The 72,089-nt window shown below is 36.8% G+C and overlaps 1 protein-coding gene across 4 annotated transcripts; it reads left to right on the top strand.

Annotated features, from left to right (window-relative positions):
• The first annotated feature begins 28,492 nt into the window (after positions 1 to 28,492).
• LOC129052397 (protein FRG1-like) lies at positions 28,493 to 47,086 on the top strand. Of its 4 annotated transcripts, none has more exons than XM_063715349.1 (7): positions 28,493 to 28,623; positions 29,475 to 29,574; positions 30,773 to 30,843; positions 40,355 to 40,459; positions 43,749 to 43,840; positions 44,826 to 44,936; positions 46,109 to 47,086. In XM_063715349.1, exons 3-7 carry the CDS (start codon positions 30,817 to 30,819, stop codon positions 46,248 to 46,250), a joined length of 477 nt encoding a protein of 158 aa, XP_063571419.1. In that variant the 5' UTR covers positions 28,493 to 28,623; positions 29,475 to 29,574; positions 30,773 to 30,816; the 3' UTR covers positions 46,251 to 47,086. The 4 variants fall into 4 exon arrangements, with proteins under 4 accessions (XP_063571419.1, XP_063571418.1, XP_063571420.1 ...); XM_063715348.1 differs by having other exon boundaries at positions 28,501 to 28,623; positions 29,392 to 29,574; XM_063715350.1 differs by lacking the exon at positions 29,475 to 29,574 and having other exon boundaries at positions 28,536 to 28,623.
• The last annotated feature ends 25,003 nt before the right edge of the window (positions 47,087 to 72,089 follow it).

The raw sequence follows: 72,089 nt of genomic DNA, 5'->3' as shown, positions 1-72,089 counted from the left end.
ATTTCTAATTTATGATACGATCATCTAAAGAGGAAATCCCAGCAACAAGAGGCCAAAGGAAAGGGAAAAGAAATGAAAACAACGACCATACTTTCTACACTTCCAACCTCTTCTCTACCACCTCTCAGCAAGTCCTCCCACAGCCAATCACTGCTTTCTCTCGCGGACTTACCTTCTAATCTGCGAACACATGAGCCAGAGAATGCTGAGAAGGCTCTGAGTCCCTTCCAGGGTCTCTGCAAGGTCAAAAGTCTTTTCATAAAAATACACAGGTTTTATTTACCTTTTCCACTTTCATTCTCTCACAAGTATAATTGGAGTCCCCAGAGGCTACCTGACATGGGATGTCACAAGAAATTAAACATAGAAGCAGAAAGGAGAACTAGGTTTTCTTCTATTAAACCAGACATTAAAGACATAACTAAAAATATAAAACAATGTCACTGTTCTCACCAACTTTACTGCTTAAAAATGATAATTTTAAATAAAAATGTGATTTATGTAAACATATAAGTATATTGTTTTATTTTTTGTAATTTCTCAGTTTTAATGTTTACTATGATAAATATAGATAGATATAATCCAAATAAATGAAAGCTCTTTGGGTCCTCGATAACTTTTAAAAATGTAAAGTGTTCCTGAAACCAAAACGTTTGCTTCCACCCAGGTCATTTCTGAAATACTTGATCAATCATTTCTCATGTCCCTCACCCTATCCTTGTTGCAAAATTCCATTTTCCTACTCCAGCCTTCCCTCTCATGAGAAAGTTCCCAGGTTGTAGACATGATTTACTAAATCTTTCTTAACAGCTTTATGATGATAATATCACATATACAAATTGTATAAATTTAAGGTAACTTAATGTTTTGATATTTCTATACTTTTTGAAATGATCACCACAATCAAGCAATTAGCATATTATCTCTACATATTTACCATTGTGTGTGTGTTGACAGTAATTAATTTATGATCTAGTCCTTTAGCAGAACACAAGAATATGATACAGTGTTGTTCCATGTTGTACATTATATCTCCAAAAATTATTATAACTTGAACATTGCACAATTTAATTAACATCACCCCATATCCCCTCCCTGAGCCCCTGCAACCACTGTCCTATTCTCTGTTTTTATGAATTTGACTGTTGTAGATTCCACATGTAAGAGACATCATGAAGTATTTGTCTCTGTGTCTTGCATTTTTGCTTGGCGCAATATCTTCCAGCTCCATCCATGTTTTCACAATTAGAAGGATTTCCTTCTTTTTTAAGGTTGTATAATATTTCATTTTATGTATACACACCACATTTTCTTTACCCATTCATCTGTTCCTCTGCCAAAGGACATTTAGGTTATTTTCATATTTTGGTCATTGTGTGTCATGCTGCAATGAACAGGGGATGACAGACACCTCTCTAAGTCTCTTATGTCAATTTCACTGGACATATATCCAGAAGTGAAATTGTTGCTTTATGTGGTAGTCCTTTTTTTTTTATTTTTGAAACCAGTTCTCACTCTGTCGTCCAGGGTAAAGTCCAGTGGCACGATCATAGCTCACTGCAGCCTTGAACTCCTGGGCTCAAGCGATCCTCCTACCTCAGCCTCCTGAGTAGCTGGGACTACAGGTGTACAACACCATGTCTGGCTAATTTTAATTTTCTTCAGACATGAGGTCTTGTTATGTTACCCAGGCTGGTCCAGAGCTCCTGGCCTCCTGCCTTGGCTTCCCCAAATCCTAGGATTACAGGTGTGAGCCACCACACCAGACAAGTGCTATTTTAAATTTTCTTTGGAGGAACCTCAATACTGTTTTCTGTGCTTTACTAATTTGCATTCCCATCAATAGTGTATAATGGCTTCCTTTTCTCCACATTCTTACCAACACTTATCTTTTCTCTTTTTGATAATAGCTATTTTAACAGGTGTGACATGATATCTTATTGTGGTTTTGATTTGCATTACTCTGAAGTTTAGAGATGTTGAGCACATTTTCATATACCTGTTAGCCGTTTGAATTTCTTCTTTTGAGATATATTTATTTAGGTTCTTTGCCTTAAAATAAAATTAGGTTATTTATAATTTTGGAATTGCTGTGTATGTGTCCTTCTTATTTGTTGAACTCCTTATAAGAGATATGTTTTACAAACATTTTCCCCATTTCATAGGTTGTCTTATCATTTCATTAGTTGTTTTCTTTGCTGTGCAGAAGCTTTTTAGTTCGATGTAATTCATTTATCTATTTTGCCTTTGTTGCCTGTGCTTTTGTCATCATATCTAAGCAAATGATTGCCAAGACCAATGTCAAGAATGTTTTCTCCTGTCTTCTTCAAGGAGTTTTATGGTTTCAGTTATTATATTTAAATGTTTAGTCCATTTTGAGTTAATTTTTACATAAGGTGTGAGCTAAGGATCCGATTTCATTCTTTTACATGTAGACATCCAGCTTTCTTAACACCATTTGGTCAAGAGCATATCCTCTCCCTATAATGTCTCCTCGTCACCTTCCAGGGTGATCAATTGCTGCAAATGTGTGGGTTATGCCTAGGTTCTCTATTTTGTTTCAATGGTTTATGTGTCTGTTTTTATGCCAGTACCACAGTGTTTTTCTTTCTACAGCTTTGTAATTTAATTTGAATTCAGGAAGTGTGATACCTGTAGCTTTTTTCTTACTCAAAATTGCTTCAGCCCCTCAGGGATTTTTGTGATTCTATATGAATTTTAGGGTTATTTTTTTCTATTTCTGTGAGAGATACCCTTGGGGTTTTGATATGGATTACATTAAATGTGTAGATTGCTTTGAGTAATATGGACACTTTAATAATATGGTACTAACTCTTTCAATCCATGGGTTGTCTTTCAATCTACTTTGGTTTAAATTTCTGTCATCAATCTTTTGTAATTTGTAGTGTTTAAGTCTTTCACTTCTTTGGTTAGTTAGTTCCAAAGTAGTTTATTTGATACTATTTTTTAAATTTCCCTTTCAGACAATTCATTGTTAGTGTTTAGAAATAGCAATGATTTCTGTATGTCAGTTGTGTATCCTACAACTTTAGTAAATTTATTGTATAGTCAGTCCTTCCTATCCATGGGTTCTGCAACCATGAACTCAATCAACCATGAACCTAACTTGTACATATTTTCCATCTGCGGTGGTTTGAATCCACAGATGTGGACCCATGGATGCATACGGCCAACTGTACACGATTTTACATGAGGAAGTTGATCATCACAGAATTTATTATCCGAGGGGTTCCTAAAACAAATCCCCAGCAGATGTGAAAGACTGACTATATTATTTCTAACCATTTTCTGTGGAGTCTTTAGAATTTTCAATGAATAACAATCATGTCTTCTGTTAATAGAGGTAACTACATCTTTCCTTTCAATTTTGATGCCTTTTATTTCTCTTGCCTGATTGCTCTGGCTAGGACTTCCAGTATTATGTTTAATAGGAGTGATGAGAGTAGACATCCTTGTCTTGTTCCAGATATTAAAGAAAAACCTTTCGGTTTTTCCCCACTGATTATAATATTAGATATAAGTTTTCCATATACAGCCTTTATAATGTTGAGGTAAGTTTCTTACATACTTATTTGGTTGAGAGTTTTATCATGAATGCATATTGAATTTTGTCAAATGTGTTTTCTGGATCTATTGGAATGTTATTTTTGCCTTTCATTCTGTTAATGTGGTATATCACATTATTAATTTTTACACATTGAACCATCCTTGTATCCCATAGATAAATTCTAATTGGTCATGGTGTATGAACTTTTCAATGTGCTTTTGAATTCAGATTGCTAGTTAGTATTTTATTGAGAATTTTTGCATGTATATTCATTAAGGATACTGGTCTGTAATTATTTTTTCTTGTATTGTCTTCGTCTAGCTTTTAAGTCATGGTAACTTTGGCCTCACGAAATGAGTTTGGGAGTATTCTCCTTCTATTTTTTCTAAAGAGTTTAAGAAGTTTTGGTGTTAGTTCTTTGAATGCTTGGTAGAAGTTGCCAAACTTTACATATATTTAGGTGTTCTAATGTTGGGTGGATATATATTTACAATCGTCCCATTGAAGTGAACTTTTATCATTGTATAATGACCTTCTTACTCTCTAGGGACAGTTTTTGATTTCAAGTCTATTTTTTCTAATCTAAGTATAGATACCCTTGCTCTTTTTTGGTTACCATTTGCGTAGAGTATCTTTTCCCATCCTTTCACTTTGAGCCTTTATGAATCTTTATATCTAAAGTGACTCCCTTATAAATATGTACTGATGAGTATCCTTTACACATTGTGACACTCTATGTCTTTTAATTAGATAGTTTAATCCTTTCACATTTAAAGTCATTGTTGATAGGTAAGGAGTAACTTGCATTTTGTTAATTGTTTTTCATATGTTTTGCAGTTCTTTTTTTCCTCTCTTGCTGTCTTCTTAGTTTGGTTATTTCTTGCAGTGGTTTCGTTTCATTTATTTTTCTTCAAATTTTGTGTATCTCCTATAAGTTTTTAATTTGTGGTTGCAAATTTACATCTTCTATAAAAAGCTGTCTTAATGTTATCAGCTTTTTTGGAATCATTTTCTTTCTCTTCCCTCTTCAGAAATATTTGCAAATACTCTGTTTTTCAAGACACGAGTAAATAGGGCTCTGGTTAGAGATATATCAATACGAAAAAAAGATCCTCTGAGTCTTTTGATAAGTTAGAAAGTAATGATAGACTGTGGTAGAATGTCATGTATTTCAAATTCTGTCATCTATGTTACTCTGCAATATATTTTCTGTGTGTGTTAGTCAATGTTATATATTTATAAGGTAAATCCATAAAACATACATTCTAGAATGCCCCAACTTAGGTCCTTAAGAGATATGCTCCTTATAGCCTTCTTGGCACTCTTGAAGTGTTAAATATTTCCATTGAAGAAGGTTGCATATGGCTTCTGAGATGAAGTCTAGACAGGTTAGGATTCTTTTTTGCTCCTTTTGCCCACACAGCACCCACTGTCTTCTCCCTTTGTTCTTTGCCATTATTTGATACCCCAGATGAAGCCACCTTCTGTCCTTCAGTTTTGGGGTGGGGGCTGATTTCACCCCCAGCTTCAGGAATAAGCACAGGACAGCTATTAACAAGTATGTTGTTCACTCAAGGAAGAAACCCAGCTGAGGGAGAAAGGAGGGCTGAAATCCAGCCTGCATGCTCTTCTCCAAGCCTCATGCCCCGATACAGGGCTGCATCTAACTGGAGAAAGGGGAGCCATTTTCTAATACTTGCAAAGGCACTGTGTGGACAGTGGAAACCCTGTATGAGCTCGTGACACAGACCTGGCCAATGAATATACTTCTAATCCTGGCACAGATGAAACTAGAGATGGACATGAAATCCAATCCTCACACCCAAAGTCAATCTGCAGTCTCTTATTGAAAATATTAGAAGTGTTTCTCTTTTTGCTTTATTCTGGGGCTGTGGAACTAAGGAAATGTAAACTGGAGGAGTGATGATGGCCACATTGCAGCACAAAGAGAAAACTTTTCTCAGAATAAAATCGATGGGGAAGAAAAAAGCAAGGAAGCTGAGAGGAGCCAAGTCCTGAGTCCCTACATTCAGCCATTCTGAAGCTATAACCTGGATTTTTCCATTATACGAGTCCACAAATTAATATTTTTTTGGCTTAGAGCAGTTTGAGTTTGAATTCTATTATTTATAACCAAAGGAGTCCTACCATATTATCTTAGCTGGATTTTCATAAACAAGGTATATGTTGATCAACAAACTTCCTAAATGTTTCAAGTTCACTCCAAAGAGTGAGAGGAAAAAAGAAAGAGAGGAAGCAAATGGTTACTTATCATCCACAGTAGTCAAGGAAGCTGCAGAAGCATCAAGCAAAAGCAGCAGAAGTTAGCTTTGTACTCCCACAAACCCTGCTCTGAAGTACTCCGCCTAGTGGCCCACAACAGAATTTGCATTTCTAAAATCTTTAAAAAGACAGAAAAGGAGTCACCACTGACCCTGGGAACCCTAACAGGAGAGCAAGTCACATGGGAATATGTCCCATTGGTTTGAGGTCGATAAGTCCATTTTTAAAGCTTTAGTAATTCCAGAAACAAGAACATATTTATTTTACTTTCATCACACAATGCCTAGTTATATTAAAAGTAAGGAGACATTCAATAAATACCTTTTATGGAAATAAAACAGACAATTTAGGAGAAAATTAACTATCGATGCATTATTTTCAAAGGTAAAGAAAAAAGAAATTATTCTGAACACACAACATTATTTTATCAAATATCATGGTAAATTATCATTATATACTAGGTCACTTAATAAATTTCCAGAGATGACTGGAAAGAGTTTCCACAATAGATTTTGTTTCACCCCAAGAAGAGGGTTCACAAAAAGTTAGTTACTTATCTCCATTGTTACTAGTACCAAACTAATCCTATCATTCTGAGTCAAATTAAAAATAACGTCCACACTTTTCTCCAGTGAGATCACAGCAGATGCCTAAGTGGGGTGTGTTTTAATGTGAGGGGATAATTGGTTTACATTTTTCACTGAAAATAACAAATTCTAGACAACTTAAGCAAAATTGGAATTCAATCAAAAGATATTGAATAGTTCACAAAATCATTGAAGATGCTGGAGAAGCAAGGTAAGAACTGAGGGAATCTCAGCACAGCCAAGTTCATTCGACGGAAGCAGATCTTGAGATGCCACCACTAGGATGTTGCCATTTGACATTTGTCACCATGTAGCTGGGCTCTGCAGAACCTAGGCACTTGCTGCCACATTCTTGGACCTGCATCTCTGATCAATTTCTCAGAATCATCTCTGATTCTTTCAGGTCTTTTGCATCATTTCATCAGGTTCTAAGTTCTAATAAAGATACATCAGTTGGCTGGGTCTAGATATGTGCCCACATGTGAGTGGCCAAGAAACTGGAAAAAGGATCATGCACTCCCTTTCAGCTTTTGTAATGGAAGGTGGGGCCTGTCTTCATATTTCGCTTAGGGTTCAAAACCTAGGAAGGATGTTTTGTGGAAATGAAACCCAAAACTATAGCTATCCATTTATAGCACCTTATTTGTACACGAAGAAACCATGAGAAAAAATGTATAAAAATGCATGGGAGGCCTAAACATATGAGGGGGTTTCTGAGGAGAGAAAGATCATACTTGACTGGTGCTGTGGTTTCACTGTGCCTCCTCCGAGATTCAGCGTTGACAATGAGATAGTGTTGAGGTGGAGCCTACAGGAAGTGATTAGGCCATCAGGACTCCTACCTCAGGAATGGGTTTAGGAGCCCTCATGAAAGGGCTCCATGGAGGGAGTTCATCCCTCTTGCCCTCCCTCCTTCCACCATGTGAGGACACAGTGTTCCTTGTCTCTAGAAGATGCAGCATCAAGACACCATCTTAAACAGAGAGAACAGCCCTTACCAGACATCAGACCTGCCAACGCCTTGATCTTGGACTTCCTAGTCTCCAGAACTGTGACAGATAAACGTCTGGTTTTAATAAATTGCCTAGTCTGTGTTATTTTGTTGTAAGAGCATAAATTGAGTAAGACAATTGGGGATTAGAAAAAGTTTTTTGAAGTGACATTTGAGAAGGGCTTGATAGATAAGATCTCTACAAATAGAAATAGAGAGATGGTTTCAAATCACCCAGGTGAAAGGAATAGCATAGCCATGTTCAGTCTGAATGCAAAATGGAGATGGTAAAAAGTACATAGAATTCCACCACCAGTGGTAGGACAGAATTGCAATGTGGCAGCAATCTGTAAATATAATATTTATCACTCATTCACATTTATTTAGAGTCCAATGTGTTCTAGGCTCTGAAATTATGCAAAGAAAATCTAGATATGCATAAGTCCAAGACTTTACTTTTGTGACAGTCAAAATAATGACCCCATAAAGATGTTTTAGTCCCTGGAATCTGGGACCATATTACTTTACATGGGGCAAAAGGGACTTTGTGAGGTGATTAACCCTTGAGTTAGGGGGATTATCCTTGATTGTCTTGGGGGACAATCTAATTGCATGTGTCTATAAAATCAGAGAATCTTTCCTAACTACAGTCAGAAGGTGATATGACTACAGAACAATGGTCACAGACATCCCACATTACTGGCTTTGAAGTTGGACGGATGGTCCCATGATCCAAGGAATAGGGACAGCATCTAAAAGTTGGAAAAGGAAATTGATTCTCTATAGAGCCTTCAGAAAGCAATACAGCCCTGACAACACCTTGACTTAAGCCCAGTAAGACCACGGTCAGAGGTTTGCCCTACAAAACTATAGCGTCGTAAGTCTGATTTAAGCCACAAAGTTGTGGTAATTTGTTACGGCAGCAATAGAAAATTAATTTTAAGGATTTTATTATTTAGAATATAGGCAGACCAGAAAATCCCAATTATAATATAATTTGATTAAAACCTATGGAGATTTGGGCTAGGTGTTTTAGAAAAGAATTGAGTATTAACAAGACTAACAGAAGAAATGTTCTAAAATTTACACATTAACTACATCACATTTTTCTAATGATCACGTTGATAGAGCAACATAGAATCCATGGTTTTAACAAGCCAACAGGCTTATATACATATATATATATATAAATATTACTACATATATATAATATATAATATATGGAATAGCCCCATGGGCATGGGCAGCCCTGTGTCAAAGGGTGTCCCTGTACTATCAGCCCACACCCCACCTCACCAGCCTACCCTGAGCTGACTTGTCTGCTAAATGCTAAATAAACCTGTCAACCTGTCTTGTTTAACTTAGAAGGGCCTGGATGCAACAAGCCTGAGGGCTGTGACTGAGGGAAGAGAGAGCACAGACGGAGCTCCTCCTCCTTCTGCCACTGCCCACCAACTGAAAACCACCAACTGAAGCTTGCTTAGATTCTCAGCCTACACATTGTTCCCAACAAAACTCATGCAATACTTTGGTCCCCACTACAATCTCTGGAATAAAATATTCTACAGATCTGCATTTTGAGCTGCAACTTATCTTACTAAATTCCAAGAAACTTACGTGAGAGAAAACCACCAGATAATACAAGCTTTTCAATGTGATCATCATTGCTACATTTAACTAGAAATTATCCACTAAATGTATTGTGAACTGCTTTGTGACTATGGTGATTTATTTAGTCTTTCTGATCCTTGGTTTGATTATCTCAAATATATGAGTATCACCAATTTTATAAAGTTGCTCTAAAAATTAAATGAAGGGAAAATAATCCTCCTTCTCCATATGTTGAACACTTACAAAATTATAGACATTGTGTCCAGGTTTTTACGTACTTACCTGATAGAAGTCTCCTAACAACCCTCTCTTTTAAATTACAAGAACTTTGCCATGATTTTTACACATGTACGTTATGGAAGCCCCATAACAACCACATATTTTATAGATCAGCAAACTGAGGCTCAGACGAGTTAAAAACACATTCACCATCAAATCATAATGAGGGATGGAACTGGGATTCAAATCTGGTTCTCTCTGATGCCCAAAATGGTGCAATTTAAAGAGGACCAAGTTACACCCAGAACATGGAGTGATCAAAACATGTGGAATCCCTTTTCTGCCCCTCATGTGGGAAATTCAATAGCTTTCACTGCCTCAGAGCAATCCTAAACTCCCTCCCAGGTTGCCTTGCAATGGCCCCGTTATTCGTGGGGATGATTAGGAATCTGCATTTTTGGACCACAAGCATCTATAAAGAGTTGTGTTGATCAAGAAATAAAATTTTCTAGGCCATAGGTTACTGTGAATTGTCTAGCTTCTCTGCAAAAAATAAAGGGGCTCTTCCATGTAAAAAAATCACAGGATCCACTGAATCTGTGCAGAAAGACTTAGAACTGTACTGCAGAAGCATCTTACTGACAGCTGCGCCTGAAGACCAGCCGAAACACACAAAGCAAGAGCACCTCCAATGACAAGATGTGGTGGCTCTTGCCTGTCATCCCAGCAGTGTGGGAGGCCAAGGTAGGTGAATCACTTAAGGGCAGGGGTTTGAGACCAGCTTGGGCAGCACAGTGAGACGTTGTCCCTACAAAGAAATCATTTTTTATTATTAGAATCAAGAAAAGTACCTCTAACCCCTTGTCGTTGCTTTAGGGTAGAGAGCTCTGGTCTAGAACTCAAGATATGAAATTGTGAGTCCCAGTGTAGCTACTTAAGTTTAAATACAAGAACTGTCAGACATTTCCTCTACAGCAACGAAATCTGTAGCATCCATTTTGTACTTTGAAAACTTAGTTTTTGGCCAGCCTCTAGGAGGAAGAAGAGGGTCCAGAACTGGGCATATAGGTAGGGAGGGGAAAAGAAACCAGCTGGATGCAACAGGGAAAGACGAAGGGATGGAGAAGCCAGGCAGAGCCAGTCCTCATGACTGGGGCCTGGGCCTAGGAAAGGAACAAGGCGAAGAAGGGAGGAGCCCCAGGCTGTGGATGTCTCTGGGGGAATCTTGGTTCAGCAACGGTCAGAGGAGCTCCTGAGGCCAAGCGGTATCTCTCGCCTCCCTACCTTTGGGCGTCTTCAGGTTGCCAATGTGCTGCAGGTCTTGGCTTCAGAATCAAATGGGGCTCAAATTGTGCGAGTTCCAACGCAGTGGAGCCTGGCGCTACTCCCACTTCCACCTCGTGGATCCCAGACCTGCAGGATGGCTCTGCCCACCGCACCCTAAGCTGGCCCCGCTTGGGGCTGGCATTGGAGGACAGCATGTTCTGGTCGTCTCTGCTCCTCTCTGCTGGTGCCTGTGCCTTTGCTGGCCACCCACTCATAGATGTCAGAGCCACAGGACGGCCCCGCAGAACCCCTGCACTGGCCCTGCCGGGGGCTGGCTTTGGTGCACATGCGACTGATCATCGTGGTCCCCATTGGGCACTTCTCCTCTTCTCGAGGCAGCCTGGGCCTTCGCTTGTCCCCACGTCTGCAGAGCTGAGCGCCTGCCTCCTCTTCCCAGGAAAGGCAACCAAATGCCACCAACTTAAGGCACCCACTGAAGGCTACCAACAGAAGGCCGGTTGCTCTGCCAACCAGATCGTGTCCTGCTTAGAAAGGACCAATCAGGCCTTGAGTTCTCTCCACGCGCTGGCCTTCCATTTGTGATGTGGGAATCCAGGCACTGGCTCACAAAGCCGTGCCACCCAGCGACCCCGCCCCACCTTTCATTTATTGGTAGCTAGTAGCAACTTTCAGGCTTCCTCACTCTGAATTATGAATATGAATTGTGATGAAATTGCTGTATCCTAATGTACCTCATACACTATCTGACAGCCAAAGTCCCCTCTTCCCCCCTGGCCTCTGAGTTTTCTGGAAACTAGAAAGAAGATACATTTCTGCAGGTGCTTTCAGAAGAAAACATTGCCACGACGTAAGGTTACTCTGTGATGTCAAGTCATATATCATATGTCATACATATTCATATTTATATTCATAATTCAAAATGCACATATTCCATCAAATTAACAGGACTAAAAAGGAAATTTTCTAAAATTTATACACTAAGTACATTATATTTTTCTAATGATCACTTTGATAGAGCAAACTTAGAATTTATGGTTTCAACAAATGAAGAGGCTTATGCAAGAGAAAACCACCACCTAACACAAGATTTTCAATGTGATCATCATTGCTACTTTTCACTAGCAATTATCCAGTCAATAGATTGTGAACTGCTTTGTGACTATAGTGATTTATTTAAACTTACTGATCTTTTGATTATCTCAAAAATATGAATAATACCAATTTTATAAACTTGTTCTAAAAATTAAATGAGAGAAAAATAATCCTCCTTTTCTATATATTGAAAACCTACAAAATTAGTAACATTGTGTCCAGATTTTTACACACTTACCTTATTGAAGCCTTATCACAACCCCGTCTTTTAAATTACAGGGATTATTCCCAGATTTTTACACACTTACCTTATGCAAGTCTCTTAAAAATTCCACCTTTTATAGATGAGCAAACTGAGGCTCAGACGAATTAAAAACACATTCACCATCAAATCATAATGATTGATGGAAATGGGATTCAAATCCAGTTCTCTCTGACACCAAAGGTGGTGCAACGTAATGAAGACCAAGTTATATCCAGCACATGGAGGGATCAAAACATGTGGATTCCCTTTCTCTACCCTCTTACATGTGAATCTCAATGGCTCTCACTGCCTCAGAACAATCCTAAACTCCCTCTCAGGTTGCCTTGCAGAGGTTCCCTTCTTTTTGTGGATGATTAGGAATATGCAGTTTTGGACCACAGGCATCTATAAAGAGTTGTGTTGATCAAGAAATAAAATTGTCTAGGCCATAAGTTACTGCGAATTGTCTAGCTTCTCTGCAAAAAATAAATGGGCTATTCTCTTTATTTTTTATTATTCCACTATTCACAAAAGCCTAGAATCAACCTATGTGTCCAAGAAGACTTAGTTTAACCCTGAGGATTACTAACATTTTCACTGTGGTCATTGTGGTAGATTATATTACCATTCTCCCATTATCTGGTCTTCCTACTGCAGTGGCCCTATCTCCTAGAAGATTATACACTTCTGTTCTATTGAAGGAAGGGTAAGATTTAGACATGTGACCTGTTTGGCCAGTGAAATGCAGGTAGAAGTGGCATGTGTAACTTGTAAGCAGAAAATTTCCTTTTTCAAGGATCTGGGAGCCATCCCTTTCAAATGTAATCCTCCAGAAAGATAATACCTTATTTCCCAGTCTCCATGAGAGAGTAAGAGCCTAATCTTGCTCCAAGTTGTAAAAAATACCTTATATCATAAAGATAAAAAGAAGTTTATTTTTCCTTTGAGAAAAGACAGTTATCCTCACTTTCAAAAACTCCACTGCCCTTTGTATCAGGGGAGCTGAGTTCAGACTAGGTTGGACCTCTCTCCCGTATTGCAATAGCTTGAATGATATCTTCCTTACTTATTTAACTTTTTCCAGTGCAATTTTTTCTTTGACTTTTTCCTCCCTCTCTAAACCTTACACTGAAATTTTAGTAGGATTCAAGGCAGCCAATCTCGACCCTTGAATATATAAAAGAACCCTTTAGGATTAAAAAACCCATGTTCTCTTCCATAAGTTATTCCTTTGGACTATTGCCTTATTAAAAGTTTCTAGTTCTTATTTTTGCATTGAAAAGGAGAATGATGATTTTTAAAAAAGTTCCTACTCACTTTTAATTTCTACTACCACAGTTTTATTGCTTGTCATGGCAATAGATTCCTCTCGTTCAACAAAAAGGCTAGAACAAGGAAGTACAGAAACATCTCAATATATCTCAAAAAGTTATTTAACATGGACAGTGTCATTTAATATCTTTAACATCCCTATCAAATGGATGCTATTATTATCCCCCTTTTAAAGGATATTAAAACTTCCATACTGTAAATAACCAGCTGAAAGTCATATAGCATGGAAAATCCGATAAGCATACAAAGAAGCAATGGCATTAGAAGTGGAGGAGGGCGAAGGATTAAAAGGCTAAACTTAGTTTGGTTAAGAAAAAAGAAAACTAGGAGGTGGTAAACTCTTGTTGGAAAGGGGAAGGATTTGGGCAGAGCAAGATAGTGGAGTAGATCTCTCCAGTAATCATACCCCTATGGACACATCTATATGAACAACTATCCACATATGAAATTAACTTTACAAGAGCTAATGAACTCTGAATACGTGAGTGAGTCTATGAAGCCCCTTTGGACTGCAAAGAGGAGTAAAACCATGCTTGGACAGTATGGGAACCGGTACTCTGTGACTGTGATACTCCTTCCCCAGGCCATTATGGTATCATATGCAGAAAGTCCTCCTGAACTCACAGTTCTTACACTGAATAAAGTGAGCAGAAGTTGAATATTTTTTTCCTCCATACTGAGTACCTTCACAGTAGACTTACTCCTGCATCAGCTCACAAGCAGCACCATGAGTGTCAACAGAGCCGAACCACCAGAGGCATGCTAGGGACATAGAGAAGGGATTGGGTTAGCAATACTTACTATATGAAACTTAACAGTGGCTAGCCATTCCTACCAGAGGAAACATTATACCAGACAGGTTGTTTATGTGCACCACGCTGTGGGAAACATGATACACAGACTGTCCATATTTGATGGCCTGATTTGTTCTCCCCCCACAGTCAGCAGCCTTTCTGTGGATCACCTATGGGCCCATCCATTTACATTGCATCAGTGGTGAAGCCCCATTGCAAGACTTATGTCTAACCTTTGCTTTTGGAACCTCCTAATGCTAAAATGGAATATAATGGAAATCCACACAGAATTTCTAAACAAGCCCACTGAGAAATAGTCAAAAACAAACCCAGACTGAGAAGATTGAAATATTTAATTCATCAATGTGTAGACAGAGATGTACATCTACAAAAAATAAGAATAGCCTAGGAAAAACTGTCTCCCCAAATGGAGAAAACAAGGTGTCAGCAACTGAACCTAAAGACATGCAAATGAATGATGTGGCAGACAAAATAAATCAAATAGCTGCCTTTTTAAAAAAAAATTTGTGAACTTCAACAAAGTACAGAGAAACAATATGCAAATTTATGAGAAATTCAACAAAGAATTTAAAATAATGGTAAAAAATCAAATGGAAATCCTGGAGGTGGAAAGTTCAGTAAACACACGGAGAAATGCACTAGAGGGCATCAAGAGCATAACTGATCAAGTAGAAGAAAAAAAAACAGTGAGCTCAAAGACAGGCTCTTTGAAAATACACTGTCAGAGTAGAAAAGAGAAACAAATTAGAAGAAACAAAGAAAATTTATGAGATCCTTGGGACACCATCAAAAAAAAAAAAAACAAATCTACAGTGTTAAAGTGGAACTAAGAATGAAAAAGAGTTAGAAGCTTATTCAGAGAAATAACAGACAACCTTTTAAACTTGGAGAAGGATTAATATGTTTAGGATGGCCAAAGCTCACTAATCTGATTTAATGTGAATAAGACAACCACAAGACATATTATAATTAAACTTTCAAACGTCAAAAACAAAGAGTACGTCCTGAAAGCACTAAGAAAAGGGAAGCATATAACACGTAAGAGAATTCCAATGTGCCTGGCAGCAGACTTCTCAGCAGAAACAATATGGGCCAGGAGAGAGTAGGATAATAGAATCAAGTGCTGAAGAACAAAACTGTCAACCATGAATACAGTATCCTGCACAGATTTCATTTAGAAATGAAGGAGAGGTTAAAACATTCTAAGACAAACAAAAGATGAAGGAATTCATTGTAACCATACCTGCCTTAAAAGAAATGTTAAAGAACAGTCTTCAAACTGAAAGAAAAGGGCACTAATATGTAATACCAAAAATTGGAAGGTATAAATCTGCAGGTAAAAATGAATATTCAGACAAATTCAGGATGCTCTAATATAGTAATAATTGAATGTAAACCACTTACATGTTTTTAGTAAGAAGGTTAAAATACAAAACAAAAATAATAACAACTACAATAATTTGTTAAGGGATAAGTGATATAAAATATGTAAATTAAGACATCAGAAATGCAAAATGTGGGGGAGTGATTGAGTTAAAGAGCAGAGCGATTGCTTTTCCCCATTTCTTATTATCAAAATTAAGTTGTTATCCATTCAAAATTACCTATTGAAACTATACAACATTCTTTGCATGCCTCATAGTAACAAAAAGGCAAACATTTTTAATAGATACACTAAAAATAAAAGAACAAGAAACAAAAACGCACAGAGAAAATCACTTAACTACAAAGGAAGACAATAAAAGGACAAAAAGGTACAAAAATTATAAAAGACAACAAGAAAACAGTATATGGCAGTACAAGTCCTTATCTATCAATAATTACCTTGAATGTAAATAGATTAAATTATCCAGTAAGAAGACAGAAAATGGGTAAATGGATTATGGATTAAAAACAAGGCCTAACTATATTCTTTCTATAAGAGACTCCCATCACCTGTAAATACACACATAAATTGAAAGTGATCCGATGGAAAAATATATTTTATGACAATGGAAATGAAAAGAATGCAGAAGTAGGTATATTTATGTCAAATAAAATAGACTTGAAGTAAAAAATCTGTAAACACAGACAAACAAGACCATTATGTAATAATAAAGGTTTCAGTACAACAAGAGAATACAATAATTGTAAATATATAATGCATTCAACATTGAAAAACTTAAATATATAAAGCAAACATTAATAAATCTAAAAGGAGAGACAAAAAACTGTACAATAATAGTAAGAAACCTCGACATCCCATTTTCAGCAATGAACAGATCATTGAGAGAGAATATCAACAAAGAAACATTTAAACTGCACTCTAGATCAAAAGAATTTAACAATTATTTACATAACATTTCATCCAACAATTGCATAATTCACTGTGTTTTCACCTGCATATGGAATACTGTCCATGATAGATACGTTAGACCACAAAACAAGTCTTAGCTAATCAAAAAATCAAATCATATCAAGTGTTTTTTTGACCATATGGAATAAAGCTAGAAATAAACAACAGGAGGAACTTCAGAAATTGTGCAAATACATACAAATTAAACAACATATCCATAAACAACCAATGGGTCAATGAAAAAAATTGATTTAAAAAATGTCTTAAGACAAATAAAAATGAAATCAGAACATATGAAAACTTATGAAATACAGCAAAACCGTTCTTAGAGGGAAGCTTATAGCAATACATTTCTACATCAATAAAGAAGAAAGATAATGAATAAACCATCTAACAATGTATTTCAAGGAACTATAAAATCAAGAACAAATTAAGACCCAAATTAGCAAAAGAATATAAAGATCAGAGCGCAAATATACAAAATGAAGACAAAAAATACAAACGACTAATTAAATGAAGGAATCTTTTTTGAAAAGGTAAAATTGACAAATGTTTTGTCAGACTAAGGAAAAAAGAGAAAATTCACATAAAATCAGAGATGAAAAAGGATATACTATGATAGACTCTAGAGAAATATAAGGAATCATGAGTAAATACTACAATTATATGCCAATAAATTGAAAAACTTAGAACAAACACGTATGCTCTGGACACATATAACCCATCAAAATTGAAGAAAGGAGAAATAGAAAATGTGAACACACCAATGACATATAATGAGATTGAAGGAATGATTTAGGCTCTCAGTCAAGGAAAATCCAAAGGACTTCACACAGTAGCTCACACCTGTAATCTCACAGTTTAGGAGCCCAAGGCAGGAGAATCACTAGAGGCCAGGAGTTCAAGATTAGCCTGGGCAACACAACGAGACTCCATCTCTAAAAATAAAAATAAAAATTCCCCAGGTATAGTGGTGTGTATTGTACTCAGGAGGCTGAGGCAGGAGGATCACTTAAGACCAGGAGCTTGAGGCTGCTGTCAGCTAAGACTGCATCACTGTATGCCAGCCTCAGTGATAGAGTGAGACCCTGTCTCTAAAATAATAGAGGAAGAAAGAAAAGTTCACGACTTGGTGGTTTTCACTGAAAAATTCTACAAAACATTTAAAAAACTTATACAAATTATTTACAAACTATTTCAAAAAAATTAAAAGGATTGAACACTTCCAAACTCATTCTATGAAGACAGCATTTCCTGATTCCAAAATGAGACAAGAACAGCAAATAAAAGGAAACTCCAGGCCAATATCATTGATAAGAATAGATGCAAACATTCAAAACCAGCAGTTCTAGCAATGATAATTCAAAAGCACATTAAAAAGGTTATTCACCATAATCAAGTGGTATTTACCCAGGGAGGTAAAGATAGTCTAATACATGTAAACCAATAAGATGTGATATATCACATTAAACAATGAAGGATAAAAAACATATACTCATTTCAATAGATGTAGAAAAAGCATTAGACAAAATTAGACATCCTTTTATGATCAAATCTTTTAACAAATTAGTTATAAAAGAACCTAATAAAATAAAGAACGTATGTGATAACCCACAGGCAACATTATACTGAATGGTGAAAACTTGAAAACTTTGCCTCTAGGATCTGGAAAAAGACAAGGATGTTCACTTTAATCACTTTTTCAACATAGTACTGGAAGTCCTAGTCAGAAAAATTAGGTAAGATAAAGAAATAAAAGGCATACAAATTGCAAAAAAAAAGTCAAATTATCCCTCTTTGCCAATGACATGATCATATATGTAAAAAACCCTAAATACTCCACTGAGAATCAGAAATGGTCAATGAATACAATAAGGTTTCAGGATACAAAAGCAACATAAAAATCAGTAACATCTCTATACACCAATAGCAGACTATCTGAAAAAGGAATCAAGAAAGTAATCCCATTTAAAATAGCTATTAAAAAAACAAAATACCTACAAGTAAATTAAGCCATGGAAAGATGAAAATTATTAAACATCGATAAAAGCAATTAAAAATTAAAATAAATAGAAAGATATCCCTTGTTCATGGACTAGAAGAATTAATATTGTTGAAATGACCATACTACCCAAATCAATGTAATAAAATCTCTATCAAAATTCCAGTTTCATTCTTCACAGATATTAAAAAAGATCTTAAAATCCATGTGAAACTACAAAACACCCCAAATAGCCAAATAAGTCTTAAGCAAAAAGAGCAATGCTAGAGGTATTACACTATCTAATTTCAAAATATATTACAAAGCTATCCTAACTAAAACAGCATGATATTGGCATAAAAACAGGCATGTAGACCAGTGGAACAAAAATAGAGAACCCAGGCATAAATCCACACATTTACATGTAACTTATTTTTGACAAAGTTGCAAACATTCAATGGGGAAAAGACAATCTTTTCAACAACTGGTGCTGGGAAAAGTGCATATCCACATACAAAAGAATAAAAGTAGACCCCTATCTCTCATCATATACAAAAGTCAACTCAAAATAAATTAAATATTTAAATGTAAGATCCCAGACTATGAAACTAGTAGAAGAAAACATAGGTCAAATGTTATATGTCATTGGTCTGGGCAAGGACTTTTTAGAAAAGACATCAAAAGACATGCACAACAAAAGCAAAAATAAACAAATGGAATTACACCAAATAAAAGCTTCTGCACTGCATAAGAAACAATCACAAGAGTGAAGAGACAACCTACAAAATGGAGGAAAATATCTGAAAACAATTCACTTGATAAGGGCTAAATATCCCAAATTTATAGAAAACTCAAACAACTCAATTGCAAAAATATAAATAATTGGATTAGAAAATACTCAAGAGAGCTGAATAGACATTTCTTCAAATAAGACAAAAAAATCACCAACAGTTATATGAAAAAATGTTCACCATCACTAATAATGAGAGAAATGCAAGTCAAACCCACAGTGAGATACCATCTCACCCTGTTTAGAATACTTTTTATGAAAAAGTCAAAAAATAACAAATGCTGGCAAGGATGTGAAGAAAGGGGAATGTTCAAACACTGTTGGTGTAAATGTAAATTGGAGCAATTGTTATGGAAAACAATATAACTTCCAAAAACATTAAAAATAGACTTACCACATAATCCAGCAATCCCACCACTGGGTATATATTCAAAGAATATTAAATCAGTATGTCAAAGACATTTCTGGACTCTCATGTTTATTACAGCACTATTAGCAATAGCCTAGAATCAACCTAAGTGTCCATCAATGAATGAATGAAGAAAATGTGGCATATATGCTGTATTTGGCCATTCTTTCATTGCTATAAAGAAATACCTGAGATTGGATAAATTATAAGAAAAGATACTTAATTGGTTCCATGGGCTGTACAGGGAGCATAGTGCCAACATCTGCTTGACTAGTCAGGAAGATTGAGAACTCATTCACTATCATGAGGATAGCATCAAGCCATGAGGGATCCACCTCCATGACCCAAATACCCCCTACAAAGCCCCATCTCTAACAGTGGGGATTACAATATAACATGAGATATGGGTCAGGACAAATATTCAAACTATATCATATGCACATTTGGCCATAAAAAAACGGTAAAATCGTGTCACTTGTGACAACATGAATGAGCGTAGAGGACATTGTTGTAAGTGAAATAAGCTAACCACGGAAAGACAAATATCACATGATCTGATTCATATGTGAAATCTAAAAACACTGATCTAATAGAGAGTAGAAGAGTGGTTACCAGACTGGGAAAGATAGGGAGGAGAGGTTTTTAACGATGTGTCATGTACCAAAATACCACACTGTACCCCATCAACATGTGAAATTATCATTTATCCACTTAATAAAAGAAAAGAAAAAAGAAAATGGAAGAGTCAAAATACTGGGGCACTGGAAGAGACAGAGAAGAAGGTGAGTTGGCAGTAAGGAAGAGGGAGTCTGAAAGAGCAGGTAACAGAGTGGAACATTAAAGTTTATAACATTAGAAATCAATTTTTAAGTTATCGAAAAGTTAAGTTTATAGCCATGAAAGTGAGTAGCTCAATTAAAGTGAAAGTAAAAGTCAATGAAAGATTAAATTAGAAAATATATTGCTTGGCATTTAGTAGTTACTTCAGAAATATTAATAAATCTTAAGAAAATTAAGAACACCAAAGCATTCATAGTGGGCCATTATCATAATACGAATTTATGTGGTAATATTTTATTATTTTCAGTAAAGGGAGTAATTCAACAGTCTTTATTATAGGTTAGAAAATGATTTCTCCAGGTGTGACCCACTGACCACATTCATTGTATTTGAATTGCTTAAGCAATTTGTTTCAGGAGAACATGGAATGATTTTAAGATGGACCAAAAAAATTACCACTGAGTGTCTTTAATGGAAATCTCAGCCTTGTCTAGAATAACTGGGTTATCTATTTCTATGGGGTCTCTGTGCCTTTTGTTTTCCTTGTTATTTGCAATTCTGTTAGTTGTAGATTACTGATAGTAATGCAAATATTCTTGTCTATAGACAGGCAAATGATTGATTTTGATGGAAGTATAATTGATTTTCCTTTTTCCACCTTCCATCAAGAAGTCAGTTTTGAACCTATCAAGCGAATTTATTTCAGTGTTCCTTAGTGCCTAGATATGTGTGGCTCTTTTAATTTTCCATAAAATTCAGTATAACATCTTACTGGCTCTGTCATTAAATAAATGAGTTAACCCAAAATCTTAGACAAGTGTTCATTTTATATTTGTAAGTCATAATTTACTCTATTTTAAGCAATTTTCCTTTATCATTCCTAAAAATACAGATTCCTATGCCCCATGCTAGACCTATTGAATCAAAATCTCAGGCCTAAGGTACAAGAAATTACATTGTTAGTAAGCTTTTCAAGTGATTTTTAGGCATACTAAATTATACGAACCATTACCATTCTAATTTTTAAACTTGAATTATTGTATTTATAATTCCATCTCCATCAAAGTAAACTTTTGGTTAGCAAAAACGGTAGAAACCCCCTTATTCAATCAGATTTGGACCAGTAATAAACAGATTAATCACAAATTTAAGATAGATGGAGGAATCATAAGAAGTATTAGATGTAAGTCCTTAAAACTTAACTTTAATTTAAAAGACATGTGTAAATAAATTTGCCAGAATTTTGATGACAAGGTCAAAGCCTTGCACGGATTCAGAGTGGAGTTTCTTTTGGAAACTATGCCAATGATATGTTGTCATTGATTTCTTGTTCACTTTCTGTGAAGACAACTGGGGTAAACAATCTGAAATCCTAGATTATACTATTTTTCCCATTTGTTTCTAGTTGTCTTGCCAACAGTTAAGCTGACAGAAACTGTTTGAGTTTTTCATTTTTCCAACACATTTAGTTTATTTCTCAGAGAAACAACAATACTACTCTTGTTGTACTCATTTTCTCAGTTTACATAATATTTATTTATCCATTTATTTATTTATTTATTTATTTATTTTGAGACGGAGTCTCGCTCTGTCACCCAGGCTGGAGTGCAGTGGTGCGATCTCTGCTCACTGCCAGCTCCGCCTCCCGGGTTCATGCCATTCTCCCGCCTCAGCCTCCCCAGTAGCTGGGAGTACAGGCACCCGCCACCACGCACAGCTAATTTTTTTGTATTTTCAGTAGAGACGGGGTTTCACCGCGTTAGCCAGGATGGTCTCGATCTCGTGACCTAGTGATGCACCCGTCTCAGCCTCTCAACATAATATTTAATTAAATTGCATAACTACAAGAGCAAGAACAAATGGCTTAAACATATTTAGGAATTTACACAGCTTCTTCTTAGAAACTATACAATTTCTGCGATGGAAGGAGAAATGTACAGGCATTAAAAGTAGCTCAAACACTTTCAGTTTGCAGTGGACATCAGTCAATAGGTTGTACAGGGGTGCCAGAAAGTGCTGATTGCAAATCAGTTAAGTGGAGGTCAGTTAAGGCAGCATCCACTGTATCTTAATTTGTAAAGCGAATGTTCTAAAACTGGGTTCACTTTTTCTATAAAGACCAGATAATAAATATTTTAGGCTTTGCAAACCATACGGTGTCTATAGCAAACATTCAACTCTACCATTGTAGCAGGAAACACCATAGATCCACGGATGTGCTGCAATAAAATTTTATTAAAACAGGCAGCTGGTCTGAGGGCCATGTATATATCTTGCTGTTTTCATACAAATTTCTAAGTTAGTAGTTTCCTGCCTTTTTAACAATAAAGGATTACTTTTAATCCTCTCCTCTGATTTTACGTTTCAAAAGCCTTAAGAGAAACCCACGAAATATGTTTACTTTGTAATTTTGGGGGGTTCTTATTTTACTAATAAGTAGTCAATGATATATAAAGGCTACCCATTAGGTCAGTATGAAATAATCAACATTATTAACCCTAATGACTCAGTTCTGGATAGAAATAAAAAGTATTCAACCATATATATATATATATATATATAACTTAAAATCTGTATAGCATTTTCTGGTGTAAATATATAACTTTTCGAGATTTTTCAAGTATTAAATACAACTTTTTGGAATCCTCACACCTGGCTCCCTATGATGACATTCAAGAATTCCTTAGGATTCTGGGAATCTTAGAATGAAAGTCACTGCTCTGTAGGAATGAATGAATGAATGAATAAGAAAGGAAAGGAAGAAGAAAGAGCGTGTCTACTAAATGTAAATTAATCATCAAGGAATGTTTATTTTATTAATAAATTTGTCAACTTTAGGTTGCCAAATCTAACAAGATACCAACATGGCATTCATGGTGATCACACCTCTAGTCAAATTTTATTTTAGTTCATTGACTATACTATTAATATCCTGAAATACTCAAAACTTCTGTCTTAATTCTGTGAATAATTCACTTATTTATCACCCTATACACTACTGAATGAATGGAATGGTGCTTGGAATAAAGATAATTACAGGGCTAAAAGGGATTTCTCTAGAGGCAGGTTATAGTATTTTTTTGTCTGACTGGAATAAAACAAAATTAATCAATATTTTCTGCAACCAGTGGCTTTTGACTTAGTCGTCTATTAATATCTATCAATCACTATAACCTCAGGCCTATTTCCTCAATTCTTCTTTTTGCTATGACAAAAACTTGTCCATTTTTTTCCCGTTAGAATTATATGTTTCTCCTGTTTTCTTTTCATCCAAACAACTGGACATCAACTTAGTACAGATAGTGCAATTGATCCGAACCCTACAGAACTCACTGTTTCCATTTACATAACTTACATAACTGTCAAGCTAAAATCACTCTCAAATTTTTTTTTTCAATATTTTAATTTAATTTAATCATATTTATTCATTCATTAATTTATTTTGAAAATAATTTTAACTTGTATTTTACATTCAGGGGTACATGTGCCAGTTTGTTGCATGGGTATATCTCATAATGCTGAGTTTTCGGGTATGAATGATCCCATCATCCAGATGCTGATTTGGTATGGTTTGACTCTGTGTCCCCACCCAAATCTCATGTTGAATTGTAATTCCTAATGTAGGGGGAATGACCTGGTGGGAGGTGATTAGCTCATGAGGGCAGATTTCCCCCTTGCTGTTTTTAGATGGTAAGTGAGTTCTCATGAGATCTGATGGTTTAAACATATGGCACATCCACCCTGGCTCACTTGCTCTCCTGCCGCCATGGTAGAACGTGTCTTGCTTCCCCCTTCAACTTCTGCCATGATTATAAGTTTCCTGAAGCCTCCCAGCCATGCTTCCTGTACAGCCTGTGGAACTGTGAGTCAGTTAAACCTCTTTTCTTTATAAAATACCCAGTCTCGCGTAGTTCTATATAGCAGTGTGAGAACAGATTAATACATGAGCATAGTACCCAATAGTTACCTTGTCAAACATTGCCTTCCTCCTTCTCCCCTCTAGTAGTCCCGGTGTTTATTCTTTCCATCTTTATGTCCATGAGTACCCAGTGTTTAGCTCCCACTTATAAGTGAGATCATGTGGTATTTCATTTTGTATTCTGGCATTAATTCGTTTAGGATAATGGCCTTCAGCTACATCCATGTTGCTTCAAAGGACATGATTTTATTATTTTTATGGTGGCATAGTATTCCATGGTGTGTGAAATGGTTTGGAAGTTGGCCCCTATAAATCTCATAGTGAAATGTGATCCTCAGTATTGGAGGTGGGGCCTGGAAGGAGGTGCTTGTGTCATGGGGGTGGATCTCTCATGGCCTGATGCCGTCTTTGTGATAGTGAATTCTTTCAAGATCTGGTTGTGTAAGGGTGTGTGGTATATACCCCCAATACCATTCTCTCTTGCTCCTGCTCTGGCCATGTGATGTGCCTACTCCCTCTTCACCTTCCATCATGAGTAAAACCTCCCTGGAGACTCCACAGGCACCATGCAGATGCCGTCACCATGCTTCCTGTACAGACTGCAGAGCTATAAGCCCATTAAATCTCTTTTCCTTATAAATTACCCAGCCTCAGTTATTTCTTCATAGCAATGCAAGAATGGCCTAATAATACTGTGTGGATGCACCACATTTTATTGATCCAATCCACTGTTGATGGGCACCTGGTCTGACTCCATGTCTTTGCTATTGTGAATAGTGCTGCGATGAACATGCAAGTGCATGTGTCTTTTTGGTAGAATAACTGATTTTCTTTGGGTCATATACCAGTCATTCAATTGTTGGCTTGAATAGTAATTCTATTTTAAATTCTTTGAGAAATTTCCAAACTGCTTTCAACAGTGGCTGAATGAATTTACATTCACACCAATTATGTGTAAATGTTCCCTTTTCTCCACAGCCTCCCAAGATCTGTTGTTTTTCGATTTTTTAATAGTAGCTATTCTGACTGGTGTAGGATGGTATCTCGTTTTGGTTTTCATTTGCATTTCTCTGATGATTAGTGATGTTAAGCCTAATCTATGCCATCAGAAAACTGGGAAAATACAGTGTTGCTTGTCAAAACAAATTGTTTTACTTTGCTTTAAAAATAATCAATTGAGTGTATATTTCTTCCAGCAAAATTAAGAAGTAAACATTTAGAAATGTACAGTACCTTGCTGTTAAGTCTTCGCACATGTATACCTATCGAACATAAAGGCCACCTTAAACTTTCATTTGAAATGAAAGACAATTTTTAAGAGGTTAAGGGCTAGAAATTTGTTCAAGTCCTGAAGTTAAATTAGCTCAAGTAAATGCAAAGACTTTCCTTTAATTAAAGTCTTTTAAATAAACACTTTAAAGCATAGTTGGTTTGTCCCTCAAATCTTGTCCAAAGCCACTATTTTCAACTCAGTATATCAAAGAAGCTTTCAGACATGATTATGAAGCTCCCTCAACTTACAATATGCTATTTGCAACCTTAGATGGCTATCATTCTGGCTTTTCTACCTTTTAGCAACAATAAGCACACCCTTCCCATTTCTCGCCCACCCTGACTTACCCGTCTTTGCATTTAATATATAATTTTTCTCAGAGTGTTCTTACACATCTTTAACTGTAAATATGACAAAAGTACACAGTATAGTACATGTGCCACATGTATAAATGTTGTATCTAGTCATACAATTTTCCTTTTAAAAAAGAAATGTTTTATTTTCAAAAAGCAAAGACTCTAGGAATCTTTTCTAGCTGCCAGTCATAAAAACATAAATTCCTGGTTAGATTCCCAAATTTGCCTGGCCATAAGACCCACTTGTGATACTTGTCAAACACATGTATTCTGAGTCCCACCCGTGATCTCCTGAATCAGAATCAGTAGTTTAGAGGCCTGGGAATACATATTTTAAACAAACGTCCACAGTGACTACGATTAGTCAAGCTTGAAAAAAATTTCACTAGGATTTTATGACTGAATAACCTCACAAACATAGGAAAGTTACTGAGAAAAATATGAGCAGAATTTCATAATTCTGCCTTTGCTGAAAGTGTTTGTTCCCTCCTCTACTCATCAAGACCTGACAGCTTATGTAACTCCCCCAAACCACCAACACCTGGGAGGAGTTGAAAATGATTTTAATGAAGAAGAAAAGCTGATGTTTAATTTCAAAACTGATGGTGACAATAGAAGGGAGAGGCATGAATTTATCTTGATTCTAACACATATCATTGTATTTGAGTCTACAAACGAAATTGGTTTCATTTTTATTTTTTGTATGTTTTCGCCAAACTCTAGGCATATATAGAGGCTGGGCAAGAAAGAAAGAAATACAGAAATATGGCATATGTCATCCCTTATTTATTTCCCCATGCGACCAGCCAACAGCTTCTTCACCTAGTCCCCGTTTCAAGCTGACTTTCTGTCTACTTCTCTGTTGGAAATGGAGCTTCCCTAAAGACTACCTCAATGTCAGTTACCCAGAGGCCTTTTTCCATCTTGTGCTCCTAAATTTCTATGATATTAAATGATATTACCCTTTCTGGAAATTCTCCTTAGCTTTGATTTTATAATTTTACTCTAACTCTGTTTCATTCCTTCTTTTATAGCCTTTCTTTTCTCTATCCCTTTACTGCAGAAATGTTGCACGGCTTTGTTCTTGACCTTCTGATCTCTCCACATTCATTCCCTCAGAGCATGTAACCATTTTCTTGGTGTCGGCCTTCTTGACTATCTGATTATTACCATCATATAACGATGTTGGTGATGAGCATAGCTAACATATCCTAGTCATTTTCCTTGTAGGTTATAATAAGCACCCTATATAATTTGTGCCATTTAATTCTTCAAACCTAAATGATACTATTACTAACCAAATTGTATGAGATGACGAAACAGATTTTCATCAAAACCATGGAAAGCAAACGTGAGTAGCCCCTGTGTGTCTCCTTTGTTAATGCCTCTGGGCATCATGGCATGTGGATTGCCGTGGAATGGGGATTAGGAAGCGCAGCACTGTTGAAACACCAGAAAATACGTTATGATAGCGGGTAAGGCCTCTCATCTCTGCACATTGAGATGGTTTTGTTTCTGAGTCAGGTTTGAGATGAGCCAATCCTGACTCCATGGTGCCACCAGGGATCACGAATTTAATAAGATCTTCGTGGATGCTTGGAACCCAACTGGTCTCTGTTTTCTACTTTAGGTAAAGAGCCACAGCTTGAGTGGGGTGGTTTTGGTGTCACATATGCTATCAATAATAACCACCGTTTTGGTGTCACATACACGATGAATAATACCCACCTGTGCAGAGGAATCACTGTGGACTACTCCTCGTTACATCCCATGCTCTTGCGATGGATCCCTCTCACCTGTTTACTGATTTCATTCAAATTCTTCAGCGACCACAGGACCCCGACTTGCCTTATCTATCCTGGTTCCTATCACTCTGCTTTACAGGCCTGGCCTGCTCGCGGCTCCTCACACCAGCGCTGCACGGCTCCCTCCACGCCTCTGCCCTGTCTCCTCCATCAGGCAGAACTAGCTTCCTCCATCTGTATCGGGCAAAAGCCTGCCCAGCGTTCAAGACCCTCCTCAGATGCCACCTCCACGATTAGGCTTCTTCCTGACCCCTGAACCTGTAACACGCGCCACCATAACTCTCCACCTCAGCCCACATTCCCACAGCACTCGCGACGTCCGGGGCCCTCAACATGGCGCTTCATTCTATTTTAGGGTATTTCCTGTTTGTTTCCTGCACAAACATTCGCGCGAGGCACAGCCCCGAGTGACCCGCGCACCAGTGGCCCGCGCTTCCAGCCGCACCGCCACAGGCCAGCGAGGGCAGCCTGAGCCGCTTCCCGCCCCCGCGGGGACTGTAGCCAACCTGCAGCTCTAGCGGGAGGCGGTTCCACAGCGCGCCCGGCAGCCCCGCCACAGCCAGCACCAGCGCCTCCGGCGGGCTTTCCTCCCCTCGGGGAGGCGCCAATCCTCAGGGGCTCCTCGAGAGAGAGCCAGGGAGCAGCTGTGTGCGGACACCTTTCGGCCCTCTGCGGCCGCCGTAGCTCTCCGGCAGAAACGCGGATGTGGAAATCTCAGCCATTCAGGTTTTGAATCAAGACTAATGTGGGTTCTGGACAGACGTACGCTGTCAGGGAGTGTTTACTTCGCCTGCACTTCTGTTCCTCCCCGCCCTCGTGCTGCTCTGGGTCATATACTCGTCCTGAGCCGGCTTCAGCCTCTCAGCGCAGGAGTCCCCGGAGCCATGGCAGAGTACTCTTACGTGAAGTCTACCAAGCTTGTGCTCAAGGGAACCAAGGCGAAGAGGTGGGCCCTGCAGCTCCGGCGGGAGCCTCCTCAGTTCTTTTCGGATGCACTCCACCCCCGCGAATCCGGTAGAAGTCGTGGCGCAGAGACCCGGTTTTGTGGCCTCACAGGCTTCGCCCTGGCCACTGTCCAGGCAGGACGGAGGCCGGACCGCGGTTTCCCGAGCCTGTGCAGAGAGGAGCAGCCTCCCGCGCGTACGACCCTGGAAACAGGATAGAAGGGCGGGTGACCCTTGGCCCCGTACCCACGAGTTTGGGTCCCCCGAGGCATCTCTCCAGGCCTCTGCCTGGTGGTCTGCGTTAGTCTGATCTCGTAGTTCATGATACTAACTTCCTTTGTTAGGGATTATTCTTTTCTCCATTGTCTCTTCCTGGAAAAATTATTGATTAATTTTTTCTAAGCTAATATGTAGAGTGAAACCAGGATGAATCACACAGTGGTTGAGGTGTATATGGGCTTTGATTGTGATGTGGGCTCGAAACTACACTCTGTCATTTGCTAATTTTGTAATTTTTGGCAAATTGGTTAATATGTCTGAACTTCCATGTACTCATTAAGAGATCAAATATCTTTGAACCTCCGTTTACACATTTATACTTTCAGACCATTTTTTATACCTTTAGAAGACTGTGAGGATTAAATGAGAGAACATATATGCAGTAAATAAATTGAGCCAAATGTCAGGAGGAAGTCGTAGTGGTAATTTATTAGCTCTTTAGGAGAAAAATACCTGTGAACTCATATCACCGCTTCTTTTTTATCTGGCAGATTTGCCCGAGGTTTTCTGTACATAGAAATATTGAGCATTTCCTCCTGGTCTCCGTGATAAACAGAGGTTTTGATATTGTTAGGTGAGATGGAAAGAAAGTATCAAGGAGTGAGCTGAAGCTACTGCCCTTGAGAACCCTCTTGAGGAGTCTGGGCTCACGAAGATGCCAGAATAAGTCGCAGGTATATCCTGAATGAATGTGAGATTTTTACTCTGTGAATTTCCTGTGAGGAGTGGTGAGTTATTTTCTGAAAACTTTATGATGAAAATGCAGACAAGAGTGTCTTAAGATTATCGTAATGATCATAATTAATGCTTATGTAGCACTTTCAATGTGCCAAGAAATTGTTGTAGGCACTTTGCACATTAACTTTTTTCAAATCGCTCTTGTTTTTTTATTTTTTTATTGCGATGTAATTCATAATTATAAAATTCACCCTTTTGTACAGTCAGTGGATTTTAGTATATATTCAAGAGGTTCAGCACTGTCTAGTTGCTCAGCATTTTCGTCATCTCAGAAGGAAATCTCTTCCTACCCATTAAAGCAGTCACATCCCATCCTCTCCCTCTCCTAGTCCTTGGCAACCACTAGTCTGCTATCTTTGTGAAATTGCCTATTCTGAATATTTCCTAAGAAATCATGCAACATGTGGCCTTTTGTGTATGGCTTTTTTCACTTATAACGTTCTTGAGGTCCATCATTGTTGTGACACTTGTTCCTTTTTATGGCTGTGTAGTATTCCATTGTATGGATGTATCATTTTGTTCATCCATTCATCAGTTGATGAACATTTAGGTTGTTTCCCCTTTTTGACTGTTGTGACTAATGCTAATATGAATATTCTTACATAATATTTTTGTGTGTGTATGTTTTCATTTCCCTTGGGTATACATACTTAGGAGTAAAATTGCTGGGTCATATGGTAACTCTTTAACTTTTTGAGGAACCACAAACTGTTTCCTGTAGAAGCTGCACCATTTTAAATTTCCTCCAGCAATGTGTGAAGATGCATATTACCTCTTAATTCTCACAATAGCCTTGAGAGTTAAGTTATTATCCTAATCTTTTAAGTGGGGAAACTGACCCACAGAGAGATTCAGTACCTTTTCCAAAAATCGCAGAGCTAAGAAGTGACAGAATCAGGATTTAAAATCTGGCAGTGTGGCTCTACAATCTGCTTTGAACTTTAACATAATATGTACAAAGCCTGAAGCAAATTCTCAGTACTGTATTTAAGAGGGCATAGCAATGTAAGTCTTCCCAAATAAATAATTTATAAATGAAACAGCTTAAAAGACTTCCAAGTCTCAATCTTACGATAATTATTTATCACACAAATCAATATACCTAAACTCATCTATATAAATTATGTCCTGTAGTAAGAAGAAAAAGAGCAAAGGTAAGAAGAGAAAAAGAGAAGAATATGAAGAAACCCAGCTTGATGATGTTGGTGAGTGAGTTTTCAGTGCTGTATTCTGAAAAAAGTTAACATTTCTTGAGATCTCGTTGAAAATATTTTCCTAGTTGGAAATTTATGATGTATTCATATTTGTCTTAAAGTGCTTAAATATTACCTACAGTTGTAAATTCCATTTATTCTTTAGCACAGTAGATGCTACTGATGCCTTTACTTCATTGTCAGAACAGAGCACAGGAGAGAAGAATTACAACTCTCTGACTTAGTAGGCACCATTAGACTGCTTAGTAGCCAGAGATTCTGATACATAATTTTAAAGGTTTAATGTAAATGTTATTCAACCAAATATATTTTACAAGTTCTTTTCTTTGAACATGTATACATTTTAGTTATAGAAATCAGTTGTCTCTTAAACGAAGTATCTTCACAGGAAAAATCATTATTTTGTGAACTCTGAAATGAATGAAAATTTTAAATACAATGTCAGAGTAGCCTGTAAATGATACTAGAAATAAACTGACAAAAACACACTTAACCAGCCTATTTTCCATTTAGTTGTTTCCATACTTTTTTTTTCTCTTTTAAAACTTGGCAAGTTGCATTTTGAATCTTCATAAATTATGGTAGCTTAAAAAATATATAAAATATGGAATGGTATAAAGCTAATGTTCTGGAAGAATCATTGCTTTTGAAATGGCAAATCAACAATACTAAAATTAGGATAAATATCTAGGGTAGATATGTAGATGTGGAATTGCTGTGTCAAAGGATAGGTGAATGTTTAACTAAGTAAGAAACTGCCAAAAATTTTCTAAAGTGGTTGTGCCATTTTACCCTCCCACCAAGAATGAATTAGTGTTCCAGTTACATCCTTGCCAAGAGTCGATGGTGTTATCAGTCTTTTCTCCCAGTCTGAGTTTTACCTTTTCAGTTTCTTAATGGTGGTTTTCGGATGGACAGCTTTTTTTTTTTTTTTTTTTTTAGATGGAATCTCGCTCTGTCGCCCAGGCTGGAGGCCAGTGGCGCGATCTCGGTTCACTGCAAGCTCCACCTCCCAGGTTCACGCCATTCTCCTGCCTCAGCCTCCCAAGTAGCTGGGACTACAGGCACCTGCCACCACGCCCAGCTAATTTTTTGTGTATTTAATAGCGACGGGGTTTCACCATGTTAGCCAGGATGGTCAGAAGCTTTTAATTTTTATAAAGCTTAGTTTATTTTTTTTTCTTTATGGTTACTGCCTTATCTCTGATCTAAGAGATCTTTGCTTACCCCAAAGTCAGGAAAATATCGTACATTGTCTTTTAGAGGAATCATAGTTTTAGTTTTCACATTAAATCTGTCATTAATCTCAAATTAATTTTTGGCATGGTGTGAGTTTGGTTTCAAGATTTACTTTTTTTTTTTAACATCTTGATAACCATTTATGCCAGCACCATTTGTGTTTCCTTTTTCCATTAATCTAGTTTCGTATCTTCATAAAAAATCAATTAACTTTCTATGTATTGGTCTATTTCTGAACTCTGTTCTATCGATTGTCTGTATTTCTGTTGGTATAGTTCTCTTGATTGCTATAATTTCATGAAGTCTTGAGATCAGGTAGTGTGAGACCTCCAACTTTGTACTTACTATTAGTTTATTAATTTCTACAGTGAAGTCTGTTGGATTTTCTCAGAGAATTGTATTGAGTCCAGATCATTTGAGGGAGAATCAACAACTTAATATTGGGCCTCAATATTTCATAATTTTCAATGTAGCGGTCTTGCATGCCTGTTTAAAAATTTATTCTTAAGTATTTTATAATTTTACACTACTGTCAATAGAAGTTTTGAATTTGATTTTCCAGTTTTTTGCTGTTAGTACGTAGATCTACAATTTATTTTTTTATAGTGATTTTGTAGTCTCATAAGTCTGTTTCACTTATTACTTCTAGTGGTTTGTTTATATAGAAAACTAAGAAATTTGCAATTGTTTCCTGTGACTATCGTTTTACTTCTTCTTTCTAATCCTTATGTCTTGTCGTGCTTTTTATTGGTTTATTATTCTGTCCAGGACTTCCATAGTGTTGAACAGAAGTCGCGAGAATGGGCATAAATGCATTGTTTCCAGGTTTAGGCAGAAAGCTTTCAGTAGTCCACCATATGGTATGATGTCTGTAGGATCTACAGAGAAAACCTTTATCAAGATGAGGACATCCCTTTTAAACATTGTTTCTTGGGAGTTTTTATCATAACGATGTTTAATGCTGTCAAATGCCTCTTTCTGTATCTGTTGAGACGATTATACAACTTTCTTCATTCTGCCTATGAATTACATTGGTTTCATTTTCAACTTTTAAACTAACTTTACATGCCTGAGATAAACCCCACTTGGTTGTGGTGCGTTGTCCTTTGGGATATTGCTAGATTTCATTTCTAGGTTTTTTTTTTTTTTTTTTAAGATTTCTATATTGGTGTTGATGGGAGATATTGGACTTTTGTATCCTTTTCTTGTAATGTCTTTATTTGATTTTGGTGTCAAGGTGATATTGGGTGTCATAAAATTAGATGGGAAGTGCTGTCTCCTTCCCTGTTTTTGGAAATAGCTGTGTAAGATGGGTATGATTTCTTCTTTACATGTTTGATAGGATTTACCAGTGAAGTCATCTGAACCTAGAGGGTTCTGTTTGGTTTGGTTTCAGTTCTTTGTGGGAGAATTAAGGTTTTTTAAGAGATATTTTCAGATTTTTCTGTTGTCAGTTTTGGTAATTTGTGTCTTTTAGGAAAATTTCCTTTAATCCACGTTGTTGGATTTATTGACATAAAATTGTTCAGAATATTCCTTTAATATCCTTTTAATGCCTGTACAATCTAATCTGTATTGCAGTCTCTTCATATTGGTAATTTGTGTTTTTTCTATTTTTTCCTGGATCACTCAGTGTAACTGGAGGTTTATCAATTCTTTATAAGATCACTTATTTTAGATCATTGATGATCTTTTAGTACAGGGGTATTCAAACTTTTAGCTTCCCTGGACCACAATGTAAGGAGAAGAACTGTCTTAAGCCACACATAGAATACATTAACGATAAGCTGATAAGCCAAAAAAAAGAAAAAGAAAAAAATCTCATAATGTTTCAAGAAAGTTTATGAATTTGTGTTGGGCTGCATTCAAAGCTGGCCTGGGCCACATGCAGCCCTCAGGTTGGACAAGCCTCTTTCAGTATTACTTATTTTCTCTTTTTTTCATTTTCTATTTCATTTATTTTCGGTCTTTTTTTTCCTTCCTTTAACTATTTTCAGTTTACTTTGCTCTTGTTTTATTGCTTCTTAAGAAGGAAGTTAGATCTCTTCATTCCACTTTAGTTTTAGTTATAGTCAACACATTTTGCTTTCATTTTCATTCCATTCAAAATATCATGTAGTTTTCCTTGTGATTTTTCTTTTCATGGACACTTGAGTTATTTAAAAGTGTATTGCTTTTAATTTCTACTACATAGAGATATTATAGGTATGTTATTTTTGCTGATTTCTAATTCATTTATAGTATAGTTGGAGAACATACTTTCTTAGTGAATTTCCATGTACACTTGAAAAGAATGTGTATTCTGCAGATGTTGGTTCAGGCCTTTTTTTGTTTTTTTGTTTTTTTTTGGAGATGAAGTCGCGCTCTGTTGCCCAGCAGGCTGGAGTGCAGTGGCAGGATCTCGGCTCACTGTAGCCTTCGCCTCCCAGTTTCAAGTGATTCTCCTGCTTCAGCCTCCAGAGGAGCTGGAATTACAGGCACCTGCCACCACGCCTGGCTAATTTTTTTTAATATTTTTAATAGAGGCGGGGTTTCACCACGTTGGCCAAGCTGGTCTCAAACTCCTGACCTCAGGCGATCCGCCCGCCTCGGCCTCCCAAAGTGCTGGGATTATGGACGTGAGCCGTGGCGCCCGGTGGTTCAGTGTTCTTTAGATGTCACTTAGATCAACTGGTGGAGCTTGTGACTATGCACATCTTCTGTGTCCTTACTGATTTTTTACTCATCCTACAATGTATTGAGAGTTATGTTAAAACCTCCAGCTGTAATTCTAGATCTGTCTACTTGAGCAGTTTTTGCTTAAAGTATTTTGAAGCTGTCATGTGTACACATTTAGGATTGTTAAGTCTTCCTTATAAATTCAGTCTTTCATTTTCATAACATTTTAACCTTTATTTCTGTTAAATGTCTTGATGCCTAGTTAAATTATTTGACCACCCTTTTTCACCTGTCAAGCCTGGGCCTTTTTTAGTTTGTGCTTATTTATTAGGTTTTTGCCTGTAGACTTAGACAGTGACTCTTACTCTAGGAAAGTCTCATCCTCATGGGCCTCAGCCACATGTTCTAGGTATACTTGGTAAATTCTTGCGACTGTGCTATGTCCCAAATTTGTGTGATCTCTGGCATCTCCAGTCAGCCCTCAGAAGTGCCAGCCACTCTGCAGAGGCCTTGTGGAGCCTGCTTGCTGTATGCACTACCCCCAGCCCTTGACCCCAGACCTGCAGAGAACTTTTGCATACACTTTTGAGGCCTCATCTGTATGTAGTTGCCTCTTCTCCTGTACCTTATTCTATAAACTCCAAACATGTTAGCACTGCAAGACTCTCAGCTTAGTGACAGTGACATTGCCTCGTTTTTGGAGGTCTCTACCTCTCTCTGTGTGGTCAAGAAACTGCCATTCGGCAGAAAACAGAAGTTTGTGTGAGATTTGCTTCCTGTGTTTTCCTGTTCTCAAATATCACAGTCCTGTTCTGCCTGTGTTCCAATCCCCGAAAACAGTTTTCTCAAATATTCTATCCAGTTTCAGTTTTCTCATTGGTCATCCTGGGAGGGCAAGTCCAGATCGGCTGGAAGAGGAAGTCCTTCTGTGTCTTTTTCTCTTTGCCCTTCCACCTTCTTTTGCATTGTAGATTTTCTAAATTTGCCGTGTAAGTAAGCATGTGTCTATTTGTGAAGGGAAAGAAAAAAAACTTTTAATTTTTTAAAGCTGTTCTGTTCGTTCCTCACAAGGATCTGAAGGGATTGGTAAATAGGAAGAAAGAAATTCTGTCTTACACATGGAGAATACCATGTGTGACATTAATAAAAATGAGCATGTCTGTAAGCAAAGAGTTTCACTGAGCTCTGCTAGATTCAGAAGCAATTGAACTTACAACATCGTAGTTTGCAAAACACAGATTTGATTTACCCAGGAACTAAAGCTAAGTAAGCTATGGGTTAATAGAAGGTCTGTGAAGGGTACTTAGACTACAGTAAGATTGGGGAAGAAAATTCCATTTCCAAATCTAAAATATATCATTCCTTTGTGCCAAGCAAATAATGAAGGCAGAGATTTAAAGGGGCCCTTAGCACAGAAGCACTGGGTTAGTCAGAAGGTGAGGTGAGCTGTCACACAGCCTTGATGCTAGAATGAGGGTGCCCTGGTAGTATCTTATCAGCCATGACACTGGTGCATCAGGCCTTTTTTTTTTTTTTTTTTTTTTTTTTTTTTTTTTTTTTTGAGACAGGCTCTTGCTTTGTTGCTCAGGCTGGAGTGCAGTGACATGATCATGACAGTGCACGCTCGACCTCGTAGGCTCAAGCAATCCTCTCATCTCAGACTCCCGAGTAGCTGGGACCACAGTCTTCTATCACCATACCCAGCTAATTTCTTATTTTTTTTGTAAAGATGGGGGTCTCCTTTTGTTACCTAGGCTGACTTTGAACTCCTGGGCTTAAGTGATTCTCCTGCTTCCACCTCTCAAAATGCTGGATTACAGGCATGCCAGACATATGTAAACATTCTAAACTATGTGAAAATATGTGAAAAGCTTTATTATGCATTGTGAGACAACACAGCGGGAATATTTCACCATCTGCCTAAGGTTTAAAAGGAAATAACTTTAAGCATTTGTCTAAATAGCAAGTAATGTTTTAGAGCGGATTCTCTTAAATTCAGCTTGGGCGTCTGCAGCATATACACAGCTTGAGCTGTAACCTGACGTAGAGACAGGCAACTTCAGTGCCCACTGTTCTTAGGATCCACTGCTTTTTCACAGCTAAAACCCCCGAGTGGCACTGTTAAGTATTATGTTATGTTACTTTAGTCGTTAAACATATAAGCATACCTCCACAGTTTGAATGTAGGCCACTTGCCGAAAGTAGGCAGAATGCTCACATTTAATTCTTGATGATACTGTGTTTAGCTTTCTTGTTCTTTGAAATCTCATTGAGAAAAAATACTGGCATCTGCTCAAAGTAATTTCTTTTTCTGTTGACAATATTATAAGTAATGTTATTGTATCATTTCCCTACTTGGACAGAGTGTGAAAATTTTGAGGAGCTTGTCTGCCAGAAATTTCTTCTTCATTTGCAAAACATTAATGAGATATTATATTTAAATGATTTTATTTAATAATAAGTGTACTTGGTGAACGTGGCATAGAACATACAAAGTAAAACTAATTTAAAATTATTAACTATTACATTTATAAGAAAGACTTGCTAATCATAACACTGTTCATGATTCTGAATAAAGCATTATTTCTTTTACTGAAAACAATTGTAGCTATAACTCCATCTTCTAAATTGTCATTAGTTGTATTGCTTTCTACTCGTCTTTAGCTGAAATTTTAATTTTGATTAATTTTCTTTTTCTCCATTGGTTTTGTGTGTGTGTGGAGGCAAAATACACAGAATATAGAATTTGCCAGTTTTTCTATTTTTACGTGTATACTTCAGTGGCATTTAAATGAATGCACCATTTTACCTTCCTACCAGCATTGCACAGGGTTTCAGTTTCTCCACATCCTGCCCAACATTTGTTTTTCTGGTTTTCTTGGTTTCTGTTTTTTGTTTTTTGTTTGTTTTGATAATAGCATTATAATGGGTGTGAAGTGGTATTGTATTATGGTTTTGATTTATATTTCCCTAGTGACTAGTGATGTTGAGCATCTTTTCGAGTGCTTATTGGCCATTTGTATATCATCTTTGAAGCAATGTCCGTGTATATTCTTTGCCCAGTTTTGAATTGTGGTGTTTGTCTTTTTGGAGTTCTCTATATAGTCTGGATATTAATTCCTTATAATGTGTGTAGTTTACAAATATTTTCTCCATTCTCTGGGTTGCCTTTTACTCTGTTGACAGTGGTTCTTGATGCACAAAAGTTTTTAATTCTGATGAAGTCCAGTTTGTCTATGTTTTCTTTTGTTGCCTGTGCCTTTGATGTTCTATATAACAAATCATTGCCAAATTCATTGTCGTGCAGCTTTTCCCATTTTCTTCTAAAAGTTTTCTAACTTTAGCTCTTACATTTAGGTCTTTGGTCTATTTGAAGTTACTTTTTGTATTTGGTGTTAGATAAGGGTCCAACTTCATTTTAGGTAAAATTTTATGTATTTTAAAATTGATTACGAAAAGCATGAAATGTTTAGTTAAAAGAAAATTTTGTGCAGTGGAATTAACTGAATCTTTAAAACCTTTTCATTATGGAAATATCCAAACTAATCCATACATAGAAGAATATAATGAGTCCCCATGTGCCCAGGCCCCAGCATTAATTATCAATATTTTGCCAATCTCGTTTCATTTACTTACTCACCCACACACACATTAATTCCTAGAAAATTTTAAGTAAAATCACAGATATTATGTCATTTTACCCATAAGTACATAAATGTACATTTCTTAACGTGGTATGTATTTCTCTCATCAAATGTTTTGTTCTTTATTTTTATACGTTATTCTATGTCATTATCAGACCTGGTAACATTAACAAGAATTCCTTAATATGTCATATCCAGTTGATGATTGACTTATTTCCACTCTAGTTAAAGTACAATTTAGGAGTAGGTTTGAGGATATTTTTTAACATTAAGATATAAACTTTTATAACAACTGTTAAAATAATTTTTGCTAGAGTCTAACATTTCTATTGGCAAATTGGAAATTAGTATACATAGACACAGATTGTGCTCGTTTTGCTTTCAATCTAAAATCATAGTTAAGATTACTGGCCGGACGCCGTGGCTCACAACTGTAATCCCAGCACTTTGGGAAGTAGAGGCGGGTGGATCACGAGCTCAGGAGTTCAAGACCAGCCTGGCCAATATGGTAAAACCCCGTCTCTACTGAAAATACAAAAAAAAAATTATTCGGTCATGGTGGCAGCTACTCGGGAAGCTGAGGCAGAGAATGGTTTGAACCCGGGAGGCAGAGGTCGCAATAAGCCAAGATCGCGTCTCTGCACTCCAGCCTGGGTGAAACAGTGAGACTCCGTCTCAAAAAAAAAAAAAAAGATTACTATGCTAGAAAGTCTTCCTGTAGAGGTATTTTTAAGAAATATTATGATAGGCATTGCCTCTGGAAAGCAGGTATGAATATATGGCTGGGGTCTATCATGAGAGAGACCGTTCTCCATATATCAATTTGTATCTTACATGTTGTCTTTTGTTTTGTTTTGGTCTTTTTTTGAGACAGGACCTTGCTCTGTCACTCAGGCTAGAGTGCAGTGGCATGATCATAGCTCACTATAACCTAGAACTCCTGGGCTCACGTGATTCTCTTTCCCAGCTCCCCGAGTAGCTGGGATTACAGGCTTCTTGGATTATATCAATGTCAGTTTCCTGATTCTAACAATGTATGATACTTATGCAAGATGTCATCATTGAGACAAAGCGAGTAAAGGATATGTGAGATCTTCATAGTATTTCTTATGACCACCACGCGATGTGAACCACCAGCCATCCAGATGAAAGAAAACCCAGCCCTTGTGACTTGACTAAGATATTAAATCCATGTTATCAGCACGTTTTTAACTGGATGTGATATAAGGTTAACATATTTTATAATCATTGTATTTATAAATATTTTGTCTAAATGTTATGGTATTCCAAGTTTTCCAAAAGAATCAACCAAATACAAGTTATAAATAAACATTTTATTTGTTATGGGAGATAAGCTAACCAAATTTATAACCCAGATTTAGATACACAAGAAAATCAGTTTTTAAAGTTTTGTTTAATAGAAAGCAGTGTAATAAATCAAACATTAAACAACTAAAAATGTATATGAATATTTATTTTCACACACAAAACTCCCTCAGACATCAGTTCTAAAATTCAAAATACCAAAGGCATTGTATATACCTTTTCATGTTTTCTAATTCTGAAGAAAATAAATTTTACTTAAAATGCTAATATTTGAATAAAGTATGCATTCATAATTATGTTCTTGTCTTTAAAGTTAATTTTTCAAACAGAACTAAACAGTTTTATCTTCAGTAGATCTTTTAGAAAGGAAGCAATCCTACCTCATCTAATTAGAATTTAGTCCTACTAGGAAGATACACTACAAATATTTATTGTAGTAATCTTTGAATAGTAAAATGAAAGGTGATTTTGGTTTCCTTTTCTATATGTTCTTGTATTATATTTTTCACGTTCTTCTCTTAAGTTCTTTTCTGTGATTTTTAAATCAGGGAGGAAAAATTGATTCAGTCTAAACACTTAGTGTTTCTTCTACAAGAAGTATCCTCATGGCTATTCTGTTATTTTGTTTCACTTAGGGGAAAATGGTTTTATTGGCCTCAGACAGCTGCTTTATTAGATGCAATGAAGCAGGAGACATAGAAGCAAAAAGTAAAACAGCAGGAGAAGAAGAAATGATCAAGGTAATGATGACATTTTATACGGATGACTGCATTCATACATGCAATGTGACTGTATCTCTTTAAAATGTTAAATCATCATTTACTGTCACTTTAAAGATTTAGTTAATAGCTTTTTATAATGTGTTGTTTCAAATAGACTCATTTTTAATTATAAATCCCATAATTGATGGCTTGTTTATACAATGTGGTAAAGAAATCAATGCATCTAGGAGCTACCTTGCCATTATCTCCAAGGATTACTATCTTTTTCTGGTAGTTCCACATGCTCTTTTTAAGCTTTCATTTTCTTGTTTTCTTGCTTGTATTTTAAAATCTAATTTTTAAAATAGATAACATGTACACGTGATCCAACATTTTTAAATAAAAGCATATGAAGATGAAGACATATGCCTGCCATGCATCTTACTCACCTGTGTCCCAGCTCCTGTTCCTCTTTCCCTTTGTTTTTTTTATGGCCTCCTAAAACTTCTTCATAAACATATGAATACATTTATAATTTTCAACTTTTTACACTAAAGGCAGCCTCCTCTCTAGTCTTCTCAACTTTTGACTTTTTTTTTCCTTAAAATTGTATCTTGGAGAGTTTTCTACTATTAGTTTGAATGCACAAAATTTTCTCTTTTTCTTGCTTTTCTTCTCTTTCTCTCTTTTAACAGCCACATAATATTCCATTTTAGGGATGTACCTTAATTTATGTAGTCTTTTATAGATGGAAATTTAGGCTGTTTCCATTCTTTTGCTCTTATAAACAGTGCTGCAGTACATAACATTGAATATGCATCAATTTGTAGATGTGCGGGTGGACCTGAAGATAAATTTCCAGAAGCAGAATTACCAGGTCGGGGTATACGCATTTGTATTTATGTAATGCTTGAGCTTCTGTGATGATAATCACTCTATGAAACATAAAAAATCATAGCAGAACTTCTGGGGCCTTAGCCCTTACATTTGAAAAATATTTTTATTAATAGTACCCGTCTTCTTTGCATTAGGAGAAACATGAATCACATAAAACATGATTTTTATTTTATTTTTAAAATGTGTTTGCCTCACTAAGCTGGAAATAAAAGTTCCTTATTACAGGCTAAATTCCCTCATCCGTAGTCAGACACGTTATCCATTCCACCAGTGGCCTGTGCCCTCCCTAATCCTACTGTTTGTTTTACATCATTGTAAAAGTTACACAGACATCTTCATATCAAGGTGAAATTCTAAATAATACTGTTAATATAACCTAGATAAATCAGGTAGTTAACTGGAATTTGATGAAAACATTTAAGGCTTAATTTTTTAGACTCACAAAAGCCACTGATCCTTAATGACAAACATGTTCCAGGATGTGTCTAAACAATAACTCCCCCTTCTTGACACATGGCTTTTCTGTGTCTTGGCATTCCATCCCAGTACTGAGCAAGGCACTGATCTTTAATCATAAACATATACCGGGATGTGTCTAAGGAATAACTCCCCACTTCTTGACACGTGGTTTTTCTGTGTCTTGGCATTCCAACGCAGTACTGAGCATCGTGAACCTTGCTTTGTTTGTCTCTGTTGGGAATCACACGTTGCATCCAGTGTGACCCAGATTTGCTGGCATTGTGGGGGCCAGAGTGGAAGGCTCTAAGAGAGGGGGCAAATGTCTTTTCTAAAATGCCCTTCATTCTTATAATTAGAGCATAAAAATTTACGTTACATTTTTCTCTACTGCCAGTGTAATTTAAAACCATCTCTCAATTCTCTGTACGAGCTTCATGTTAGATTTCCAGTCATATGTTTGATTTTCTTTTTAGAATAGTCTTGATTTCAGTTAATTTCAAATCTAAAGCTCAAACAATTTCAATATAAAATGTAGATATTTTCTTACAGTTAGAGAAGTGAAATGCTATATTTTTTCATTGCATGCATCCGGCACATGCGTAGTAGTCTTGAATTTCCATAATGCCCCTGTGAGGTGGATGTGAGCTCAGCCTTACAGACAGGAAGACAGCCTCTGACCCTCCTTACATCCTCGTGGTTTTTGTCAGTCAGTTCATGGAAATCACAGTGATTTCAAGGTGTGGTAAGACAGGATGTGTACCCAGACTCAGTTGACTCCAGAGGCCACTCTCAGTATTTCATAGCACATTGCTTCTCAGGAAACAGGTCATTGAGGAAATGCAGATGGGTTGGTGACTTACATTTAATTTAATTTATTTATATTTTATTGTATCATGTTTAAATTTTTTTATCTGGATATCATCACAAAAGTGTTATTGAATGCAACAATTGCAAATATATGTGCAGTGCTTTGCACTTATGCAAAGACACAAAGATACAAAAAGATTGCATTTTTCACTATTTAAAGCAATTTTCGGATGAAATACAAAGTTTTCTGGGTCTCTTTGGTTAGTCAAGTACTTGGAAGCTCTGAACAGTGATTATTTAGCACTCTTTTCATACCATTTAATTGCAGGCTGCCCTAATTAATCTCTGTCAGCCCTTCACCTTTAGGACCTTGCCTCATCTACCAGAACACAGATCCTCTTACTAAAGGTAGCATTGTGTTACAGGCCCTAGCAGGGAATGTTTTGAGGTCTGGGACCCCTCTAATCAAAACTGTCACAAAGAACTCAGTGGCACAATCACGTTTTTTGTCATCACTTTCTAAGCAGCCCTGGAACTGGACTCTGACCACAGAGGTCCCTTAGGAGACATGAATCCTTACCATTGCCCATTGCCTCTTCTGTGGGTGATCCTAATTGTTGAATGCAGATTAATTAACTTATGACATGTGATAGTAAACATCTATCCAACTTAGGAGGATATAAGAAGCTACTAAAAGAGGTGGGTTCCAATTAATTAAAAACAAGTTGTGTAATGTTAAAAGTTTTAATAGTTTGGTAATAGTCTGTGCAATGTAAAAGAGCTATTGATCTTTCAATCTGATCAAATGACACTTGTCTACTAGGGATAATTTGATCCTAGTGTATTCACTTGGACGACAAAATTAAATTAATGATTGCTTTATTGCCTAGCAGCATCTGATGTATAAAATGTTTCTGAAACAATTTTGTCTGTAGTGTTTCTGACACAAGGGCTGAGAAGGAAGCATGTGATAGCACTTACTCATATAGATTATATATATGAAGTAAAAACACATAGCCAGAACCTGTCTTTTTCTGAATATAGTTGCTCAGTTAATTTTTTCTTCTGCATAAGTAATCATCTCGAATGTTCTTATGTGATATGTAAAGTGGGGAAGGTGGAAGATAAACATATAACCCATTGGATTCTCTTTTCCAATATCTAGATTAGATCCTGCGCTGAAAGAGAAACCAAGAAAAAAGATGACATTCCAGAAGAAGACAAAGGAGATGTAAAACAATGTGAAATCAATTATGTGTATGTATGCATTTCCTTTTAGACCTACAGATTTGACAGTGAAGTGCTTCTCAAAGTGCTTTCAAAATAAATTACCTAACTAGCTGGGTATGGTGGTGCATGCCTGTAGGCCCAGCTACTCGGGAGGCTGAGACAGGACGATTGTTTGAGCCCAGGAGTTCAAGGCTGCAGTAAGCTCTGATCATCACCGCATTCCAGCCTGGGTGACAGAGCAAGACCCTGTCTGAAAAAATGAAAACTGATGGACAAGAAGAGGCAACATAATGTAGCCTCTAGGACAGAGCACTGAGCTAAATGCTTTTCTTTTATTGAGGGTTCAGTTTTCCTAATCATCCTACCAGCTCCCAAAGCTAGTCACTCGCATTAGTCAATCTCTCTATTCATTCATAGAATGGGCGTGATGCCAGTCAAAGGCTGTGCTATGGCCAGGACAGAGGGGACTCCAGCCAGCATGCCCTAATAGAAGTAGGGGCTTGTGCTACCCAGTCAATGAGTGGCCCTCCTCTTGAGAGGTCACGAAGGTCATCTTTGTTGTTCAAAATCTCCAGCTCATTAAAAAAAATACAATTAGACTTTTTTTTCTCCCTCAAGATGGAGTCTCGCTCTGTCCCCCAGACTGGAGTGCAGTGCCACGATCTCAGCTCATCGTAACCTCCACCTCCCAGGTTCATGTGATTCTCCTTTTTCAGCCTCCTGAGTAGCTGGGACTACAGGCGCACGCCACTATGCTCGGCTAATTTTTGTATTTTTAGTGGAGACAGTGTTTCACCATGTTGGCCAGGCTGTTCTCGAACTCCTGACCTCGAGTGATCTGCCTGCCTTGACCTGCCAAAGTGCTGGGATTGCAGGCGTGACCCACTGTGCCTGGCCTATAATTAGACTTTTTTAATAAGTGAAAAAGAAATTAACAGTATTTATAAATTTAATAGTAAATATGTATAATCAGAGTTTCAGGTATTTTTCAATGAAGACATTTTCTTTGCAGAAAGAAATTTCAGAGCTTCCAAGACCACAAAGTTAAAATACGTAAAGAAGACAGTAAAATTCCTAAAAAGGCTCAGAAAGATGGATTTTTGCATGAGATGCTTCTGGACAGGTAGCTATTTATTTACTTATTTCCACTATTTTCAGTAGCCAATAGAAATGGCATGTAGAAAACCTATATTCTCTTAAATTACTGTAGTTTTCACATTTTTGTCTTTATTTCTAATTTATGAGTGTGGCAATATTACCTAGAGAGGACATCATGAGTTTGGGAAAATACTGCCAAGAAAGAATATCTAAAAATTATAACCGATTCTAAGTATATACTTAAAGAAATTCAAGTTTGACTGTATCTACTTCATAAATTTATCATTATCTTTTTATAACTATTAGAACCAGAGTTAGAAAGAAGCAGTTTGACTAATATAAAAAGTATGTGGATTCTGTTAGAGTAGTTCAGGATCCTTAAAATAAGCAAAGATCAACTAAAAAACTAAGTATAAAAGCTAAACAAGTGAAATAGAAGCAGTTTTATTGTAAGATTTGGAAGAGTGCAGGATGTTTATCATAGCACATTATTAATATTTATTACTCTTCCTATGTAGATAAGTAATGTCCTAGATTTACAACATAGAAAAACAGACGTTTAGCTGTGAGTGTACAAGTATAAATCAGTTAAGTGCCAGATTATGATAATCACCAGCCGCTCATTCAAGTCCTATGTTGCAAATTTACTCTTACTCTTTTTTTACATTACTTGATAAAGGCAATGCTTAATTACATATTTCCTGTTAACTAGCTGGTAGAATTCATACCTAAAGTCAGTAAATAATGTTAAGAATTTTTTTCCAGCTTTGCAAATGAATATGTATCTAGTTGTAAGAAATCAAGAAGAGGTTATAAAATATAATCAGGATGTGGACTCTAAAACAGAATAACCCTCTATGTCCTGTAACTTTTATCACTTGTAATAATACAGCATTCTCACCCTGTTAAATGGAAATTTAGAGCACCCTTAAATTCTGGAATAATTAAAATTGCTATTTGGATTGAAAAAGCCCTTAGACAACATTTATTAAATATTAGGAAAAAACTTTTATAAGATTAGAATCCATTTTTTATAGAAACCAAATTTAAAAGTATACATATTTTAATATAAGTGTTGTGGTAATACAGTAACCAAAACTGAGCACACATTTTTAAAGCTTTTATATTTATTAGCAGATGAATATATATGGCATGTTTTACATAGATTAATTTTACTATTTTTCTTTGTTTTAACAGGAGAGTGAAGTTGAAACCGACAGATACTGCAAATGACTGGGATTTTTGTTTCTGCCTTATCTTTTTGTGTTTTTTTCTGAATAAAATATTCAGAGGAAATGCTTTTACAGAGTTCTTGAGTTGTTGTGAAATTGTTGTTTAGCTAGTAGCTAGTTTAACTAGGATTAAGCAAGTTTAATCAGGATCATTCATGGATGTACTTTTGAGCTAACTACCGTTTTTCATATGGAAATGAAACTTACGGTACACACTTAACGTACCAAAGAATTATTTTCTGGATTTCCTGTCCTGAAACATGAAGTGTACTAGAAACCAATTCTTCCTGTGCTACTTGTGGAATCTTTCTTACTGGATCATAATCTTACTTTACTTTATACAACAGATGCTTAATCAGTGCCTTTAATAGGAAGTTAGAAACTCCCATTCCAATCAACAAGGCTTTGATTCTACCTCCTAAGTACTACCCAGGTCACAGACAATCCAAATATCAGAACTAGGGGGCTGGGCAGTGAGGACAAATCATCTATTAGAGAGTGGGACAGAAAGTGGAAACATTACAAAGAAGCAGGTAGGCTCAGAAGAGAGGCGAGAGTAGTACTGGGAAAACTCCCTACTGAGGACAGGTTTGCCAGAGTGGATATGTATGTGATGCTTTTGTCCTCGTGGGCTGGAATGGAAGCTGATAAAGAAGTTCAGACGCTACATGTTGCTTAGGTCTGCTTTGTTGAAGCCTGTCTGTTTCAGAGTTCCTAAACACAATATTCCCATGGCATCTAATCCCAGTGAGAGCTCCAAATCCAGGCTGTGTATCAGATGCCACGGGAAATTCTGCCTCAGGACTGAGGTTGGTTCAAGCATCTGGATGATGTCAAAAGTCCACGTTGTGTGCTGGCCTAACCTGAAAGACCCTATCTAGTCCTAGCCTTTAAATTCCTTCTGTCAGCAAATCTAGAGTTACATGGCATCTGTACAAGCTAGGTAGCTGAGGCACGGGATCAGCCCTATAAAGGAGCTTTTGAAGCTTTTGTTGTAGGTCTAGCTTCAACTTGGCACTCCAGTTCCAATAGCTGGACATTCTCTCATCGTGTGTTCTGATCCTTGGATTGGGAACAAAGTAACCATTCTGATCCCACAAAGCAGAGGTTCCGGTTCCCAACTCGTGACTATTTTGCCTCCCAGGGGACATTTTTGGTTTTCACAACTGGAATACGGTGTTAGAGGGTAGAGGCTAGGGATGCTGCAAAGCATGTGGCAGAATCCTGTTCTGCCCAGAATGCTAACAGTGCCAAGTTTATGGAGCCTTCCCACCCAGGGGCTTGTTCTATTCCTTGCTTCTCTCAGCTCCCTAACCCTTAAACACAACAGTTCAAATCTATATGCATAAGCATCTCCTAGGGACCTGAACGTTTCCAATATCGACTACTGAGACCCATCCGTAGAGATGTAGGCTTAGGAGGTCTAGGATTGGGCTCAAAATTTGCATTTTAACAAGTACTCCAGTCATTCTGAAGCAAGCGATGCAAACCACACAATGAGGAAAACCGCCTTCAAGAGACTGAAACTTGCTTGCCAACACTAGCTTGGTATCTGAGACCATCTGCCTGCTGACTGGCTTTCCTGTCACAAACATTCTGCACGTAGGCAACGGGTGTTACTGGACTCCATGTTAACTCGTTCACCCCTATGTTCCTTTGGTTCCTGTCCCCAGTGCAGCGAGCAGAACTCATTGCAGATCTTGACAACAGAAGTTACAGATTTAAAATAACTTGCCTGTTCCCGTGGACTTTATCCACTAGTGAAGGAGGACAAGTGGACCAGGGGAGAGGGTAGGTGGGGGCGCCTTCACTATTCCTCCCATTCAACTTTATGCAAACCCCAGCTAGACCACTGGGAGAGCAACGGAGGTTAAGAATGACTGCATCTAAATATTGTCATCTGGTCCACTCTTCTTCCATCTTCTACAAAATGATATGAGTTTTGTATAAAGCACTACTGAAACCAAGATAAACTCTGGCTTAGCAAGCCCCTGACGGATCACTCTAGTAATCTTATCAAAACCAAGATTACCTAAAAGCACTAACCAAAGGAAAAGCTCCCTCAACCCAACCTATGACTGCTCACATTTTTCAGATTGAATCATTTCAATTGTATTTTAAGGTTCATTGACTCTTTACCACCTCCAAGCTGCTCCTGAACACAATTGATTATTATTTTTTAATTTTGAAATCTTTCTCACTTCTAGAATTTCCACTTGAGCCTTTGTTATTATTGTAGTTTCTTCTATTCTGCTGTGATTTCCTATCCATTTATTTTAAGGGTTTTTGGGGTTTTCATTTTCATAAGAATTACAATAACTACTTTAAAAATGCACACTAATTGCAACATCTTGGTCATCTCGAGGTCAGTCGCTATTGATTGCCTTTTTCTTTGAATATGTTTCTTTATATGTTTGATATAATGGGATTGAATTCTGAAGATTGTAAAACAAGGTTTTGTTTTGTTTCTCTGAAAATTTTGTTAATTTTTGTTGTATTAGTTGTATTTTGTTTGATTTTTTTCTATTGTATACGTTACAATATATTTTCCTCCAATGATTTTAACATTTCTATTTCTCAAAATATTTATGTTTATGTTAAAAATTATACAAAGTAACTTGGTGCAGTGACTCCCATCTGTAATCCCAGAACTTTTAGAGGCCAAGGCAGGAGGGTCACTGGATCCCAGGTGTTGGAAACCAGCCTAGACAACAGCGCAAGACACTGTACCCACAAAAAATTATTAGGGTGGTGCATTACTTTCAATGGCATTACTTTCAATGGCAAAACCCCAATTACTCTTGCACCAACCTGATAAAATAAATAAGCTGGGTATGGTGGTGGCGTGTGCCTGTGGTCTCAGCTATTTGGGAAGTGAAGGCAGAGGTGGGAGGATTGCTTGAGCCCAGGAGTTCCAGACCAGCCTGAGACCCTGTCTCTATGAGAAAAAAAAAAAATTAGCTGGGCCCACGTACCTGTGGTACTAGCTACTTGGGGGGCAAAGGCCGAGGTGCCAGAATCACTTGAGAACAGAAGCTCAAGGCTACAGGGCATTGTGATTGTGCCTCTGCACTCCAGCCTGGGTGATAGAGCACGACACTGACTCCAAATAATAATAATAATTTCAAAAAGGAAAGACTTAGAACACCAGGTTAGGGTTAAATATTCTAAAATTTAGCTGACTTACCCTGTTCTCTATAAAACAGTTTGCCACAGAAAATATATCATGCCCAGTTAACTTTAAATTTCAGATAAACAATACTCTTCTCAGTGTAAGTATATCCCATGCAATATTTGGGACATGCTTATACTAAAATATTATTCCCTGTTTATCTGAAATTGAAATTTAACTGGGCATTACATAATTCTAGCAGCCTGACCATAAAAGATATGTAGGCTGAGCAAAATTCTACTTTAAACTTCAAGCTTTATAATAAATGAATTATTAATCAGGAATTATTATTTACTGAGACCTGTGTAGATCTCCATATTTATCTTTTTAAATACGGAACTAGGAAAGCTACATAAAGAATATTTATAGAAATAAATGACTGTTCTATAGAGCTGAAAGGAAAACTCTAACTTTTATTTTTCTCCCCAAACTTAAGCTTTATTCTACATTTGAATAAACAATAAAATGACAGCTCAACTTTGGAAACACAGATCATAATATAAAAATAAAGCAAAGATCTCAGAAACATTTAAGAGGCAACTAATCTTTCACATCATCTTACTTTAGCAACTAAACATATAATAACTTAGAATGATCCATTAATTATAAGTAAAGAATAAATTCTCTTACAAAGCATAACTATTAATATTATTGACCATCATAAGAGCAAATATTTTAAGTAAAACGCCATGAAAACTTTACAGAAAGGAGCGAGTTGCAGACACAGTCATTCTTGGATTTCTTTCAACACCAGGCTTTCTTCCCTTTTGACCTGAACTGGGAGTTGAATATTTCCTCTCTTTGCCCTCTGACCCTCTAGTCTCTGAAGCATCTTTTGTACTAGAGGTGTGTGCAAAGACTTCCTGGAAATTTGGATTTGTAAATTGTCCTGTTGTATCTTCTAGGCACTGCAGTGATACAGATGTAGAGTTGTTGCTCTTGCTTGTAGAAGTGTAACATTTTGATTCAAAAAAGGAAGTAAAAGGAAGAGAGTTGATTACATTTGGCTACTGACATTAATAATAATAAATAATAATTGTACTTCTAATATAAACATCTGAATGTTTTAGTTCTAAAAATGGCTGTCCACATAAGAAAAGTATGTAAAAATAATTAATGTCTATTATAATTACTTTAACCATAGAAAAAGTATAATTTAAAGATAGCTGTTTAAGAATCAAATTGCAGCAATTGGTGAAAGTAGATATTAGTCATATTTATTAAGTGACACACAGTGATACTGAAGGCACTTATTTCTCAAGAAACATCATTTTTTCTCAACAAGAACATACTATATCCTAGACATGAAATGAAAATAAGCTTTAATTTTCACCACAGGAGGGCGACAATCAGAGAACTGAGGTGGTACAGATCCATTAGAGGACGATATCCATGAGTCGATCAGTCTCTACTCTAGGACAGAGCAAGAATTTTTAAAGAATCTCGGTCAAGGTTCCTTTTCAAAGAAATGCAAAGATTAAAGCCTTTGAAATGTAAATTATTTTTCCAGTTATAACATTGAGGACAAAGTTTTAGTTGCAAAGTTAAGATTTTTATAACTATCCCTAAAATTGATTCTCAGTGACTCCCTTGATCTACATATGTTAAGGAAAAAGTCAAGATGAAGATGTGTTAAATATTTTCCAGTATTTAAAAATCAGTTTTAATATAAGGTATACCCAAATAAAGGTTAATTAAATGTCTATGAAAGTATGTTATAGCAGATGCCCACTCATCAACATGTCTTGAAATTAAAGGTTTATAAGGTGTATAAGGGAAAAGTTTTTGATGTTGCCATTACATTCACAAAAGTATCTGAGGCACGTACAGCATGAAGTTCACTAAGTGCTTGCAACATAACCTACACTAAATTTTGTTGAATAAATAAATGAATACATTTGAATAGAATCTGTTCAAAATCTCTGATATAAAAATGAAAATAATCTGAAAATATGCAAAACTGAAATTTCCCACATACGGCTGCCAATTCGTACAGACAACAAGATGAATTTCAAAATGAAAACATGACAATAAAATCAAAGTTTCAAAATGGCTGGCCTTTTTTAGCAAAACCCATCTTCAAATAAAGGAATAAGACATCAAATGTTTCGAGAACCAAAATTTTGCTGCTGCTTTTCTAACACACTGTTGTTAACCTGAGCCACAATCCTCTTACTGTCAATAACAGATTTTCATTATAAAATACAAGAAACAGTCCAGGTGCCTGTCAATAACAGATTATCATCATCAAATACAAGAAAGAGGCAGGGCACGGTGGCTCACAACTGTAATCCCAGCACTTTGGGAGGCTGAGGCAGGTGGATCACTTGAGGTCAGGAGTTTGAGACAAGCCTGGCCAACATGGTGAAACCTCATCTCTACTAAAGATACAAAAATTAGCTGGGTGTTGTAGCAGGCACCTGTAATCCCAGCTAAGCAGGAGGCTGAGGCAGGAGATTCACTTGAACCTGGGAGATGGAGGATGCAGTGAACTGAGATCGAGGCACTGTACTCAAGCCGGGGCTTCAGAGCAAGACTCTGCCTTAAAAAAAATACATATACAACATAACAGAATCTCTGGGACACATTCAAAGCGGTATGTATAGGGAAATTTATAGCACTAAATGACTACAAGAAAAAGCAGGAAAGATCCAAAATTGACACCCTAACGTCACAATTAAAAGAACTAGAAAAGCAACAGCAAACACATTGAAAAGCTAGCAGAAGGCAAAAAATAACAAAATCAGAACAGAACTGAAGGAAATAGAGACACAAAAAACCCTTCAAAAAATTAATGAATCCAGGAGCTGGTTTTCTGAAAGGATCAACAAAATTGATAGACCGCTAGCAAGACTAAAAAAGAAGAAAACAGAGAAGAATCAAATAGATGCAATAAAAAATGATAACGGTTATATCACCACCAATCCCACAGAAATACAAACTACCATCAGAGAATACTACAAACAGCTCTATGCAAATAAACTAGAAAATCTAGAAAAAATGGATAAATTCCTCAACAAATAACCTCTGCCAAGTCTAAACCAGGAAGAAGTTGTATCTCTGAACAGACAAATAACAGGCTTTGTAATTGTGGCAATAATCAATAGCTTACCAACCAAAAAAAGTCCAGGACCAGATGGATTCAGAGCCGAAATATACCAGAGGTACAAGGAGGAACTGGTACCCTTCCTTCTGAAATTATTCCAATCAATAGAAAAAGAGGGAATCCTCCCTAATTCATTTTATGAGGCCAGCATCATCCTGATACCAAAGCCGGGCAGAGACACAACAAAAAAAGAGAAGTCTAGACTAATATCCTTGATGAACATTGATGCAAAAATCCTCAATAAAATACTGGCAAACCAAATCCAGAAGCACATCAAAAAGCTTATCCACCATGATCAAGTAGGCTTCATTCCTGGTATGCAAGGATGGTTCAATATACTCAAATCAATAAATGTAATACAGCATAAAAACACAACCAAAGACAAAAACCACATGGCTATTTCAATAGATGCAGAAAAAGCCTTTGACAAAATTCAACAGCACTTCATGCTAAAATTCTCAATAAGTTAGGTATTGATGGGACATATCTCAATATAATAAGAGCTATCTATGACAAACCCACAGCCAATATCATACTGAATGGGCAAAAGCTGGAAGCATTCCCTTTGAAAACTGGCACAAGACAGGGATGCCCTCTCTCACCACTCCTATTCAACATAGTGTTGGAAATTCTGGCCAGAGCAATTAGGCAGGAGAAGGAAATAAAGGGTATTCAATTAGGAAAAGAGGAAGTCAAATTGTCCCTGTTTGCAGAGGACATAATTGTATATCTAGAAAACCCACGATCTCAGCCCAAAATCTCCTTAATCTGATAGGCAACTTCAGCAAAGTCTCAGGATACAAAATCAATGTGCAAAAATCACAAGCATTCTCATACACCAATAATAGACAAACAGAGAGCCAAATCATGAGTGAACTCCCATTCACAATTGCTTCAAATAGAATAAAATGCCTAGGAATCCAACTTACAAGGGATGTGAAGGACCTTTTCAAGGAGAACTACAAACCACTGTTCAATGAAATAAAAGAGGATACAAACAAATGGAAGAAAATTCCATTCTCATGGGTAGGAAGAATCAATATCGTGAAAATGGCCATACTGCTCAAGGTAATTTATACATTCAATGCCATCCCCATCAAGCTACCAACGACTTTCTTCACAGAATTGGAAAAAACTACTTTAATGTTTATATGACACCAAAAAAGAGCCTGCATTGCCAAGTCAATCCTAAGCCAAAAGAGCGAAGCTGGAGGCATCATGATACCTGACTTCAAACTATACTACAAGGCTACAGTAACCAAAACAGTGTGGTACAGGTACCAAAACAGAGATATAGATCAATGGAACAGAACAGAGCCCTCAGATATAATGCTGCATATCTCCAACTATCTGATCTTTGACAAAAATGAGAAAAACAAGCAATGGGGAAAGGATTCCCTATTCAATAAATGGTGCTGGGAACACCTACTAGCCATATGTAGAAAGCTGAAACTGGATGGCTTCCATACACTTTATACAAAAATTAATTCAAGATGGATTAAAGACCTAAACGTTAGATCTAAAACCATAAAAAACCTGGAAGAAAACCTAGGCATTACCATTCAGGACATAGGCATGGGCAAGGACTTCATGTCTAAAACACCAAAAGCAATGGCAACAAAAGCCAAAATTGACAAATGGGATCTAATTAAACTAAAGAGCTTCTGCACAGCAAAAGAAACTACCATCAGAGTGAACAGGCAACCTACAAAATGGGAGATAATTTTCGCAACCTACTCATCTGACAAAGGGCTAATATCAAGAATCTACAATGAACTCAAACAAATTTACAAGAAAAAGCAAACAACCCCATCAAAAAGTGAGCAAAAGACATGAATAGACACTTCTCAAAAGAAGACATTTATGTAGCCAAATAACACATGAAAAAATGCTCACCATCACTGGCCATCAGAGAAATGCAAATCAAAACCACAATGAGATACCATCTCACACCAGTTAGAATGGCAATCATTAAAATGTCAGGAAACAACAGGTGCTGGAGAGGATGTGGAGAAATAGGAACACTTTTACACTGTTGGTGGAACTGTAAACTAGTTCAACCATTGTGAAAGTCAGTGTGGCGATTCCTCAGGGATCTAGAAGTAGAAACACCATTTGACCCAGCTGTCCCATTACTGGGTATATACCCAAAGGACTATAAATCATGCTGCTATAAAGACACATGCAGACCTATGTTTATTGTGGCACTATCCACAATAGCAAAGACTTGGAACCAACACAAATGTCCAACAATGATAGACTGGATTAAGAAAATGTGACACATATACGCCATGGAATACTATGTGATGAGTTCATGTCCTTTGTAAGGACATGGGTGAAATTGGATATCATCATTCTCAGTAAACTATCGCCAGAACAAAAAACCAAACACCGTATATTCTCACTTATAGGTGGGAATTGAACAATGAGAACACATGGACACAGGAAGGGGAACATCACACTCTGGGGCCTGTTGTGGGGTGGGGTGCGGGGGAGGGTTAGCTTTAGGAGATATACCTAATGCTAAATGGCACATGTATACATATGTAACTAACCTGCACAATGTGCACATGTACCATAAAACTTAAAGTATAATAATAATAAAATTTTAAAAACAACTGTGTATGTTGATTATCCGTGTGTATGTTACTATGCAAAATTATATTATTTTTAATAGCAGATTATGTAAATATGTATTATATTTTAGGCAGTAGCAAATATTAACACTTTTTTAATGTACAGCTTAGATAATAGTTGATTACAATTAGTTAATATTAGCTACTTACAACAGTTATGCAAACAGAAATTCTAAAATTAATTTTGTATTAACGTTGAAAATTTTAAACTATTTTCTAAAAAGTTTTTGAATTACAAACAATAAAATATAAATTTTATAAAAAAAGAAATACTATGAGAAATAGTTATATTTTGATTCCTTAATTTTTCTGAATATTAGTACTTGGAGCTTCACTGTTAGTAATTCCAATAGGCTACACAAATATTCTCCTCAGTAAAATGGTAAAACAGAAGGCATTCAATTTTTAATGTATGATGGAATTTTATTACCTTTTTTCTATATAAATGACACAAAATTTAGACCAATAAAAACAGAATTTCTTCTTTGAAATTTCAAGAGTTGAGCTGAGCTGGGAAGAGCTAAACTGCTTGATATCAGAGTTGGAAATTAAAGCAAGAGGCCCACATCAAAGTAATAGTTAAGCCTTTTTGTCTTCCTTTCTGTGATTGTGGTAAGCAACAGGCAAAATCAGATGAAGCACCGACTCCTCATTGTTCCATTTTTTCCTCATGGAAAAGCACCAGGAAAGGGTCAGATGGATCAGCACAAACATGGGGCACTGTCTCACTGCCAAGGTGGCCCCCTCATTAAATACAGGCCTGCAATTTTGTACAAAAGGGGGCAGGAGAGCGGAGAGGAGAATGTATGAACAAGAGTAAAAAGCATGGAGTATTAATAAGAATGTATAAAAATTATTATCAAAGTTCCATTTCTTCTCCAGAAACAGGGATCTGAACAAAAGTTTCTGAAGAAGGCCTTGACGAAAAGCCCCTCAGCAAGGTGCCCCTGAATCTAGATGCCTGGACTGGGAATGAAAAGCTACATGCGAGCCTCAGTGGCCAAGATGTCCGGTATTGTTTATTTCAACCACTCAGAGACTGCAAAGCACTGACATTTATATACTTCTCCTAAATGCACATGTCAGCAGGAGTGTGACAACCAATGATTTCAAAGATATAATATGGGTATCAGAATTTCTGGCAAAAATTTAGATAATCTGATCTTTTCAACCTGAAATAACAATATATGCAGAGAAAATTCAAAGGCATGTACCTCCACAAATAGTTTTTCAGGAAAGAATAAAGAAGCACAGCTGTAGAATAAAAATTAGACTAGAAGTTGATGCTACCTTTCGGAATTGCTAATAATGGAAGCACAGGTGTTAGAATTGAACATGTCTGATTGGTGAATATAATGTCACATCAGCATAGATGCAGGAGTATTTGGATCTCACTATGCTATCTAAAGGTAGAATCTTTACATTTTCAAAAGTTTAGAAAAAATAGGTTAGAGTAGTTAGTGGTGGTGGTATTTCTCCTCTTTGGTTGATTAGGGAATTAACACCAATCCTCATATTAGTTTCTGGTTCATATGTACACCCTGTGTTTTAATCAGGACAATTTAGATAAATACATTGACTTAATCATTTCAGGTGTCTGCAAAGGGAAAATTGTTCACATTACAGATATCTTTTCACTGGAATAAAATACCTCGACCAAGAATCTTCAATGACCCCATCACTTGAGGTCAGTCATTTATAATAAAATGAAATCTACTATTCTTTTTAAAATATACCAAGTAAAAGTCATAAAGATCAAAGTTATTCAGAAACAAAATACTAATCAAAACACGGCTGTACAATTAGCTCTTAGTAAATCCCCAAACTGCATATATAGTGTAGAAATAATATAAGTAGTTATAATGATTAAATATAGTAGAGGAAAAGTTTAAAAGTAAGAGAAAAATAAAGTATATTATGAAAAGAATTAGGAAAAAATGTTAGATGTAAAAAAAATTTTCAATGTAAAGGATAGAATACATAGAAAAATTACATAAATGAAAAAAGGAATTATGAATTAGAATGTAGGATGAAGCGAATATTTAGAAGTCCCAATAGGGTTAAAACAAATAAACAATATGAAAAATTGATATACTTAAAAATCTAGAATAAGTCATGTAGTTTAAGTCCCAGTTTAAATAAATAAAATGGAGTGAATGTCAAATAGGGAATGAAAATATATAATTATTAAAATAATTAATTATAATAGCTTAAAGGCATACCTATTAAAAGAAAAACAATAGTTAAAAGCATAATACCAAAATAGAGAAAATCACATAAAGCCATCTAAGATAAAATTCGAATAAATTATAAAGCAATGAAAACAAACCTATTTCTCAATATGTGAATAAGATCAAGAATCCAGTAGATTATGGTCTTCAAAGTTCTGAGGGAAAGACATATAAATTAAAAATTACATATATTTCAAAAGTTATTTTCAGGATTGAGGAAAAATGTGCCTTAATACAAAAAAGCAATGTAAACTGAGTATATTTATCTCAGTAAAATACATTAAAAATTTGCTGAAAATTTAGATTATGAAGAAAAATACTCTTCCTGAGAACAAATATTGAGATAAAATAAATGTACAAACATCCAAATAGATTGAAACTATATTAACACTGTGTCAAACTATACACAATGTGTGATATATCCATATGAAGCACATTTATGGAAGAATAAAAGAAAATGTTATCCCAAGTGTAATATTAAATAAAAGAGTAAATTTGGTAATAGATTAGTAAATAAGAAAAATAATTCTTGCCCAGGTTACATTTGATTTAGCTTTAGTGGTGTAGAGGCAGTCACTACTAATACAGAGGTTGAGAATTCATGAGAGGAAGACAACACATAGTGTATAACTAAAATGAGTGAGTTTGAAATTCACCAACCAGTACGTTCTGGGATTAATGGCAGTGGCTTGTAGTATGCTCAAAGAGCATGTGGTGCATGGGAAGAAGCTGCTCTTTTTCATGTTAAGATAGACAGTAGGCTTCTTTTTGAGGCCACTCTAGAGAACATCTTGCCAATCTATGTCTGTAGAGAACAAGTTTCTCATGGTAAGAGCATCAATACGTAGATGAAGGCCTAGTTACTGATGCTCTGGTCACAGGACCTGGGCCTGCAACCCAAAAAGCAGGCAAAAATCCAGAAGACAGGAAGGAACATGACAGAGATTCCAATTCTACAGGAATAAAAAGCACTTTTATGGCACTATTATTTGAAGATAAGTCCTTTATCAGAAAAGTAAATGCATATCTGGAAAAACAAACAGGACAACAAAGTCTCTTCTTAGAAAATCTCTGTGATTATGTCAACCAAGGCCACCACTCTCCTCAGTGCCGACCATCATGCTTACCTCAACAAAAAAGTCCAGAATCATCCCTAGCAACCCCATGTGAACCATCCTCCTAGCCTGCTCTTTCCTTCACTTCCCATAAACATCAAATATGCAATGATGCCACTGAAGCCCCCTCCTTTTGTGCTTTTATTATCTTCAGATTTCCTGAACAGTTATAAGTGCCATGTGTCCTGGAAGTTTTTAGTTTATTTTTATATCTTCTGTTAAATTACACAAGATCATGGACAATGACATATGAACATTTGTATCTGCACACTTGGTACAGTGTTAGGTTAAGTTTTATAAAAAGGTGAATGACTCTATGAATTAATATGAGGTGGAGAGATGTTGTAATGTGTAATTGACTAAACTTTCTTCATCAAACGTTTTAATAAGAGCAGTAATCTATTTATGAGGATAGAAGACTCCTGACCTAAACACATCCCGAAAGACCACACTCCCGATACTGCTGCTTTGGGGATTAATTTTCAACATAAAGTTTTAAGGGAAACAAAAACATGAAAACCATACCGCATGTCCCCAATTCATTTTTAATTAAACACAAAATACAATCATTCCATCTACTAGACTCCATAATTCTAAACTCACTCCAGAATCAACTTTAAAATCTAACTTCAAAGTCTTTTCCAAACCTCATATGTGTGAAAGTCAAGGTATAATTCATTCTAAGGCAAGATTTTCTTTAGCTGTGGATCTATGAAATCTAACATGTTATGTGTTTTTGAAATATAAAGGCGGGAAAGGCAAAGGACAGACATTGCTGTTTCAAAAGGGAGAAATAGGCAAGAAGAAATAAATAACAGGTCCCAAGTGTATTATTAAAAAAGAAAAGACAGGCCATGCACGGTATCTCATACCTGTAATCCCAGCAGTTTGGGAGGCCAAGGCAGGTGGATCACTTGAGGTCAAGAGTTCAAATCCACCTGGCAATGTAGTGAAACCCCATCTCTGCTAAAAAAAATACAAAAATACAAAAATTAGCGAAGCCTGGTAGCACTCACCTTTGGTCCCAGCTACTTGGGAGGCTGAGGCAAGAGAATCACTCTAGCCCGTGTGGCAGAGGTTGCAATGAGCTGAGATCACACCACTGCACTCTAGTCTGGGCAACAGAGTGAGAATCCATCTCAAAATAAATAAACAAAATTAACGGACAAAAACTGCTCAAATTTGAAAAAAGAAATGGACAAACACACTCAAGAAATTTAGTGGACTTTCACCAGCATAAATTTAAAGAAAACCAAAGTGAGACACAATATAAAACTGTTAAATACCTCATAGAAAAAACTTCAAAAATTTCAAGAGAAAAAAGATTAAACACATACAATTTAGACCCACTAATACTATCAACAGATGTATTTAAGGATATTTTGCAGTTCAGAGTGTGGGATGATATATTCAAGTTCAAAAAAAAAGAGAAAAATTACCAACCAAGAACATTATATGTGGCAAAACTCTTATTGAAACATGAAGGTGAAATTAAGATTTTTTCAGATAAACTGAAGCCGAAGGAGTTTATGACCACTAGGTTTGTTCTTCAAGAAATGCCAGAAAGTCCTTTGAGATTAAAAAATGAGAGTACCAAAAAAGCCATACAATACTATAAAGCTCTGTTGTAAAGCAAATATATAGAGAAATATAGCATCCTGTATTATTGTGATGTTGGTAAGTAATTTTAATTCCCTTATAGAATTTGACACAAAATACACAAAAATATTTTATATGTATGTTAAAGAATACATCATATAAAAAGGCCTAATTTGTGACATCAAGAATGTGTGTGTTGGGAAAGACAGTCATGTAAAAGACTGGAGTTTTTATATGCTACTGGAGATAACATCAGATTAAACTAGATTGTTATAACTTTGAGACGTTTCATGTAATCTGCATAGTAATCACAAAGATAATACATGTAGAATGTATACAATAGAAAAAGAAATAAAAATATATTAGTACAAAAATTAACTAGACAAAAAGGAAGACAGCAAGAAATAAAATAAATAAATAAAAGAACTACAAAAGAAACACGATACAATTAAAAAAATGGCGGTAGTAACTCCTTAACTGCAAATAATAACCTTATAAGTAACAATGTTAAATTCTCCAATAACAGACACAAGGTCACTGAAAAATTAAAAATATAAAATCAAATAAATTCTGTTTATTTAAGCATAAACATGGATTGAAAATGCAGGGATGGAAAATTATATTCTATATGGTAACCAAATCATCCTAAATGGCAACCAAAATAGAAAAAAGTTGGTCACACTTACATGGGATGATTAGACGTTAAGCAAAAAACTGTCATAAAGACAAACAAGGACATTATATAATAAAAATAAATCTCCAAGAAGATATCATAATTGAAATATGCACATGTATCAGCAAGTATTCCAAACACATAGCACAAATAATGACAGAATTAAAAGGAGAAATAGCCTGAGTACAGTGGCTCATGCCTGCTTGTAATCCCTGCATCTTGGCAGGGGCTGAAGCAGGAGGATAGCTTGAGCCCAGGAGTTGAGACTAACCTGGACAAGATAGCAACACTTCGTCTGTGTAAAAAACAAAATTATAAATAAAAATAAAGGGAGGAATAGAGATCACCACCAAAATGATAGGAGATTTTAATAACGGATAGGACAACCTGGCAGACCAAATGAAGACAGAGGATTGAGCACGGAGTGATTCAACCAAATCCAACAGACTGTTAGAAAGGGTCTTCTCAACAACAGAATGCACATGCTTCTGGTGCGCACATGGAACATTCTTGAGACTATATCACAAATCGGACCACAAAGAAATCAATTCAAGAAAATTAAAATCATACAAAATATCATTTGCAACTAAAATGGAATGGAACTAGAAGTGAATACCAGAAGAAAAATTTAAAAATTTACAAATACATAAAAATCAAGTAACATGCTCTTAAACAACATTATGGGTTGAAGAAGAAATCACAATGAAAATTTCAACATAACTGGAGACAAAGCATAAGAAAATTATTGAATGCATCTAGAACTTGTATTCAATTGTAGTAGTAAATGTGTACATTAAAGAAATCTATATAAATCAACTAGTAAAAGTAACCAAACATAAGTAAAGAATAAAAATTTCAGCAGTTATAAATAAATAACAATTAAAAGCCACAGAATAATCAATTAAACTTTGGTTTTATTGAAAAGATTAAGAAAACTGACAGTTAGATTAAAGGAAAAAAGAAGATATCTCAAATAATTAAATTCAGAAATAAAAGAGGAGCTATTACTACTGATGCCACAAAAGTAGGAAGAGATTATAAAATTTTAATTCCAAGTATGTGCCAAAAAATGTGATAAGCTAAGAGAAATACACAAATGTCTAGAAATATAGATTATACTAAAAATAAACCATAAAAAGATCTGAATATGCATATAAGTAGTAACAACAACCTCCCCTCAAAAAGCCCAGGCCCGGATCACATCATTAAATATTGTTTTTCAAAATGTTAAAGCAGGGTTAACACCAACCCTTCTTAAACTACTTCAGAAAAATGAAAAAGAGAAAACAATTTCCAACTTATTTTATGAGCCCAGCATTAACACAATACCGAACCCCACAAAGACACTAAGGAAAAAAAATACAACAACAAATCAATTTTCCTGTTGACTATTGATGTAAAAATTCTCCTCGGAACATTAGAACACCAAATTCAATGATATATTGCAAGGATTATGCACCATGACGAAGAAGGAGTTATCTCTCCAATGTAAGTATTGCTCAACACATGTAAATCAATCTATTTGGTTTTTTTTTTTTTGTTATTATACTTTAAGTTCTAGGGTACATGTGGACAACCTGCGGGTTTTTTACATAGGTTTACATGTGCCATGCTGTTTTGCTGCACCCATCAACTCATCATTTACATTAGATATTTCTCCTACTGCTATCTCTCCTCTAGCCCTCCAGCCCCTGACAGGCCCCATTGTGTGATGTTACCTGCCTTGTGTCCAAGTGTTCTCATTGGTAAATTCCCACCTATGAGTGAGAACATGTGGTGTTTGGTTATCTGTCCTTGTGATAGTTTGCTGAAAATGATGGTTTCCGGCTTCATCCAAGTCCCCGCAAAGGACAAAAACTCATCCGTTTTTATGGCTGCATACTATTCCATGGTATATACTTGCTGCATTTTCTTAATCAGTTCTAACATTGATGGACATTTGGGTTGGTTCTAAGTCTTTGCTATTGTGAATAGTGCTGCAATAAACATACGTGTGCATGTGTCTTTATAGTGGAATGATTTATACTCCTTTGGGTATACACCCAGTGATGTGATCGCTGGGTCAGATGGTATTTCTAGTTCTAGATACTGGAGGAATGGCCACACTGTCTTCCACAATGATGGAACTAATTTACAATCCCACCAATAGTGTAAAAGCCTTCCTATTTTTCCACACCCTCTCCAGCATCTGTTGTTTCCTGACTTTCAAATAATCGCCATTTTAACTTGCGTGAGATTGTATCTCATTGTGGTTTTGATTTGCATTTCTCTGATGACCAGTGATGATGAGCATTTTCTCATGTGTCTGTTGGCTGCATAGATGTCTTCTTTTGAGAAGTGTCTGTCCATATCCTTTGCCCACTTTTTGATGGTGTTTTTTTCTTGTAAATTTGTTTAAGTTTTTTGAAGATTCTGGATATTAGCCCTTTGTCAGATGGATAGATTGCCAACAATTTTCTCCCATTCCGTAGGTTGTCTGTTCACGCTATTGGTAGTTTCTCTTGCTGTGCAGAAGCGCTTTAGTTTAATTAGATCTGATTTCTCTATTCTGGCTTTTGTTGCCATTGCTTTTGTTGTTTTAGTCATGAAATCTTTGCCCATGCCTATGTCCTGAATGGTGTAGCCTAGGATTTATTCTAGGGTTTTTATGGTTTTAGGCCTAACACTTAAGTCTTTAATCCCTGTTGAATTAATTTGTGTATAAGGTGTAAGGAAGGAATCCAGTTTCAGCTTTCTACATATGGCTAGCCAGTTTTCCCCTCACCACTTATTAAATAGGGAATCCCTTCTCCATTGCTTGTATTTGTCAGGTTTGTCAAAGATCAGATGGTTGTAGATGTGTGGTGTTATTTCTGAGGCCTCTGTTCTGTTCCATTGGTCTATAGATCTGTTTTGATATCAGTACCATGCTATTTGGTTACTGTAGCCTTGAAGTATAGATTGAAGCCAGGTAGTGTGATGCCTCCAGCTTTGTTCTTTTTGCTTAGATTGTCTTGGCAATATGGGCTCTTTTTCGGTTCCATATGAACTTTAAAGTAGTATTTTCTAATTCTGTGAAAAAGTCATTGGTAGCTTGATGGGGATGGCATTGAATCTGTAAATTACCTAGGGCAGTATGACCATTTTCACAATATTGATTCTTCCTATCCATGAGCATGGAATGTTCTTCCGTTTGTTTGTGTCCTCTTTTATTTTGTTGAGCAGTGATTTGCAGTTTTCCTTGAAGAGGTCCTTCACATCCCTTGTAAGATGTATCCCAAGGTATTTTATTCTCTTTGTAGCATTTGTGAATGGGAGTTCACTCATGATTTGCTCTCTGTTTGTCTGTTATTGGTGTATAGAAATGCTTGTGATTTTTGCATATTGATTTCTTATCCTGAGACTTTACTAAAGTCGCTTATCAGCTTAAGGAGATTTTGGGCTGAGACGATGAGGTTTTCTACATATACAATCATGTCATCTGCAAACAGAGATAATTTGACTTCCTAATTGAATATCTTTGTTTCTTTCTCTTGCCTGATTGCCCTGGCCAGAATTTCCAACACTATTTTGAATAGGAGAGATGAGAGAGGGCATTCTTGACTTGTGTCGTTTTTTGAAAGAGAATGGTTCCAGTTTTACTGATTTAGTATGATATTGGCTGTGGGTTTGTCATAAATAGCGCTTATTATTTTGAGAAACATTTCATCAATATGTAGTTTATTGAGAGTTTTTAGCAGGAAAGACTGTTGAATTTTGTCGAAGGCCTTTTCTATATCTATGGAGACAGTCATGTGGTTTTTGTCATTGATTCTGTTTGTGTGATGGATTAAATTTATTAATTTGTGTATGATGCACCAGCCTTGCATTCCAGGGATGAAGACTACTTGATCGTGGTGGATAAACTTTTTGATGTGCTGCTGGATTCCATTTGCCAGTATTTTATTGAGGAATTTCACAATGATGTTCATCAAGGATATTGGTCTAAAATTCTCTTTTTCTATTTTGTCTCTGCCAGGGTTTGGTATCAGGATGATACAGGTCCCATAAAATGAATTAGGGAGGATTTCCTCATTTTCTAATGATTGGAATAGTTTCAGAAGGAATGGTATGGTACCTGCTCCTTTTTGTACCTCTGGTATGATTCAGCTGTGAGTCCATCTGGTCCTGGATTTTTTTTTTTGTAGGTATGCTATTAATTATTGCCTCAATTTCAGAGCCTGTTGTTGGTCTATCCAGAGATTCAACTTCCTCCTGGTTTAGTCTTGGGAGGGTGTATGTGTTCAGGAATTTATCCATTTCTTCTAGATTTTCTAGTTTATTTGCATAGAGAGTTCATAGAATTCTCTGATGGTAGTCTGTATTTCTGTGGGATCAGTGATGATATACCATTTATCTTTTTTTATTGTGTCTATTTGATTCTTGTCTTTTTTCCTCTTTATTAGTCTTGCTAGTGGTCTATCAATTTTGTTGATCTTTCAAAAAATCAGCTTCTAAATTCATTGATTTTTTAAGGGTTTTTTGTGTTTCTATCTCCTTTAGTTTTGCTCTGATCTTTCTTGCCTTTTGCTTACTTTTGAGTGTGTTTGCTCTTGTTTCTCTAGTTCTTTTATTTGTGATGTGGGGCTTTCGATTTTAGATCTTTACTCCTTTCTCTTGTGGACATTTAATGCTATAAATTTCCCTCTACACACTGCTTTAGACGTGTCCCAGAGATTCTGGTGTTTTTTGTTTTTGTTCTCACTGGTTTCAAAGAACATCTTTATTTTTGTCTTCATTTCGTTATTTACCCAGTAGCCATTCAGGAGCAGGTTGTTCTGTTTCCATGTATTTTTGCCATTTTGAGTGAGTTTCTTAATCCTAAGTTTTAATTTGATTGCACTGTGATCTGAGAGACAGTTTTTTTTGACATCTATTCTTTTACATTTGATAAGGAGTGCTTACTTCCAATTATGTGATCAATTTTAGAATAAGTGTGATGTGGTGCTGAGAAGAATGTTTATTCTGTTGATATGGGGTGGAGAGTTCTGTAGATTTCTATTAGGTCTGCTTGGTGCAGAGCTGAGTTCAAGTCCTGGATATCCTTGTTAACCTTCTGTCTTGTTGATCTATCTAATATTGACAGTGGAGTGTTAAAGTCTCCTATTATTATTGTGTGGGAGTCTAAGTCTGTTTGTAGGTATATAAGGACTTACTTTATGAATCTGGGTGGGGTGCATATATATTTAGGGTAGTTAGTTCTTCTTGATGAATTGATCCTTTTACCATATGTGATGGCCTTCTTTGTGTCTTTTGATCTTCGTTGGTTTAAATTCTGTTTTATCAGAGACTGAGATTGCAATCCCTGCTTTTTTAAAATTTTTAATTTGTTTTGCTTTCCATTTGCTTGGTCGATCTTCCTCCATCCCTTTATTTTGAGCCTATGTGTGTCTCTGCATGTGAGATGGGTTTCCTGAATACAGCACTCTGATGGGTCTTGACTCTTTATCCAATTTGATAGTCTATGTCTTTTTATTGAGACATTTAGACCATTTACATTTAAGGTCAATAATGTTACTTGTGAATTTGATCCTGTCCTTGTTATGTTAGCTCACTGTTTTTCCTGTTAATTGATGCAGCTTCTTCATAGTATCGATGGTCTTTACAATTTGGCATATTTTTTGCAGTGGCTGGTACCAGTAGTTCCTTTCCATGCTTAGTGCTTCCTTCAGGAGCTCTTTTAAGGCAGGCCAAGTGGTATCAAAATCTCTCAGAACTTGCTTGTCTGTAAAGGATTTTATTTCTCCTTCACTTATGAAGCTTAGTTTAGCTGGATATGAAATTCTGGGCTGAAAATTCTTTCCTTTAAGAATGTTGAATATTGGCCCCCACTCTCTTCTGGCTTCTAGGGTTTCTGCTGAGAGATCTGCTGTTAGTCTTATGGGTTTCCACTTGTGGGGAACCCGACCTTTCTCTCTGGCTGCCCTTAACATTTTTTCCTTCATTTCAACCCTGGAGAATCTAACAATTAATATCTTGGGGTTGCTCTTATCCAGAAGTATCTTTGTGGTGTTCTCTGTATTTCCTGAATTTGAAGGTTGGCCTGCCTTGCTACGTTGGGAAAATTCTCCTGAATAATATCCTAAGGAGTGTTTTCCAACTTAGTTCCATTCTCTCTGTCACATTTAGGTACACCAAGAAAACTTAGATTTGGTGTTTTCACATAGTCCCATTTTTCCTGGAGGCTTTGTTAGTTTCTTTTCACTCTTTTTACTCTAAACTTTTATTCTCACTTTATTTTATTAATTTGATCTTCAATCACTGATATCCCTTCTTCCACTGGATTGAATCAACTATTGAAGATTGTGCATGTGTCACAAAGTTCTTGTACCATGGTTATCAACTCCATAAGGTCATTTAAGGTATTCTCTACACTGCTTATTCTAGTTAGCCATTGTCTTAACTTTTTTCAAGGTTTTTAGCTTCCTTGCGATGTATTCGAACATGCTCCTTTAGCTCGGAGAAGTTTGTTATTACCAGCCTTCTGAAGCCTCCTTCTGTCAACTCGTCAAAGTCATTCTCCCTCCAGCTTTGTTCCGTTGCTGGTGAGGAGCTGCAATCCTTTGGAGGAAAAGAGGTGTTCTGTTTTTTAAGATTTTCTGCTATTCTGCTCTGGTTTATTCCCATCTTTGTGGTTTTATATACCTTTGGTCTTTGATGTTGGTAACCTACAGATGGGGTTTTGATGTGGAAATTCTTTTTGTTTATGCTGATGCTATTCCTTTCTGTTTGTTAGTTTTCCTTCTAACAGTCACATCCCTCAGCTGCAGGTATGTTGGAGTTTACTGAAGGTCCACTCCAGACCCTGTTTGCCTGGGTATCAACAGAGGAGGCTGCAGAACAGCAAATATTGCTGCTTGATCCTTCCCTGGAATTTTCATTGAAGAGGGTCTCCCACCTGTATGAGGTGTCTGTTGGCCCTTACTAGGAGGTGTCTCCCAGTTAGGCTACATGGGGTTCAGGGACCCACTTGAGGAGGCAGTATTTCCATTCTCAGAGCTCAAACACCATGCCAGGGGAACCACTGCTCTCTTCAGAGCTGTCAGATGGGATGTTTAAGTCTGCAGAAGTTTCTGCTGCCTTTTATTCAGCTATGCCCTGCCCTCAGAAGTGGAGTTTATAAAGGCAGTAGGCTTTGCTGAGCTGTGAGTGGCTCTACCCTGTTAAAGTTTCCTGGCCACTTTGTTTACTTACTCAAGCCTCAAAAATTGTGGATTCAGCTCCACATGCTCAGCTGCAGCATGAAGGTTAATCTCAGACTTCTGCGCTATCAGTGAGCAAGGCTCTATGGTTGTGTGACTCAATGAACCAGGCACAGGAGAGAATCTCCTGGTCTTCCAGGTGCTACGACTGTGTGAAAAGTGCAGTATTTGGGTGAGAGTGTCCTGTTTTTCCAGGTAGAGTCTGTCATGCCTTCCCTTGGCTAGGAAAAGAAAATCCCCCAAACCCCTTGCACTTACTGGGTGAGTTGATGCTCTGCCCTGCTTCAGCTCACCCTCCATGGGATGAACTCACTGTCCAACCAGTTCCAATGAGATGAATCAGGTACCTCAGTTGGAAATGCAGAAATCACCCATCTTGCATTGATCACACTGGGAGCTGCAGACCATAGCTCTTCCTATTTGGCCATATTGGAATGAGAGTTTAAATCAATCAATTTAATATATCATATTAACAGAGTAAAAGATATAAACCACACAATCATCTCAAATGATGCAGAAAAGTCAACTGACAATATTAGTCATCTATTCAAGATAAAAAAAACACTCAATAAACTAGAAATAAAAGGAAACTAACATAACAAAAGATATGTAATTAACTCATCACCAACTGGGTTAAACAGCTCATGCCTATAGTCCCAGCAGTTTGGTTGGCTGAGGTGGGTGGATGATTTTAGGTCAGGAGTTCCAGACCAGCCTGACCAACATGGTGAATCCCTGTCTCAACAAACAATGTTAACATTAGCTGGAATTTGTGGTGTGTGCCTGCAGTCTCAGCTATCAGGGAGGCTGAGGCATGACAGTAGCTTGAACTTGGGAGGTGGAGGTTGCTGTGAGCCCAGATCATGCCACTGCACTCCAGCCTGGGTGACAGAGCAAGATCCTATCTCAAAAAAAAAAAACACAACAACAACAACAAAAAAAAAACAGAAACAATCATCACTAATATTATACTGAATCCTGAAGTGTGGAAAGTTTATCCTCTAAGATTAATAATAAGGCAAGATATTCACTGTTGCCACATCTATTCAAAAATAGCAGTGAAGGTTCTGGCAAAACAACTAGGCAACGAAAGACAGAAAAGATCCACATTCTAAAGGAAGAAGTAAAATTACCTGTTACTTATGATATGATGTTATATACAAAAAATCCTATATGCTGAAAAGAGTACATGTTAGAATTAATAGTTGCATGTAGCAAAATTGCAGAATACAAAATTGTGTTTCTCTTCATTACAATGTACAATCCAAGTTTTTAAAATTCCATTGAAAACAGAATTAAGAAGAATATACTTTGGAATAAACAAGCAAAGAGATGTAAGACTAGTATACTAGAAGTTGCAAGATGTTGCTGAAGAAAAGTCACAAACAATAGTGAAGATATTCTATATTTATAGATTAGACAATTGAAAGATATCCCATATTCATAAATTAGAAAACAATATTCTTAAGTCTATACTAATGAAATCAACAACAGATTAAATGCAATAGCTATATAAATCATAACAATATTTACTTGCAGAAATACAAAATTCTAAAACCTATGAAACCTCAAGACTGAAACTAGTCAATTAAACTTGTAAAAGAATGTCAAGTGGGGAGCCCTCATATTTTTAAAATCAAAAACTAAATGCAGTGCGGTTGAACTCTTTTCAAATGTGGTATTTTGAGGCCAGGTTTTATGACTTACACGTGCAACCTCAGCACTTTGTGAGGCTGAGGTAGGAGGATTCCTTGAACCCAGGAGTTCAATCCACACTGGGCATCATAGTGAGAACACCCATCGCTACAAAAAAAAAAAATTAAAATTAACCTGGCAATGTGACATGAGCCTGTAGTCTCAGCTATTCCAGAGGCTGAGGTAAGAGGATTGTTTAAGCCTGGGAGAGCAAGGCTGCAGTGAGCCGTGGTCGCACTAGTGCACCCCAGCATGGATGACAGAGAACCTGTCTCAAAAACTAAAAAGGAGAAAATCTAAAAAGAAATGTATTAAATCAAGTCATGTAGACATAGTAAATAATAGAGACACCCCTCTCGACAAAAGCCTTGTATATATGGTCAAAATGATCTTCAACAAGTGTGCAAAGGCCAACCTATGGAGACGGAATAGCCCCCTTTAACAAAAAACGGTATGAAGACTTGCTAGCAACATGTAAAATATAGAAGTCAGAATTGTAGTTTATACTATATTTTTTTTAAAACTCAAAATATGTAAGTCTGAAAGCCTTACACAAAAATATAAGGGAAAAATATCCAAAATTGTGCCATGGAATTTGGCAATGGGTTCTTGACTGCCAGCAGCCCCACATCCCTGGAGCATCCATCCTCTCACCCCTGCCCGGTGCTGGGTCCTTCCACACCTGCCACACTGCTTTGTGCGAGGCTGAGGGGCACGAGCCAGGATACCACGCTGAGCACAGGGCATAGGCCAGGCTTTCTCGGGCTATTCGAAGGCAGGCTGTCTCCATGACCGCTTCAGGTGCCGCAGGGAGGACAGCCTGATCCGAGTCTGCAGAAGGAAGAAGAAGCTCGTTTCCTGAGCCAGCAGGGACACAGATGTGGATGCGGGACACAGGGACACAGAGGTGGATGTCATGAAAATATATGGCATATATTTTGAAACATGACCGCAATTTGAATAATTAGAATATCTAAAAACTCCAAAGATTGTTATGCTGAAACTGCACCAAAATTTATCATTCCAATGACCACAGGGAATTTTTAGTAGTTGTTATTTTTATAATAAAATTAAACTTTAATGAAATAACTGACTTTCAATCTTCAGCAAGAGGACAAACATTCAGCCAGAGGTATCAGTTCCCGGTTTCTGCTCCGGGTCCTCTCTGGTCTCCCACAGACCCTCCCACATCACCCAGGTCTAAGGGGCCACCTGGCCTGGCCTGCGTCCCCTCGTCCCTCCCCTTCTCCACTCAGCTCCTGCATCGCCCTCCTGGGGCAGGGGCGGCGAACCGTCCAGAGCGAGAGGCTCCCTCACCCAGGGCAGCACCGCTCCGCCCCTCTCCGCACCTGCCCAGCCCCTGGCAAAGGAATCGCCTGGGCCTGGCCCTCTGCCCACCCCCCAGTGCCTGCCCTGTGCCTGAAACGGCGACGCTGCCAACAAGAGGTGCCAGAGGCCGCGGCGCAACCCGCCCAGAGTGCAGGGTACCACTCACCTGGGAGCGAGGGCACGTCCCTCCCGGTAGGCGATGTAGCTTGATAGTTTCTCTTGTTGTGCAAAAGTTTTTCAGTTTAATTAAATCTCACTTGTCAATTTTTGTTTTAGTTGCAATTGCTTTTGAGGACTTAGCCATAAATTATTTGCCAAGACCATTATCAAGAAAAGTATTTCCTAGGTTTTTTCTAGCCGTTTTATAGCTTGAGATTTTACATTTAACTCTTTAATCCATCTTAAGCTAATTTTTGTATTTGGTGAAATACGGGGGTCTTGTTTTATTCTTCTGCATATGACTACCCAGTTATCCCCAGATTATTTATTAAATAAAAAGTCTTTTTCCTATTGCTTACTTTTGTCAACTTTGTTAAAGTTGTGATGGTTGCAGGCATGTTGGCTTAGTTTCTAGTACTCTAGTCTGTTCCATTGGTCTATGTGTCTGTTTTTCTACCAGTACCATGTTGTTTTGATTACTATAGTCTTCTAGTATTGTTTGAAGTGATATAATATGATGTCTCTAGCCTATGTCTCTAGCTTTAGTATTGCTTTGGCTTGTCTATTCAGACTCCTTTTAGGTTCTATTTAAATTTTTGATGTTTTCTATTTTGTGAAAAATGACATTAGTAGTTTGATGGGAAAAGTATTGAATCTGTAAATTACTTTGAGCAGTATACTCATCTGCACGCAGATGATACTCCAGTGTATGTTCTGTGGTTGATGAGTGAAGTGTATTGTAATTCCAAATGGTCAAGCCGGACCCTACCCCCGCCCGGCCCCTCCTCTGCCAGAGCTCGAGACCTCTAGCCAGGGGCCCTCTGCAGCCACCGGAGATGGGGCTGAGGGCCGCTTCCTGACCCCGTGCAGCTGCTGCAGGGCAGACCGCCTGGCTTGGCCGCAGCCACAGGGACATCTGGCCCTGCTTCCGAGATATGGGGAGAGCAAGCGGGCTCAGGAGTTGCCTGGAGGCTGCTGCCTGCACACAGAAGGCGACTGCATCTTGGGTGC

This window comes from Pongo abelii, chromosome 15 (genome assembly GCF_028885655.2).
Source record: "Pongo abelii isolate AG06213 chromosome 15, NHGRI_mPonAbe1-v2.0_pri, whole genome shotgun sequence".
Taxonomy (NCBI): Eukaryota; Metazoa; Chordata; class Mammalia; order Primates; family Hominidae; genus Pongo; species Pongo abelii.
Note: the sequence above shows the minus strand (reverse complement) of the source record. Positions and strands in the feature narration are given on the sequence as shown.

Excerpts from the sequence above, each read along its gene's own strand:
- LOC129052397 (XM_063715349.1), top strand. The coding sequence starts at position 30,817 with ATGAAGAAACCCAGCTTGATGATGTTG. Across the intron at positions 30,844-40,354 it reads AACCCAGCTTGATGATGTTG|GGGAAAATGGTTTTATTGGC; the intron begins GTGAGTGAGTTT and ends TGTTTCACTTAG. Across the intron at positions 43,841-44,825 it reads CAATGTGAAATCAATTATGT|AAAGAAATTTCAGAGCTTCC; the intron begins GTATGTATGCAT and ends TTTTCTTTGCAG.